At 36.1% G+C, this 72,089-nt stretch overlaps 2 protein-coding genes and 1 long non-coding RNA gene across 4 annotated transcripts; 1 reads left to right on the forward strand and 2 right to left on the reverse strand.

Annotated features, from left to right (window-relative positions):
- Positions 1-26,220: 26,220 nt before the first annotated feature.
- LOC110936850 lies at positions 26,221-29,278 on the reverse strand. 2 transcript variants are annotated; one of them, XR_002590337.2, is made up of 6 exons: positions 28,675-29,278; positions 27,697-27,998; positions 27,436-27,579; positions 26,850-27,345; positions 26,652-26,767; positions 26,221-26,556 (listed from the first exon to the last, which is right to left on the reverse strand). It is a non-coding gene; the product is annotated as an uncharacterized LOC110936850 (long non-coding RNA). The 2 variants fall into 2 exon arrangements; XR_002590335.2 differs by lacking the exon at positions 28,675-29,278 and having other exon boundaries at positions 27,697-28,665.
- Positions 29,279-45,544: 16,266 nt separating this feature from the next.
- On the reverse strand, positions 45,545-48,451 carry LOC110934865 (gibberellin 2-beta-dioxygenase). The gene is made up of 3 exons (XM_022177605.2): positions 48,078-48,451; positions 46,645-46,996; positions 45,545-45,919 (listed from the first exon to the last, which is right to left on the reverse strand). Exons 1-3 carry the CDS (start codon positions 48,449-48,451, stop codon positions 45,659-45,661), a joined length of 987 nt encoding a protein of 328 aa, XP_022033297.1. The 3' UTR covers positions 45,545-45,658.
- Positions 48,452-56,796: 8,345 nt separating this feature from the next.
- Positions 56,797-59,803, forward strand: LOC110933686. Its single transcript, XM_035989441.1, has 2 exons — positions 56,797-57,463; positions 59,766-59,803. The coding sequence occupies exons 1-2, from the start codon at positions 56,797-56,799 to the stop codon at positions 59,801-59,803; spliced, it is 705 nt and encodes a 234-aa protein (XP_035845334.1).
- The last annotated feature ends 12,286 nt before the right edge of the window (positions 59,804-72,089 follow it).

Genomic DNA, 72,089 nt, shown 5'->3' on the forward strand with positions numbered 1-72,089 from the left:
GATGGGTGAAGCGTGGGAGACTCATTTCGGTTAGAGACAAAGCCTACGAAATCCGGTAGGTACCAAACAAGGACACCGACGACACCGAACGAGATCTTCACTAGTGGTATGCAAGATCTCAATGAATGTAACGCACGAGCAAGATGACATCAGAAAGATAAGAAACCAGTCGAGTAGTCAAGCAAAGTCTCAATAGTCGAGGAATTAAGGGAGTATAAAACTATGAAGCAAGAGATTCTTAAATAGTTAGTTGAAATACAAATGACAGAAAGTTAAGAAAGAATAGCGTTGTTGGATGAACAACGCGATTTTTAGAAGAGTCGGCAATTTAATTACGACCTGGCCACGTTTACAAAACCGTAAAACAATGTTAGGGGTAGAATGTTGGAAGTTATTCTACAACGAAAATGGGAATTGGTGGCAAAATAAGATTGGGAATGTGATTGGGAAAGCGAAGAAAATTGATCATAATTTGTTGTTGGTGCATCCGTCTGTCGTCTACGTCTTGTATCGAGTCTTGAGTCGAATAGGATAGAACAGGGCACGAAATCCAAGATATTGTGTTTAGATGTGATTCCGCTCCAAATGACATCTTGTCATTTGGAGCGAAACCCCAACAATCTGATTCCGCCCGAAACCCCATAGGTTCTGGTTTCGCTCGTAATGTATTGTTCTGATTTCGCTCATGCTGTAAAAGTCTGATTCCGCTCCTGATGATCTTGCTTGTTGGAGCGAAATCAGGACACCTATATATAGGGTGTCATTTGGAGCGAAATCTAATAGTTTTAGAGTGATTGTCTTCCGGTGAGCCACGAAGTGCTGCCGAAGTGTTGAGTTGATTGTAAACGTCATTCAGATCAATAGAATCAACAGTTGAAAGTGAATACTCAGTGAATTGAACCTGATTTGTCTGTTTCCGCCGTTCAAATCAGGAATAGTTCTTCTGATAGACTCAATTGGGTCCGAATACGATCCTACATGTGGTATCAGAGCTAAGGAGGAAGAGCTCTTGCCAATTCAGCCGAAAATTCTGTTATTCTACATCTTCTACACTGTCTTTTGCAAATTGACTGAGAAAAAGTTGTCAAAATGTTCTGATTGTTGCATAGTATACTCGGAATTGTAATCTAACAAAGCCTTAAAAGTATCAACAGCTAATTCGAATTAAAACTTGACATAATTGTGATTCCGCTTGAAACGAGTTCGAGATATGATGACGTCACATGTGATTTCGCTCGAAATCAGCACCTGATTCCGCTCAGAACTTGATTTCGCTCCAGAGATTTCAGTTGATTTCGCTCCAAATACAGATTTCGCTCCAATCAGTGATTCCACTTACTTTGTGATTCCGCTCCTGTTTACTTTCTGATTTCGCTCCTGGTTGAATTTGTTGATTCCGCTCCAAACTGTCATCCCACTTAAATTGTTAATCTCGCTCGAAAGGACTGTTGTGAAAATTTTTAGAATTTGAAAAACGGACGAGGAATTTTACAACGCAATCGCTACACCGGTTACCCCGATTAGTTTGGTACAGAACACAATGCTAGAAAACAAAACGGGTACTATGCAGAAACCGCCCAAACTCATGAACATTGATGAATATAAGGGTTGGGAAGGTCGTTTCGAAAACTGGGTACAAGCTAATTACCTAGACGCTTGGGAGTGTGTTGAAACGAAGTATGTGAGACCGTTAAATGACGATGAAGAGGAAGTTGCAATCAAGGATATGAGTGCAGATGACAAAAAGAAATACAAAAACGAGAAGATGATGTTAAGTTTGCTACAACAAGCTGTGAAAGAGGATATTATGGTCTTATTGCAGCATAACGGAAGTTCATATTCTATCTGGAAAGCTCTTAGATCAAAGTTTGTTGGTAGTCAGGAAATGATAAAAAACAAGAAATCACTCTTAAAGAAGGAATTTGATTTGTTTCGTGGATTGAAGAATGAGAGTACAAAGCAGATTATAGAAAGATACTGTAATTTGTTAGTAAACATGAGGAGAGTCAGTATCAACAAAGACAATGAAGAACTGATAGAGAAGCTAGCAGATGCATTGCCACACGAAACATGGGGTACATATTTGATGATGCTCAGGAAGAAGAAAGGATTTAGCATGTTAACCTTGAGCAAATTCATTGAGAAGTTAGAAGCTCAAGAGATGGAGCAAAGAAAGATTGTTCGAATGAAAGATTTCGACGGTGAACAAGATATCGGGTTGTATTACAAAGTAGGGGTGAATGAGAAATCCACAAATTTATCTCCAAAAGTGGAAACTGCTTACAATGCCAAGAATTCAACCGGAAGTTCAACAAAAGGATCAAGCAGCAACACAAGTTTCTCATCATTTCCATCATTTGATCCAAATATTTCAGCAACAAAGAATGGAAGAAAACTTCAGTGCAATATTGTATTAAGTCTTGAGAATGATCAAGATTATTCAGATGAAGTTGCTAAAAATAAAATGTCTTTATTGGGAATGGTTTTAGAATCTTACAGTTGTTTTGTTGCAGGTCGTATCGGGAATCCAATGCTAACAAAGGAGGATTACGACCAGATAGATGCTGAAGAGATGGAGCTGATGGACATAAAATGGTGTTTGGCTAGCGTATTAAGGAGAGCTGAGAAATTCAAGCAGATTACGGGGAGAGATGATCTTTGTGAAGCTAATGTTTCTACTTTGGGTTTTGACAAATCTAAAGTCACTTGTTTTCGTTGCAGGGAGAAAGGTCACTTCAAGAGGGAGTGCACCAACCGCGAAGCAAGTGGAGCTCAGAATCCTTTCAACAACAACAATGATTACTACCGAAAAGCCATTTACCATCAAGTTGCTCAACAATCATCTCAACAACATCAACATCAAACACAAACTGCACATGGAAGGAATGTAATTGAAGATTCTAGAAAGAGAGCTTGTGTGGTTAATCAAGATGGAAAGAAGCCATTTAACTGGGATAAATATATATCAGCTGATGGAAAAGCATGTGTGATCGATCAAGATGATGAAAAGTTACCCGAGGGGTTTAGCTGGGAGAATTTCACTTGGGATGATTATATTCCTGATCAAGCCACAGCCCATACAGTTCACAAAGCTTTTGTTGCCAGAATAGAATAAGAAAGTGATGATGATGGAACTGAATATTATGCTAAACAAATGAGAGATCACTTGAAGATGTTAGCAGAAAGTGACAGTGAAGATGAGAGAGCAAAGAAGAAAAAGAAAAAGGTAAAGACACCGGTGAGCAGTGATGATGAAGATGTACCGGTAGTGAGAAGAAAAGTAAAAGAATTTCCAAAGTTTGAGATTGATGAAGAAGCCATTGTAAAGAAAAGTCCAGTAACTTGTGAAAATTGTAAAGGTGTAAAGAAACAGAACAGTTCATTGATCCACAAGATGAACAGATTGAAAGAATCGTATGATATGTTGAACAAGGCAATGAATATGTACAACGACACAAGTGAAGAGCAGGCTACAGCAATGAAGACACTTCAGGGAGCATTCATGATCAAACAGAAAGTTGTGAACAACTACATCGAGAAGTGTGCTGCTCTTGAACAAAAAACTGGAACTCCAAAGAATCGAAACTGAAAGAGTTAACCGTTTATTGAAAAGTTACTCATGTTCGTCTTATGTCATTGACATGATTTATCCAACAGCTGAAAGTTTGAAGGCATTTGAAGACAATGATGTAACTGAAGAAAAGAAAGTTTCAGAAGAAAAGATTGAAGAAAAGACTCCAGTGAAAAAGACTAAAAAGAAGAAAGACACTGAAGACACGGCATCTGGAACATCATCTGAAGAAGAAGAAAAGAAAGCATTCTGGAGGCAGTCAAACGATGAGTTCCTTGCAAAGAAGCAAGATGAAATGAAGAAGATGGCTGAGCAAAAGAAAGATACGAGAACCTGTTTCCAATGCAACACTGTTGGACATATTGCCAGAGATTGTTCTAAGGCAATAGCACCAAAACAGGGAGTATCTCATAAATTGAAGAACAAAGTTATTGAGTTTGAACCACCACTTGATAGAACCAAACTGTTTCAAAATTCAATTTTTGAAATTGGTGAATGTTCAAACAAATTTTACAAGAAGAAAGCTAAATCTGACAACCAAAAATGGGTTGTTAAGAAAGTTGTTGAAAGCTCTAGCGATGATTCTGATAGGTCAAAATCAGAGGAGCTATCTTCTGGCGATGAATCTGATTCCACAAAGTTAGATGAGCCACAGGTTGTTTCAAAAGGTGAAGCTATTTTGAAAGATGAAAAATCAGTTCCGACTGTGAATGATGAGGATTTTCCATCACTTCGGGCTGAAAATTATAAGAAGAAAATTGGTAAAGTTGAAATTTCTAACCAATTTTACTCTGACAAACAGGTGTTTGATGTGGAGAAGGCCTTTAACCCCAAGGTAAAACATATCTTTGGTAAGATGATTGATCGAAAAGTCAAAGGGGTTAAAAAATTTTATGAGAAGAAGAGAGGAGGTAAAAAACCGAGTGGTGATGACTCGGTGACACCCAAGGCTGGTCAGGCTTGGGTGGATATTTTCTTTGAATAGAAAAACCTGACTTGCCGGAGCTCCCAGGTTGGTAAGCGAGGAGCAGGTATCGGCATTTTTCATGAGAAGATTTATTCGGTGTCTTCATATAAACAGTAAACAGGTTTGTTTGTGTTTTACGTACAAGTGGTTAGGAGACTTGATTGTGCATACTTGCATATGGTAAATCAAGGACATTAATTTGTACTTGCATTTTCCTACTAGTGGTTGAAAGACAATATGATGAACCACATCCCCGAACCTATTATTGATATACCTACAAGTGGTAAAATCAATCAAACTTATTTTCTGGAAAAACGATTTTGATTAAGACAAACTTAAGTGTTTTGAAATCTAAATGGGAAAATAGTTTGTTGATAGGGGAAGTTCTGATTGTTTATGCCAAGTGAATGGCGAATTGAGGCGATTTGATGTCGGTTGTCAAGTTTTCTTGTACAGTTTGTTTTCAATTTTCTTTAATGTGTTTGCATTTTTTTGGGGGGGGGGGGGAATTTCAGAAAATCCAAAAACAATAGAAAATTTGAAAAATAAAAACATGATAAAATCAAAAATGAGTTTTGTTGTAAAAAGAGGAAATGATAGTACATCAGTGGACTGTCACAACATGCTAAGAAATGTAAAGATAAAATGTGATAAACAATCTCACTGCGGATATGCCAGTAGGTTTTTGCACATTTAGTAGATTGTGACGAGATATAAACCTAAATTCAAACTTGCTTAGTTCGTGGGGAACAACTTCTTGGATATATGGGTAACCCCCGAAATCTTGTTTGAAAGGTCACTTATTCTGAGATATTAGGTCTTTATGCTCAGTGATATCTGGGGTATTATCCAGGGACTTCTGCTGTATGGAAATACTGACCTAGTCCCCGGATAATACTTTCCGCAAATGCTTGAAACATAGCATCGCCCTCAGCAAGTTGATTAAACAATAAAATTGATAGTCAATGCTGTTGTAACAAAAGATCCTCTAAAGGGGACACACCGAAAGTCGAAGCTGTCATCTCTTTGCGTATACGGAAGTATCGACCTGAGCTCTCACGACCCTCGCAATTTTAACCCCTTACAGATATCATCTAGGTATACTCACCTGTAAGACTGAATATTGGGATCTGGATACGGGAGTATATTCAAGTGGTGGGACACGCAAATAAGTTTAAGTTCTTAAGACATTAACTACGTATCTCGGAACAGTTGAAGTTTGTGTGAGAATTTAAGAGGACCAGTATACTGAAAATCTAGGTGAATTGTTTAGATCTTAAAATGAAATCAAGCTTAACGGTGTTAGTGATTTGTCTCAAAAACTGATATGATCCTCTTTCACGAACTCACAAAAATTATTGTTTGTAAATAGTTTCTTTACTGCATTTATGTTCTTTCTCAAAATCCAAAAAGATTTTAGTGTGTTTTAGCATAAATTCTATAAAATCCAAAAATATTTTTGACAACTGGTGTTGAAAAGCTGATTTTCAAATTTCCAAGTGCTAAATTTGATGAACTGGTTTGGGAGTGTTGAATGTGAAAGATTTGAAGTTAAAATTTTACAAGTGGTTCATCAGAATCTAATTCTAATTGATAGATCAGGTTGTGATAAGATTTACAAATGGTGTCTGAATGCTTAAATGTTTTATCATAAATCTTATGTGTTGGGTAGAGTTTTGTAGGATAAGAGCTAGAAACGGATGCTGAATTTGTGAATTCCAGACTGTGATCCCAGCTGATTGAAAGGGGGAATCTAAGTTGCAAAGAGTCCGGTTCTGATCCTGAGATTGATTCAGTTGATAAAGATTGAAGAGATCAACATCCGAGGAAAGAAGTTTGTTGGTGATGAAAGAGAAAGAGAAGTGATAGAGATTGAGGATACTTATGATGTTAAATAATTCAGAGAAGAACGAAGACTGATAAAGACTGTAGATGCAAAGACTCGACACTGAAGACTCCGTCAACATCTGAGGGGGAGTTTGTTGGTGCATCCATCTGTCGTATACGTCTTGTATCGAGTCTTGAGTCGAATAGGATAGAACAGGGCACGGAATCCAAGATATTGTGTTTAGATGTGATTCCGCTCCAAGCGAAACCCCAACAATCTGATTCCGCCCAAAACCCCATAGGTTCTGATTTCACTCGTAATGTATTGTTCTGATTTCGCTAATGCTGTAAAAGTCTGATTCCGCTCCTGATGATCTTGCTTGTTGGAGCGAAATCAGGACACCTATATATAGGGTGTCATTTGGAGCGAAATCTAATAGTTTTAGAGTGACTGTCTTCCGGTGAGCCACGAAGTGCTGCCGAAGTGTTGAGTTGATTGTAAACGTCATTCAGATCAATAGAATCAACAGATGAAAGTGAATACTCGGTGAATTGAACCTGATTTGTCTGTTTCCGCCGTTCAAATCAGGAATAGTTCTTCTGATAGACTCAATTGGGTCCGAATACGATCCTACATTTGTTATATTTTTTATTTCCCTAATCGTAAGCTTAGAGGTTTTTTACTTTAATTTATGTATGTTTTAATGAAACTAGTGGTATCAAAACCGGCATGTTGCGCCAGGGGGATTCAACATGCTACGTGATAGGAATTTGATCGGTATTGATTCATCTCTTTAAGTTACAGTACCGATGCTCGTTATAGAAACCGAAAGAGGAAACACAAATAAATTAAATCGTGATATGATTAAAAGAATATCAACAAATGATAAACATCGATCTAAAACTATTGTTTGGTAGGAATCGGTTCGGTTCCTCAGGGTACCACCACAATACTGGCATGCACTCATAAAACATATATAAAAAAATTACACTCTATTTTGAATGCAACTATGCTCTAAAAAAATTACAATGAACCGCCTGTAAAAAATATGAAAAGTTGCTAATTTAGTTTTTTTTTTAAGTTAACAAACGCGAATTTTTGGAAAAAAATTATATAACATTAATAAAAAACAATAAACAAAACTTGGCAGGTGGCAACTTCTTAATGGTGTAACAACTATTTATTGGCTTTGTGTGTTAATATAAATATAAATATAAATAATAATAATAATAATAATAATAATAATAATAACCCGCGCGTGTTGCGGCGCGAGTACTTCGCAAATATCGAACGGATTAGTCCAAGCGTTATGTGATGTGTTAACCATATGAAAACGCACGTTTTGACGTATCAGATTGAACTCAATGTATTGTATCCTATAGTTGCATTGTGATTGGATCAAAACGTAACGTAAATCGAATTTATATCGTACAATCATAACGTATTATACGCGACACGACTAACTCGAATTTATATCGTCAATCCAAAAACACTCGAGGGGGTCAAAGTGACATTTAGAAAGTTCATAAAAAATTAAGTGGTTAAAAATTGCATTTCCTAAACTTAAGGGCTAAGTAAGGGTAAAAATAAAATTTGATAAAGTTTTAGGGTAAGAAGAAAACTATAACAAAGTTGGGGCTGTAAAGGAAACAACCACAAAGTTGGGGTGTCAAAAGCAAACTATTTATAAAATGGAGTAGTAGTTTAGGGACTAAATTTGTCATTTTATGAAACTTTAAAGGTACGAAAGTTAAGGGGCTAAAATTGAAATATTGTAAAAGTATGGGGAGGGAGGCAAAGCCGGTGGGGTTTCCACCGACTTTTCTTTTAAGATATAGCTAGTAAGTAGACCCGCGCGCGTTGCGGCGCAAGTACATTGCAAATATCGAACATACGTGTATCAACGGAAAAACTGACACATGTAATCAAAAAACATTTTCATATCAAGGGCATAAATTCTACCCCTAGTGCGTGACGGTGGGATCGAAATGTAGAACTGGAAGCGAACATAAAATAAGCCAAAAAAACCTTTTATATTTGACCTGACTTGTTTCCCTAAAACATTTTACACCTAAGCGTAGACCAACTCAAATTTATACGGACGCATAAATTGCAATTTCCATAATACAACCTGCAGGCGATGCGCCGTGAGCACTTTACAAACATTGAATGAATTGGTCCAAGTGTTATATCATGCGCAAACCATATGAAAGCGCTTGTGTTGACGTACTCAGTTCAACTCAATGTACCGTTTAATCAAAGCGTAAAGTAATTTGAATTTAGACAAATTAGTTCTTTAAAAACGAATTTAGCGAAAGGAAATCATTTACGAATACAATAGGTTAAAAATGTATATTATATATGATAAACATTAGAAATTTTTGGTATTAAACCTTCAAGGTAGCAAAACCAATCGACTAATATTGTAATGTGATGGAAATTTGGGCTGGAAAGTCAAGGACTAAAAACGCAATTTAGAAAAATCAAAAGCAAGGGACCAAAAAACAATTTTATCAAAATATGGGAGAAAAAAAAAGCAATGTTGTCTTTACATTATATGAATAAATTATATAGAATAAATTATATTTGAACGTGAAAGTGCATGTGAACGTCAAAGTGCATGCAAGTTCGTATTGATAGTATATAATTTGAATTAATTATCAAAGTAATAAAATAATAGAAGAGTTGTCGGTGGCTTTCTCTTTTAAGATATAGAATAATAATAATAATAATAATAATAATAATAATAATAATAATAATAATAATAATAATAATAATAATATATTGTTGATAAAGGACGATGAGTAGTAACTTTATTTTTTATAATAATAGGTAGCTTTTTGTTATTTTTTATTTAATATATTATAATAGTTTTTATTATATTTACTTTTAATAACCTATTTTTATTTTCTTACTTTGTTTAGAATCATATATTTTCTATACCATTTTTTCAAAAATTCTTTTTTTTTTCTTTTTTTTAGAAGATATATTAGTTTATCAATTAATTTGAAACTTCTTTAATAATTTACGTTTATAACCTTTTTTCTAAAAACTTAAGTACGTTTATAACCTTTTTCTTTACTATTTTTTTTAATAATTCTTTATGTTCTTTTTTTAGAATCTATATTAATTTATCAATTAATTTGATACTTCTTCAATAATCTACGTTTATAACTTTTTTCTAAAAAAATTAAGTACGTAGTTGTGCTTATTTTTTATCTCGACATTCCATTATAAGTTTTGTTAAAAATGAAGTTATACTCAAAATAAAATATTTATTTGGTATTGTAAAACAGTATGATGATAAATTAAACCGTTCTAATGGTTTGACTTTCTAAACAACACGCTTGATTTTCAAATCACGTTTGTTTTACCTTATCATTTGCTCGGTTTCGCCGCAACGCGCGACGCTCAAAAAAACTAGTAATATTATTGATATTGATAATTCTAGTGTAATGTTTAAATTAATTTTGTTTAAAATGTTTTGCATATTTTCAATTAAAATGCTATATTTATTTTAAATATAAAAAAAGAAGAGAGTAGTTTAGGGTAGTAATGAAGTGGGTGACACGACGGGTAAGGATTGGTGGATGTTAGGACAGGAAGGGCAAGTGACCCTTCCACCTAAGCAGGTCCATCACTGCCGCCCCCTAGGGTAGTTTGGGGCTGGTTGGGTTTGAGGGTAATGTGTATAGTTGGTAGATAGAGTAAAGATGTGGGACCATTGGTTTTAGGGTATATGGAAGGAGTGTTGCCCGTGATTTAGTGGTATTAGGGTAGTTTAGTATATATGAAAGGGACACCCCTTCCACCTTTATTAGTTTATCGGTGTTTAAATTTTAAAATTAATTCCAACGAGCTAAATGTGAACTCATCTTTGCTCATCTTTATTTTTGAATTACTTGTTTTAAAAGTAGCCCATTGTGATTTATAACTCAACTTACCTCAATCCATTTTTAACATTAGAAAAGGTAAAGCCGATGTACAAGGCTCGTAGATACGAGGTATGGAAGAGTGTCGGACCACCTTAGTCTGATGTACGTCTCTTTACCCTTGCATTAATGTGGGGTATGGAACGGTGTTCGGACACTTAGGTTTAATGTACGCATCTTTACCGTGCATTAATACAAAAAAAAGCAAACTATTTTAGAATACAAAAGAAAAAAACAAATTGTTTTTAGAACTTGAACTCGTGACCTACGTGTTACATAGCAGTAACCTTACCATTGCTCGAGATCTCGCCCTTTTAAATGCACGTTTTAACATCTATTGTTGAAGAAACCGTGGTTAACCAGGAGGTTAGTCCACGGGTCGAGTCTCGTCATGTAGGGTTAATCCCTTCTTTCCTCGATCGATGGCTAGATCGTCTTTAATATGTCACCTAGACAGTGAAACACACCGTGACTCGCAAAAAGGAGAATTAGGTGTGGGTTGCTCCTTGTTACCACTCTCCGGCGTGAGAATAAGTATTTGCTTTGGAAGCAAGATAAATGTTTAAGTAGTAAGTGTGAGTGAGTAGATTAGCATTACCTCAAACCTTGTTCGAAGTTGGTATTTATAGCTGAAGAGTGAAGGAGAAGGGCCAATGGGCCGCTTGATATGGGCCTTGGGCCGACTGACAACTTGCAGCTTTTCATAGACCTAGCAGTAGCGTAGGCCCCAGAGGTGTCAGGCGCATGCTGGAGGTGTCGCTACATGTCCTGTTTTATTAGTCGTACGAAGGAACGGTTGCCACGTGGCCTGCTGGGGTTGTCAGTCTGTTTATGAGCTTTATGCAAGTGGACTGGATAGGCACGTATTGGGCGGTCAGCTGACCGCTGTTGTCAGCGTTAAGTCATGTCGGTTGTCCACAGAAGTCAAGGTGACAGTTCCACTTGCATTATTTATAAGATGTTGCCTTTGCGTGTGCGCCCTGCGGGCTTGCGCAAGCTCGTAACATGCGCTGGGTGAGTTGTACACATTACTCTGCATTTCCTTCATTATCCCCGCGCGCGCCCGTGCGGGACCGCAACATGGAAATGTGTTTGACAGAAAATGAATGTAGTAACACGATAGTTGTAGAAGACGTGGATTCAGATGATAGTAGCAACTACCATCTTTAATAGCAATCACCGCATTCTGTGTATGTTGCCTAAAACAAGCATTTTCATACACAAGGTGAGATTCTCATCTTTTCCCGAGTGGGAAAGCAAACCGGGTCCGCGCGTGGCCGCACGAACTGAGGCATGTTCTTTGTCGATCGGGACAGTAAACCAGGTGATGGTCATTTGCGTTCAAACCTGATGCAAGATTTGTAACCATATCCCGTCAACTGTTAAAATGTTTGAAAGATATCCTGTCGAGATATGCAATAACCAAACAAAAAATCAACCCCAGAAAGTGAACATGTTTAAGAAGAAACTCACCGACTTCATTTGTGTGTTTCCCAACATTCCAACAACCCTCTGAAGCCTCACATGTATGATAGATGACAAACTCATGTCTTCGTTTCTTGTTACCATGTCTACCATCATCAGATCATTTTAGTTAAAAGATAATATTGATTTTTAAGTATTTGATATTTAATCAAATACTACTATATATTCGCTATATCTTGATATCTTCTTGAATCATAACCATAAACATTCCTTTTTATTTTTGATTAGTATCAAGAGATAAAAATCCACAACTTAAAAACAAACTATTATACTGCAATTATTATTTTAAATACAGTAAAAAAACCATCGTCTTTGAGTGCGTAGGGATGGCTAAAGTTGCGGGCAACTAAAGCTAAAACCCAAATACATTTGAGATGAGTAATAAAACAAGTATTCAATTATGATATTAGTTTTAAACTTGTTTGCATATAGTATTAGGTGTTTCCTGATTCGATTACATGAATCATAACCATAAACATTCCTTTTTATTTTTCATTTTCCTTGTGTAATGGAATAATCTATTAATCCACTGAGTTATTAGTTTTTTTACTTCCAATTTAGTTGGGTAATAAAACAATATAAAAATCAAAACCACAAGGCTATAGAAATGTACTTCAGAATCTCCACAAGTAGTTTTAAATAAACTAACTAGTATAGTCCATATCCGACAGGTAATGAGTAACTGCGTAACCGACGAGTATTAGGCTATAGGGTGTGGTCATGACCCTTATGGCCACCATGATCCTCCACATCGGTGCCATGTCACTCACTTCTAATCCATCATCCAAAACCACTACCCTAAGGGTGTGGTCATGACCCAAACCACTATTTTCTTATTTTAGTTTACTTTTGTGGAAAAGGAAAATGAAATATTGAAAAAGGAAAGTAGGCTCATGGTTGTCATGGTTTAATCCATGCCAACCATGGTGGATGAAGCAAGGGGATTGTGTAGCAATCAATTGATGGTCCTATGTGGCATTAATGACCCAACTCATGCTCCTCATACCCTTTAGCCTTAGACTTTAGCATATGTTGGTCAGGTGCAAGTTAACATTGGGCACGGTCAACTTTAGCGCTTTCCTCTAGCTTCTTGGTATTTTAGTATTTTACTATGGCAACTTTTAAAATGGTAAGTGTAGAACAAAACAAATGTTGATCTTCCAAGGATCTCCTTACGATGACGGACCTCTGCATTGTTCAACACGGTTGATCATCAACTGATCAGATGATGATTATCAAAGATGATCTAAAGCTAAACATCACATGCGTGAACCGGGTTGCAATACAATGAGTCAATGATGCATGAACTTATTGTTTTTCCTCTAGAAAAGAAAATGTGCCAAATTTCATTAAGGGTGTAACTACAACGGTTAACTTTAATAAAACGTCCAAATATTATAAAAAAGTATCCAAGTTAGTGTAAATCGGTACCAAATAAAACATAATTACAATCGAGTTTATATACAAGCAATCTTACAACTTCTTTGTGTTATTGCCCAAAGTTTTCGTGCCAAAAACTCGAATGTTTTCTTAACTATCCCGAAGTGAATCTCATGCAACCCAGTCTTTTAAGGGGTCAAAATACTTTTCTTCTTTGAAAAGTGTATCGGTCATGATCCAAGTGATTATCTATGAATTCTTATTATCAACCACTCATAATATATACTAGTTTATATTGACGTGCGCGTTGCGGTGAAACCGAACAAATGATAATGTAAAACAAACGTGATTTGAAAATAAAGCATATTGTTTAGAAAGCCAAACCATTAAAACGACTTAGTTTATTATCGTACCGTTTTATGATACCAAATAAATACTTTATTTTGAGTACAACTTCGTTCTTAACAAAAGTTATGATGGAATGTCGGGGAAAAATCAAGCACAACTATGTACTTAAGTTTTAAAAAAAAAGTTATAAACGTAAATTATTAAAGAAGTATATATATAATTATTAAAGAAGTATCAAATTAATCGATAAATTAATATATGTTATAAAAAACAAATAATTAAAAATATGTTATAAAAAGTAAATATAATAGTAAACTATTATAATATATTGAATAAAAGAATAATGAAAAGCTATATATTATTATAAAAATAAAGTTACTATTCATCATAGTTCATCAACAATATATATATAATATAATATAATATATATATATATAATATAATATAATATAATACTAGGTTAGTTACCCGGGTGATACACGGGTTGAACTAATATATTATGTAAAATAGAAGTTTTGAATAAGACTACATGAGTCATTGATTAAAAAATTACAAAATTGTAATTAGAATTAGGGTGTAAGGGATGCATGCCTAAGAGTGTACGGGGTGGGTTAGGCAAACCCTTCGGCAGCCCCCTTTCGCCGATCGGGAGTCCACCGCCACACCACCTTTGCCGATCGGTAAAGAACTTTTTAGGGAGAAGTTGCCGCATGCGGCAAAAAAGAGGGAGAGGGTAAGTGGTGGGACCAAATTTATATCAACCAATCACATGTTTTTTTAATTAGGAGTGAATTGCAAGTTTTGTCCTTTATCTTTAGGCCCTTTTGCAAGTTTTGTCCTTTATATTTAAATTTGACGAGTTTTGTCCTTTATGTTTGAAAATCAAGCACGTTTTACCCTTTGGGGCAAAACGTGCTTGATTTTTAAGGACAAAACATGCTTGATTTTTTAAACATAAAGGACAAAACGTGCTTGATTTTTAAACATAAAGGACAAAACGTGCTTGATTTTTAAGGCCCAAAGGGTAAAATGTGCTTGATTTTTAAACATAAAGGATAAAACTCGTCAAATTTAAACATAAAGGACAAAACTTGCAAAATGGCCTAAAGATAAAGGATAAAACTTGCAATTCACTCTTTAATTAGTTTGCCTAATCTCATTTTAGGCATGCACCCCTTATATTTTTTGGACAATAGGCAAGAATGATGGCACAACATGATTGGGTAAGGAGAAAGTTTGTCTAATCTCAATGAGCATGTCACACCCTCAAAATACCACCTAGGGAGTGTCCCCGATAGACGTGTGACGTACCAATAACGAGCCACCAATTACATTGAACCCATACAAGTTATAATTAAAATCCCCACTATTAATAAAAACATCTTCAATAAGTTTTAAACAAAAACCAATAAGTTCAGCGGAAGCAATTAGTAAACGAAATTAAACTGTTTCAAAACCAAAGTATAGTATCAAGAAATCAGTCACATAAATCCTTCCTGTCGACCCATGACCACTCCAGCTACTCCAAACAGCAAGTTTCCCAAATCCAAGATACCTAACGACCTGCGAGCATGCAACAAGTGTATCAGACAACGCTGGTGAGTTCATAGTTTTACGAAAACGTTGTTTACCAAGTATGTAGTTAATCCATTGAAGTTAATTCCAGTAGTAATGATGAAAACAATGTTGATAATACCCCAATACAAGACGGCTTCTGATTATTTTGCCCTTTCTCCAATACTCCTATCAAAGCATTGGTCATGACTAGGTCATTAGTTCAACACCCGTTCTCCCAGATACGGGGTGAGGTTGCCAAACCTAAGTAGCGCTACTAACTAATACCATGTTACCTTCCTGGTAACCAAACAACACGGAGGGACTTGAAAGGTGATAGGAAGAGTATATTATCCAACATTCCCGTTTTACCCAAAGACTTATCCCTCCCAAGGATACCCACTGACTGTCCCGACCACCGGGACGCATGCTCAAGAAAGATGAACTCACCTTAGAGTGCTCGGTAGGATTAATTACTCGTTTAACCAAACAATCAACCACGTCCTATGATAATTGCACATATAACAGTCAGTATGCATACGAGCTCGGTACGTGTCATTCCACATTTATTCATCAATCAGTGCACACGACATACAAGTAGTGACCTTCGTCAACATTATCATCAAACATCATGCAACACAATATTCGTATCACCACACACCGTATCATCATATAGTAAATGTTCGATTCATATGCAATCCATGTTATTAGTTTATATTTCACAAAACTTATATTAACTAAATCAGTGATCACACTAGAGTGCGGCCCGACTGAGTTGACTGTCCAACAGTTACCATTTTTAATTAAGTGATCTAATGTCATCAAGAGATGGGCGGCCCAACAACCACACGAGACCCGTCACAAGCGCTGTCCGGTCCAGTGGACTATCGGCCCAATATCCCTTTTAAAGCTCAACCCGCATAACGTGCGGCTGGCCCAAGACATCTCGCGGCCCAATAACGTTTATCACTATCAATCAATCTTTTATTTTGATAATCTACACCTACTATCATCAAATAATTATGAGTTTACTAGTTCTCGTTCGGCTAATCACGTAACAGCCAACATACACAAACATGTTATTCTATCATCATCAATTATTTTCATCATGTGCATAAGATTTATGGCAACACACTAGTATGCCAATTATTATCATCATTCCTCTTCAACAGTTTCCTAGTTTCATCATCCCGAACTCGTATACCCGTACCCCCCTTTGTCGTTATCAGCCACCCACATGCAACCCAACATTAATAGCTCATATCACTAATACAAAACATGAACAAATCGTCCCTACACAGATTATATCACCATCGTTCAAATAAATATCACAATGATTTCATTAACTACCATGCATCCTAATCGTGCACCACATCCATATTATTACGTAGCCATCTAGGTCAATACTCTAACCCATAATAGACCGTATACAATTGAGAGTAATCAACGAAGTCAGAATAATTGTAATTACTAACCGATTACTGTTGGGGATGTACTAGAACAGAAAGTAGAGAGGCTTCGCCCAGAATGATGCTGGAACACTTCTGTCGTAACGTCGTCGTTACCGGGTGCCCTCGCTGACCACCACTGACCAAATACTGTGTGGGTTGAACGGACCAGTCGCTGCCATCGTTGTCTCCTGTCGCCGGCTGTCGACACCGCCACCCGACATCCCAGCTGCCTCCTATTTTTCTAATGACTACGACCACCAGATTCAACCCCAAGCGACTGCCAACTTATGAGAATTACCGATCGAATTCGACTGAACCTTACAGGAGCACGAAAACTTGAACAGAAACATTGTTGGAGCTGTGTTTCGAATTCTGGTGACTAACGACAGCAGAACGGCGCCGGTTAAAGATTCAACACGAATAAGAATTCACGAACCACAACTCGATCCAGTAGAACGATGCTTCGAAGAGGGGGGTGCGTCCACTGTTGATTACCGAAAAACAGATAGATAGAGGATGTGCTAGGGTTTGAGTATATTTGTGTTATCATGTTTACGTGACTTATGTGTGTATATAATCTAATCCCATAATCGGCCCCAATATGTTACCTACTTGGGCTTTACCAGGCCCAATCATAGATGTGGCGCATGCTTGTGTTTAGATCCTTTTTCTTGTGCTAAGTAGAGTGCATGGAATTAAACACATATGTTAAATCGGAGGATCAAGTGGGCTCCCGAATCCCACTTTTATTTTTACTAACTGCTTGGGCTTCTAGGTGGGCCGGGGTATTAGGAGGTTCAGTCTTATAACTTCAAGTATGGGCCGAGATACATAGAGGACTAAGGTGTGTGTGAGTATGGCCCGACACATGTGCAGCTTCTACAAATAAACCCAACACTTAAACAGATCCAACCACACTGAGTTTTAACCAAGTAAATTCACATTTTACAAGTTTAATATAACAAGAGCGTGTAAGGAGAGAGTTATGAGAAGTTAGAATCACTAAATCAAACCGGTACTAACCTTGAAAGTTCGGGTTGTCACAGAGCATGCACCCCATACACCCTTAATACTTACAAAAATAAAAGTGTAACCGTAATTTATAACTCTATAAATAATTCTTTGTATACAACATTTGTTGTTTTATTCATCACACTATCATCTTTATCTAATATTAAACTGTATTTTTATACTTTCTCATACAAAGTCAGTTGAAAAAACAAACTCTAAGTGTTCTAATTTGAGGTTGATTTTTTTAATATCTTGCCATTATCCAAGTTCTCTATAACCATATTGTTAACAACCTTTCCGTGATATCTAAAAAATGGAGAATTTTTTTTTTTGGAAATTAAATTTCATTAACCAAAAACCGCAAACAAGAGTCTTCAAAGAGAAGACCCAAGAGCGCCAAAAACGAGTTACAACAAATCTAGAGGATAGTTACACCACTCAAACCAACATTTAACTTTCATCTTCGACCTATGTCTAACCCAAAAGAAAGAAATCGACTTAACATATTCCACGACTTCCACGGCTCTCCGGCATTTATTAGAAAAAACTTTGGAGTTCCTCTCGTTCCACAAACACCAAAACGTTGTATAAATAATACCCCTCAACAGGTTCTTCTGGTCTGCATCCAAAGCCGAACGATCCGGAAACAAAATCAGGTCATTGACGTCAAAGATCAGCCACGTCTGCAGCCTGCACCATGAACCGATACGAGACCAGACCTCAGCAACATATATGCAGCCTGTAAACAGATGGAGCAAAGACTCCAACACTGAATTACAAAACGGACATAGCGGGTCATTCAGCGCTATCCCTCGTTTCTGCAGCTGGTCTTTCGTAGGGAAGCGATTTAAACCAACTCTCCAAATCAGCGATTTACATTTGAGAGGAGTCCACCCTTTCCACTTAACTGTTACCCTGTTCGTTATATTCCTGCAGCCTTCAAACAGCTTCTTTATTTTCCGAACCTCAAACATGCCATCCGTATTGCCTCTCCACTCCCATTTATCTTTACCATCAATCCAATTGTATTCATAAATATCTTGTAATAATGAAAATAATTCAGTCACCTCTTCGACATTACTGGGATTTGTGCGCCAATCCCATAACACATCTCTACCATTACTTGTTATGAAGACACGCTCCGCCACCGTAGCCCATTTATTCTTCTCAATGTTAAACAGATTTGGGTATTTCTCTCGCAAAGGAATCGGATGCAGCCACACATCAGTCCAGAAGTTCACATTTAAATCGTCCCCAACAGCCCCAACAAACAAGTGACTGATCTGTCTACCATCCTGTAATTTCTTATCGCCCATCTTTACAATATTCTTCCAACAGCTACTAGCATTCTGGGTACAGGGTAAAAACGACCATTTTCGGGAAGATCCATTACAACCAATCAAAATATTTTTCCACAAGCTTCTATCATCTCTTTTAAACCTCCAAACCCATTTAAGAAGAAGGGCGTCGTTTATGTGAACGAGCTTATTAAGACCCAACCCCCCATCTTTTTTAGGCCGAGTGATTTCATCCCAAGCTACCCAACAAATCTTGTTTCCAACGCTCGACCCTGCCCATAAAAATCTCCTCATAACCTCTTCTATTTGTTCTATCACCGCTAAAGGAGCTTTATAGAGCGAAAAATAATAAATCGGAAGATTTTCTAAAACCGATTTAATAAGAATGAGTCGACCACCCATAGATAAAGTCTTGGCTTTCCACGAACTAAGCCGAGACTTCACTATATCCACAATAGGCGTCCAATTATTAACGCGGTTCATATTCGCTCCCACTCTAATCCCCAAATACTCAAACGGAAACACACCCCTTTTACATCCCACGACCTCTAACATATTATCAACTTCAAAGTCTTCCGTACCAACCCCAAACAAGTTAGACTTGTTAAGATTGATACGAAGACCCGAGCATAAATAAAATACCCTAAGAATTCGAGCCGTTTTCTTTAAGTTCTCAAGGGACCACTCTCCAACAATCAACGCATCATCGGCATAAAAAAGGTGAGAGAAACTAGCCTCATTACCCGAGAAATTCATCCCAGTAAATTCACCCGCTTCCTTCGCTTTATTTAACATCCAAGAAAGAGTCTCCATAACAATAACAAAAAGGAACGGGGATAACGGATCACCCTGGCGAAGGCCTTTTTCACAGTTAAAGTCAAAAGTAGGTGAACCATTGACCAGAACTGAGGCCCGAGCTGAAGTAAGAATGCCTTTAATCCACAAACACCATTTAGATGGAAAACCCATTTGTTCTAACACAGAAATCAAGAAGTTCCAATTAACGTTGTCGTAAGCCTTCTCGAAATCTATTGTTAATAAAAACACCTTTCGTTTATGCTTTTTAAACCACTCTAAAACTTCATTTACCATTAAGGGACCATCCAAGATAAACCGGTCTTTTAAAAACGCCGTTTGAGTTTCCGAAATAACATCACCCATCACCTTCTTAATACGATTAGCAAGAATTTTGGAAATCACTTTACTAACCATACCAACAAGAGTAATAGGGCGATAATCTTTAAGATTAATAGGAGACTTAACCTTTGGGATCAGTGAAATGAAAGCCGAGTTGCACCCAGAAGAAATGGAACCTGTCGAGTGAAACTCCTCAAGAGTCAACCTGAAATCAGCTTCCAACAACTCCCAAAAATATTTCACAAAGCCAAAATTAAACCTGTCCGGACCCGGAGCTTTAGTAGAACCACATTCGAAGACCGTGTTCTTGATCTCTTCTACAGAAAAAGCCTGAACCAGAGAGTCACAATCCGCATCTTTAACTTTATTAATATCCTCGCACACAAGAGCCGGCCGAATAGAAAGATCTTCACGAAAATGATTCCTAAAAAACTTCAACACCTCTCTCTTCACCAGAGCCGGTTTCGAAACCCATTCACCATCTATAGCCAAACCTGGGATAGAATTCCTCGCCTTTCTCCCGTTAACAACGCCATGAAAAAAAGCCGAGTTTTCGTCACCCAACGAAGCCCACTTAATCCGAGATTTTTGTTGAATATCTCGAGCTCTCCTGAACTCGATTTCTTCAATATTTTTCCTACATTCCGACCAGATCCACATCTCAGATTCGTCCAACTCTCTAGACTCCATGATTAGCTCATACTCCTCTTTTTCGGTCTTGAGAATAAGTAGATCCTCATCCTCTTTTTTCCGAAACTTGTAACTCCAATCTTTCAATTTAAAACGAAGCCGTTTAAGCTTGGATAAGAGCCTAGAATCAGCCGGACCTGGAACCCCTTCTACACCTAACACCGATTTGATCAAGTCAACACATTCCGGGACATCAAGCCAAGAGTCGAACCATCGAAAAATGGAGAATTTTTAAGTTTGAATCTTAATATGCATTAATTTAAATACAAGGTATTAAAAGTAAAATTTAGAAACAAACCAATGGTATAACTTATTAAAAGTAAAATTTAGAAACAAACCAATGGTATAACTTATATCAATAGTTTTTTTCCAAAATAACCTAAAATGAAACGAAGGAAAAACCACATTGTGATCCAGCAAAATTGTTTCATCTTCTAACAAGAGAGTTTTGATTCAAAGAGACCTTACGTGCACTCTTCACATACTTATATTTGGCATTATTCTCAGCAAATATATGATTATCAATAAATATGCACGGGTTTTTATGACAGAAATTTACAAAATTTTCATATTTTTTTATAAAATATATTACATTGAACTTTAGGCTGGTGGGTATGGTGTCCGTCCCCATCCCCGTCGAGGACCGGCGACGCCCAAACACCATCCCGCCCCCCGCCGTCCCCGTCTTCTCCGGCGACCTCTAGATGTTTGCGACGTTCCAAATCTAGTGGGCCCTTTTTGTTTGTGTTTGTGTTTGAATTTCAAAATAAAGATTAATGAAGCTTTAGTGATTTGTACATTAGGCATTACTACTTGTACATAGTGCATAGAGATTAAAAAAATAAAAAATATAAAAGTGGTGGGGTAGGATCATCTAGGATCATCCTCCCATACCCTCTAGTTTTGTGGGATGGACCATCCTTGATTCCTTAGTAGGACTATGATTTGATGCCTACGTGGCGGATCATCCTCCAAGGGAGAATGGGCACCATACCCTCTAGCCTAAGTGCTCTATAAATATATCAAGTTCCTCAGGTTCTTGTGGTATAGGAACCGTTTCAAATATAGGTCTTTAAGTTGGGAGAGTTGGTGTAAATTTAATCTTATGTAAGTCGTTGGTTTGGCCAACCTCGTTTTTTGGCTTGGCGTTGTGAATAAAATTTACTTTTCAAAAAAAAAAAACAAATATAACACATAATAGGGCTCTACAAATCTATACTATATAATAAAAGAAACCATTTTCGGGACACTTGTCATGATATTAGGCAATGTGTTATGGATAATTATTATTTAGTTTCATCTCTTATGGATAATTATTATTTAGTTTAATCTATTTTAATTAATTATAGATAACTCTCCTACTAAATATTATTTAGTTTAATCAACAAAACCATACTATATAATAAAAGAAACTATTTTCGGGACACTTGTCATCATATTAGGCAATGTGTTATGGATAACTATTATTTAGTTTAATCTCTTATGGATAATTATTATTTAGTTTAATCTATTTTAATTAATTATAGATAACTCTCCTACAAAATATTATTTAGTTTAATCAACAAAACCAAACTTTGTGGCAATATATTATTTATTTTTTTCATTATTAAAAAAATTATTATATTGATTTTATTACATAATTTTTAAGCAAATTGTATGTAACTTTTAATATTACTTTATATATAATATTAGACTTATTACGGGTGTTTTTAAAATATAATCTATTTTATATTTAATCACTCAAATAGCTGCTTATTTGTTTCTTGAATAACATGTTTGACCACTGTATATTCTTTTCAATAATCATCTCCGTAATCACCAAATCTATGGTGTACCGAGTATATCCATTAGTTTTTTTAAATATAATTTTCTTATTATTTGGTATATAAAATAATATTTATTCAACCCGTGTAATATACGAGGGTTTTTTAAGATATAACTTTTTATTATTTTGTAAACAATATTACATTTATTCAACCCGTGTAGTACACATGGTTTTAAAGATATATATTTTTTATTTGGTATATAAAATTACATTTATTTAACCCGTACAATACATATGGTTCTTATAGATATAACTTTTTATTATTTAATATATATAAAATTAAATTTATTCAAACCATGCAATAAAGGAGGTTTTTAAAGATATATTGTTTTATTATTTAGTACATGAAATTTATTTATTAACCCGTGTAATACACGAGGTTTAATAAATTTAGTCATGATCTATTAGAATGTTAAAATGTATAAATACATGAAAAATAAACTCTAAAATACCTCCTTTTCCATACATATTTACGTTTCTCACAAAAGTTAATGACAATATCACAAAATCATACCCATAAAAAACTTCATAGTATTATTTATCATATTATTATTTAACCCAATAAATTTATGTGATTGCATCTTTATTTAATAATTGTTCCAACTAATCACATTTTTAACACTTATAGATAATAATTCATGTATTACAGATAATTCGAACTTTCAACCAACCACGTATAATATATTTTTTTATCCTAATCTAGATTAGAAGACAATGAATTCCTAATTGAAATGAAACTTAATTAATTTGTCATTCATTCCTTTTATAATGTCATTATAGCCGGCGAGTTTTTAGTACAAATTAGAAGACTATTATTAATATTTTTGCACTCATTAATATTTTAAAATTCCAACTAAGGGTGAAGGGGGCATCCCCCTAAGACCATGTGTAGTGGTGGATAAAAATAATGCCCCCACCATGGAGCATTATCCGACACGTGTCATCCCAGTCAGCATGGGACATTATAGCATAAAATAGTGTAGTGGGAATAATGCCTCTTCCAATCATTAAACAAAAAAAAAAAAAGAAATTTCTCATTGGCTAGTCAAACACTTGACCACTCCCCATTGGCCATCATTTGTCACTTCAGCGTTATATTTAAAACGCTATCTTGCAAATTTTCAAAAACAAACGCCCTATAACGCCTAGTGTAGTGGAGGGGGGGGGGGGCGTTTTGGGGCGTTTTTTTTCATTTTTTTTTTAAATAACGGCCCACTACGGGTGGTCTAATGAGGTGAGGGAAACTTTTTTTAACCCAATCATATGTTGCCATGTCATTTCCCCTCTATAACTTCCCTCTTGTCCAAAAACGTACGGGGTGCACCCCTCTTGGGGGACTTGTTTTTTTATTCAAAAAGAAAAAAAAAGAAAATAATTTGATTGGTTGAAAAGCTTGTGGGCCACCCTCTCCCTCTCTCCCTTTACGCGGTAACCTCCCACCGATCCCATTCACCGAATTGGGTCACCGCAGGGATGGCGGCGGTGTTCCCGCTCGGGGAATTGGGTCACCGAAGCCACTCCCTGCTGGTGCCCCGTATACCCTAATCTTTTAATTAGTTAAATAGCAAGGGTGAACATAAGAGTGTCACTTGTCAACCTATAAGAGACTTAAATATAGCCTAAAATAAAAGAAGGCCGATAAACTGCCAAGTGTACTTTCATTTTCATTTATTAGTATAGAGATAATTCCTCAACCATAACCGATGATAATAATTCATTAATATGACAAGAAGTGAAACATATTTAATGACAAATATAAAACACCGAAATGAATGCTTTATTAACATGTGACATTTCCCTTATAGGGGAAGCTTCATTTGAAAAGAAAATTTTATTGAGAAGAAAAAAAATAAAAGGGTATCATTGTAAAACATTAAATAGTTTTTTTCTCATCTCATTTATTATTATGTTTGACTAATTAATTAGTCATTAAGACTATAATCCTCCACACCAAATATTTTTGCCTACACACATCAAAAGTTATCCTACACATTTCGAAATTTATCCTACACATATTGAAATTTATCCTACACAACTCGTAATTTATCCTATACGCCTCGTATTTATCCTACACTATAAATGGAATTTTATTTTTATTTTTTGTGAAAAATATATATCTTAAAAATAAGTTACAAATTTAATATAGTTAGTTATTAAAGATGAAACCACCAATTAATGATGTATGTAATTTTAATAATATACCCTTATAGTTACATTAAGTACAAATATTAAATGAAGTCTAATGAAGCATTTCTATTGGTTGAAATTTCTTCTTTTTTCTTCTTACAAAGAATTTCTTCTCATTTTAACCCTCCACTTCCCTTATAAGGGGACTAGGGGTGGAATCACTAGTGATGGATTCCATCACTCCTACTATCCAATCAACTAATGCCATGTCATCAATCCAATTTCCATCACTAGTGATAGAAATGTAGGAGGGATGGAATCACTAGTGATGGGATTCCAATGTACAAGTATTAATGCACAATGTACAAGATACACATTCATACCCTTACATATTCAACGCGTTATACCCATCACTCGTTATACTTCATCACGCGTTATACTTCATCAAGCGGCGGTGTTCCACGCGTTAATTTTCTTCATCACGCAAGATAACGGGACCACCCCGACATGCCTAAGTGTATTAGACTATTAGTAATCACATTTGACACTATGTATTATTAGTTAATTAACTGTAGGTATGGGATATGTGAAGATAGATCGGTTGACGGTTGTCTATAGGATTTCAAAGAGTAGCTAAGCACGACCACGACCAGAAGTATACGATATTCTGTTATTAACTGTAACAGTATGGGATATGGGAAGATAGATCTGTTGTTTTGTCTATACGGTTACAAAGAGTAGCCAAGCACGACCGGAAGTATATGATATTCTCTAGGTTTGTTGAAAACATATATGAAATTCACCTTCTTGAAACTAGTCATCAACATTATTCATTTAAGTCCTAATTTTTACTACAAAGCTAAAAATATATACACACCCTATAATGTTTAATGTCCTAATTTTTACTATAAAGCTAAAAATATATACACATGCCCTTAAATATTTAATATCAGAAGATAAAAGCAAAAAATTTCTTCCGTGTTGTACTAGCTAGTCACACATAAAGGTATGCATTGATTAGACCATCTGGTTCCCAAGATTTCTCACGCGTGCACTATTAGAAAATTGGGTTTTTGCAAAACGGTGATAATTGCCCTGTTGCCACCATTTTGCAACCGAAAATGTGGTGACAAAAACACTCGTGTCAATTGCCCTAGTGCCACCAAATACTGACTGCTTTAACAATTTGCAACCAGATTTTTGCCACCACAAAAACCGTCAAAATTATTTGCGACCGCTCATTGTTTGCCAGTTGTGACGATTTTTTTGCTACCATTTATCCACCGCTTTCATTAAAAATTTGCTACTATTTAGCCACCGTAGTGTTGAACATTTGCTACCATTTAGCGACTTGGAAAACTACGACTTCATATATTTGTGACCGGATTTTCCACCATAAGAGTGGTTGCAATTGATGATTATGGCTTTTTTTTTGCGTCCTTTACAAACTTGAGACAACTAGAAATGCAACCCGTCGCGATGCGACGGGGGCTAGATTATTTTTATATTCAGCCAATTGTCATTGAGTCACTTAATTACATAAAGTGGTGCAATTAAGATAAAACCTTCATATATAAGATAAAACGCAATATAAAGGGCAAGTAGGATGCACGTAATGAAAGAACAGGAAACTTTTTACTACAATAAAAAATTGTAGATAAGAGGATTACCCAAATTCTTGAATGTCAAAAATTGGGGATGCATTCTAAATGTGTTTCGCAACCATTATCTCCTCATAATAACCACTTGGTTAGAATTCCTTATCACATAACCAACTCTTTTAAATTATCAAATGGTATTACTTAACAATCTTGATGGATACCAGATACTACAGCCATAATCATCCAGATTATATATAGTTCACTTCACACCTTGAACTAAGCACTACTTTTTGAACCACTGTCTAACCATCCTTATGCAATATTGGCTGCACCTTTTGTTTCATTATTGCCCTGGAGAATTCATTACTTTGTTCAAGAAATCTATTTTTACCAAGAATTTGGCCCAATAAGAATCCAAAATTAAATGGCTCAAAGTAGAAACTTACTTCATCATGAAATCAAGCCATGGTTTCGGTGTCCTTCCTGAGAGAATTCACTACCGGTCCATACGCATGTGGATCCACCCCATACCCCGCTAGTATCTCCGCCACTTTAGCCGCCTCTACAGTTTGTATATAGAACAAAAATTATTATTGTGTTATACTGAGTATGCATCTAATCAATAAATGAAATTTAGTATTAACCTGTATCTTTAATAGGTATTTGGCTGCAAAAAGTGAAGTTGACCAACTTTCACCAGCCTCTGCTACGCGTCGTCGTTGTTCCCCACCACTTTCTCCTGTTGGGATCATGTATACCCCCTGGCCGTGCGTACAACCCTCCAACTTGATCGTCACCAATACTCAACATGTTTCGAAACTTGAACCACATGAAGCTTACACATGTCACCGAAAAATAGAAGGAACACCCCCAAACTTAGAATCTAACCTTGAGAGTTTCCGACCTCCATGAAAATAGAACATGCATGCGTGTTCGAGCCTATCGGAGTTTCTCCGAAATCTCGTCTGGACCCTAGCCGCCATCACCGGAGGTGGCGGCTAGACTACCAGAACTCCACCATGCCCTTCGTTTCTTGATCTGTTATAGTGGGTGACCTGAACGTCGTCGTCACAACCCTTCCACCACCAGTCAACACCGCCATAGAGTAGATTCTGTGGAACCCGAGAAAACCGTCTTCTTCTAAACAAATAATATAAAACACCAAAGTTAGAAAACATAGAAGAAAAATCACAAAGCAACATAAAATTTGAAAAACAAAATAAATAATACCTCAACAGGATTAGGGATCTTGAAGCGATCTTGTAAGGAATCAGAGTGAGTGAACCTATGAGTTATCCCAGGTTTAAGACTCCGTGGAAGAAGAGGAGGTGATGATGTCAATCATCAATTAGTCTGCCTTAACTCGACAATTCTCTAATAGGTGGATGTTTTCAAACAATTAAGATTTATACAACTCCAAAAACTAACGAACAATCAAAAATAATAAACAAAAGTAAAATTGGGGTTACAAATATTAGGGTTACGCTTTACCTGTCGGTGCTCCAAATCATCAACCCTTAATGTCCTAAGGGTTCTAATCAGTTCGTCTTGGTAGTCATTATCAACCTTATTTCATCTCGTTCTTGGTTTCGTCGACGTCGATGTTGCGTAGCTAGCCACCTACCATCGTTTGAGCAGTCATCACCGGTCCACCTCTTCCGCCAAAGTTTGGGCTTGAGAAGCCAGGGTACACATCGCCCCTTTCCCGTCAGAACACACAACAAAGACACCAATTTCTTTGACGTCGTCGCCAGAGAACTCTCCTCCCGCCATGTCGTCCTCCGTATAGGGTTCTACAACGAACCAACTCACCGCTAAGTGCTAATATGCCAATTGTATATGAAAAACAATTACTCGTGTATCATCCCATCTTTTGCACTCGCATCTCTCTGTTCTTGATAACCTAAACTTGAACTCGTATCCTCACCGCCAATAGCACCCAATAAAAGCAGAAAATGTGGTAGTTGGTACTATTTATTTCATATTGTTTTTAATAGATTGATGATAATGATAATGATGATTACTCAGTAACCCTCCAAGTGTGCCTTTTCAAAGTGTTTTTGGTGATTTGGAAAACTAATCTATACCTCATAACAGATTGAGAAAAAACAGCTACAAACAAATTAAGAGATTTGCTAATTACCGCATATGTTTCGGCCTCAAGGTTTTCAGGAAATTATGATGTCTTCATCTGATCTTATCATGAGGCAATTTACTAATATTGTTTCAGCAAACCATTATATTGTTTCGGCAAACCATTCACCTCGATTTCTTTTAAAGAAAGTTGCCATGGAATAAGCAAATAAATAAGGATTTCATTAACAGAAATCCACGTTCATAGCACCATTTAAATGTATAAATAAATTATAGCATGATCATATATTTGAAATCAATTAAAAGTGGAACCCTTAATCGATCTATCCAACCAATGTTAATGAAGAATCACAAACCAAGAGAGAAAAAGCTTACCTCGATTTTTGCCATCTCTTCTTCCTTTCTTTCTCGAGAGTTGTTTATAGGGTTTATAATGACAATTACAAACCGACTGAGTAGAAAAGCTCGATTTCTCCGATCTGCCCCTCAGTTTCTTTTTCCTTTCTTTCTCCAGAGGTTTTTAATGAAAACCACCACAGCTGCTCATCATTTCTGTCGTTCCTCGCCCACCGGCATCCGCCATCGCCGACGCCATGAATGGTGGTCGACACCAAAATTTCCTCCGCCTGTTTCCTCATCACCGCTTTCTTTGGAACCCTAGCAATTCGCCGCCAACATCGCCTGAATGTTTAATGGTGTTTCGAACCACCACCACAATACACCATCCTCACCGCCTCATGCGGCGAAAGCCTAATCCTATCGTTAACCACTCCGGACATTGGCAACATCACGCCATGAAACACCGACAAAAAAGAAGAGAGAGTTGTGTGAGAGATGAAGCCTATAGCATGGGTTTTGTAAACTGAAGTAAAGAAACAGAAGAGGTGACAAACAGTTTAAGCAAGTGGTACAACTTGCATTCCAAAACCATGGTACAACCCAGATTTCTCAAAACCACCGTACAACCATGACTGCATTATGTACAACTCGTATTGCACCTAAATGTTGCAAATTAGAGTATATATAAATTTTCAGCTATTTTCTATTTTAAACCTGCTAGTAATGTTCTTATTATGCATTCATCAAATTTTCAAGTTTATATACAACATTCCAGTTAATATTACAAACTCAAACATCAAGTACCTGACTTATCTTAACATAATACATATGAAAAATAAAGTGTTTAGACCATAACTCGATACTCGATGAGTAGATGTTTTGAGACCTAACTTTTTAAGTTGCTTCAATGTTGCCATCCTATTAAGCGTCGCCGCTTTTACTACCTCGTCTTTTTCATTTTCCATCACCAACCCCACAAAAATTTCTTTCAACCTTTCTTTCTCTTCTTTTACTTTGTCCAGCTCAGAAGGCACTAAGTATGATCCTACACCACACCGAATTCAAATCCTTCATTAAGCCTCTATGAGCAGTGGTACTAATTATTCTCTGTTAAGTTGCACAAGTAAAACTAACCAATTGTTTAGAAGAGATATAAGTGTGCAAGAAAATCCAGCTAGCCTTCTGTTAAGTTGCACAAGTAAAACTAACCAATTGTTTAGAAGAGATATAAGTGTGCAAGAAAATCCAGCTAGCCTTCATCTAAAGAAGTTTAAGAAAATCATTCATCCACAAGAAACCATTTTAACATAAATTCAACAACAAACACTTAACATAAAAACTATAATTCTGTAATAAAACATCCATGATTTTGTTTAAAGAGAAGATCGCAATTTTTTTGGATACGTTAATACAACAACAAGCATTTCAGATAAGGTGCTAACGTGCCGAGCCAATGACTATGCTCAAGATCGTGAAACTTATGAAAGCTCGAGCTCGGCTTGATTCGAGCTTTGTTTATGAAGCTCGAGCTCAGCTCGTTTATTGTTTACAAATTGATTTATATTTATTATAATTATTATTTAATATATAATTTGGTTATTTTTTTATAATTTTATAAAGACTAATTGTTATTACTTGAGTACATATTTGAAATATATACACAGTAAGTTCGTTTAGACTCGTGGCTCAAACTCTATAAGCAAAACTCAGGTTCGTTTAATAAACAATCTGGTTATTAGTCTAGGGCTTGGGCTTGAGCTTATTTAAGCCCGGCTTGTTTGAGATAGGTAAACATGATGTGTACTCTAAATGTGCCATGATGAAGAGAGAATTATTTTAGCTTATAATAAGAGAAATCTGACAAGAATCCCACACAAAAAATCTATAAGTCGGTCAACTAGAGCATAGTTTCAAACAATAATTACCCACATTAAAAGTAGACCATGATTCAAACTTTGACAAAACCATCTAAACGAGTCTGCTACAAAATGAAAGCAATGAAACACATTAGTAACAATTTTTATGTCCACAAATCTATATATATTAATAAATGAGATGATTTGGGCTATGTGTCCTTGAATGGTGGAGCCATTTTGCTGATGTGGCATCCATTGGTTTAGTGAACCTTGATTTTGGGAGGGAAGTTGATTTGGATGCGGGATCCGTTTTTGAATCGGGTCTGAAACTGGATTTGGGTCGCATATTAAACAGGCTTATTCTCTTAAACCTTGGAAACCCTAATTTTGATATCTATTGTTCTGGTCGTTTCACTCCTTCATCACTGCAAACCCTAATCGCATCAATAATCATTTAGCATGAGCTTAATCTGGTGTAAATCATTGATTCTTCTTTCTTCCAGTTTCTGATTTTCGGTGTTGAACATCTCATCAACTTCATCATTCGTCCATCCAGGTGATTGATTTACATTATCCCCTTTTGAGTTTCACTTCTTTATGTTTTTTCTTGATGAATCTCTTGCTTTTATCCTAATTTTTTATCTGGGTTTTAATCTTTTGCTTTTATCAATTGGTAACACAGATATGTTTTTCTTTTTTGATTTTGATGTGGCGATGATGGAAGTCTTTTGTTTCAGTATCTCTGGTGATGATGGGGAGCACAGACTTGCCGCCGCCACCATTGTGTTGTTCCGTGTCCGTCTTCTAACTCTTTAGGGTTTCTAGACGGTGGTTGACGACGATGACTCTAGTTTCAATTGGTAGTGGTCTGTGGCTTGGTTATGATGACTTATAAATGTTTACACACAACTCATGACGATGGCGTGGCAAGAATGGTGGAATGCAAGTTTAAACCTGCAACCCTTCTTGCAGCCATAGTTTTCGAAAGTTCTGAACCATAGAAAGCACAAACCTCAAATCTATGATAAAAAATTATTGTTTTTATGTTGATTTTTGTTAACTACATTTAAGGTTAGGTGTTTATTTTACGTTGCTTTATTCGATATGGAACATCTCATCAACTTCATCATTCGTCCATCCAGGTGATTGATTTACATTATTCCCTTTTGAGTTTCAGTATGATGGTACATTGTTCTTTAGTACATTGTACAGGTCTATGTGATTATATATGTTGTTTTGAATTATTAAAAAGTGTTCATGTTTATTGTATGCAGATGGTGAAAGATGGAAACAAATTGATTTTAATAAGCATCTTGCACAACTAATTTGAGTTCCTGTTCTTTTCATCCCTGGCAATGGAGGTAGCTACAAGCACGTGAACTTTGTGTTTATTCTGAGTGAAGTAGATACAGTTTCAAATCAACTTTAATCTTCTTCGACTACCGATGAAAGTTCTGCTTCTGGTAATATTATATTCAGTTGCAAATTACATATGATGATGATTTACATATTAGTGTAATTGTTTTTGCAGCTTTTGTCCATGATGCCCATTTTTTTTAAAAACAATAATAATGATGATGAATCAATCTGTATTATAAGTTTTGAATCTTTATTAAATTGAAACAAAGTTTAAACCATAGATGCTTATTATTAGTAACTTATAAAATATTGTGGTCATAAATCATAATGCCTAATTTTGGATATATACGGGTTGCTTGCCATAAACTAAACTAAATTTATGGAAAGTAACCTTTCAAATTTTTTAAATTGTAAACCTATATTCTAATAATTATCAAACTGTCATTCAATATTTATATATAATTAATATTTTTTAACTGCCATTTAATAACTTCCTTATATATTTGAAAGTCCAAAAGTTACATTTTATATTAACTTAATTAACGTCCAAATTTACATTTTATATTATTGGTAAAATCTAATCATATATTTAAATAATAATAATAAGATGATATAATTAATTGGCATTCATTTATTTCTAAATATAGTCCATGTTTATTTGAATTTTGAATAGATTGTTTGACCTTTATTGTATAATTGATTGATTATGTTCAAAAATAGAATGTTTGACTAATATTGTATATTTTTTTGAACAGCCAATAGAAGGTTTGTAAGCTAAAGATATCGATACTGATTTGGCCTTTTTTGTTCTATAGTTAATCGATACTCAAATTTGAATATGCTAAAAGGTTCGTAACCTAATTTTGGATATATATGGGTTGCTTGCCATAAATTAAACTAAATTTATGGCACTGGAAGTGAGGGTTGGCACACATACAAAACTACTTCGAAAGATTACTTTAAATTGATTGGAATGTTCTATTTTGTAATGATTTAATGTGTTAAGAAACAATCCATGTCAATATTGTTTAGTAAACTAATTTCATTTTCAAACAAAGTTGCTGCAAATTCACATTAAGAAATAGATAGAAACGGTTATGTCATCTTATCCACTTAACGGTTTGTCGGAGTGCAAGTGGGTTTATGACATAAATTATAGGCGTTTGGGTTAAGAGTTGCGTGTATTCCCGTATTCGAGAACTTGAAAAGGATATTTGGGGTGTGATGGAATCACTATGTTCATCGTAAGGCTTCTCTTTGATTCTTTCTTCATATTATCTGCTTATCAACTATAAGTAATCTGATTATGTAATCTCTTTTTCCGTTCATAGATCTAATGTAGTGTGGAGGAAGATTGGATTCGAAGATTGAAATCTAAAATTTAGGATTCTGGATGTAATTTTGTCTACACAATCGATCATCTGTAGTAAATGCCCGTTACTTTTGTTGTATCATTCGCCATGAAAATATTGTTTTGATAAGAGTTCACATGTTGTTTTGAATATTTGTTCGTTGATTTTATGTACCTGAAAATGTGATTTGAAATTTATTTGACAAAAATGTGTTGTTTCTTTTAATGATTTTGTTATCATTTTTTTGGCCAAATTAATAGCTGCGATACTGTACCGGAGAGTCCAGCCGCTCAGCATCTGATTCGGATCGTTCAACGGAATATAACCAAAGATGGGAACCAAAATCTCTAAATCTCTGGTGAGTTTTTCTGTCAAAATGATTTTTATCATTTTCTTTACGATTTGAATTAATGATTTTTATGTGATTTTTTTTGCATATAATCAACGCCGATTCTTTGCCGTTCTATTTCCATGAGGCAATCAGGTTATCATTCTTTTGATTTTATCCTATTTGTCACTGTTGTGACCAGCTTTCTTTTAGTATCAATACTGAGTCTAAATCAAGTCTTACACGTTGCATCATTTGGGTATTAGGATGGCTATTAAGGGGAAAAGTTGTAATAAGGAGAAAAAAAAGCTTATGGGACTCCAAATCTTAGTACCACAATAAAATTTGTTATTCCATCTTCCACTAAAATTAGGAATTTTATCTTCTTTTCAAGTTTTGGGAAGCCAAGTACCGTCGTTTATCATGTACCGTCTTAACCACTTGAGAGGAATTTTGCTTCTTTATGTTCATATCAACAAGTAAGATCTCATTCAACATTCATCAGATTCTTTGCATGTAATCATATTGCTAATTTGTTTCCGTTAGATATTATAATGTTCGCAATCGATTTTCTTCATATTTTTGTGTTTACTGTGAAATCGTTAGGTTTATACGCCATTTATCGCTTGAATCGTTAACGATAGTTATGTTCATCTTCTTCAATGCCGTATGATTCTTGATTAGCGAGTTGTTATAGCTTATAAATGTAGGTAATCGCACTGTCTCTTCATTTTCCTGTTCGTTGATTTGATTTTGGTATATATGTAATGTTTGCAATCGATTTTATTCATATTTGTGTGTTTACGCAACTAATTTATTTGATTCTTCAGTGTTTTCGTCTAAATCTCTTTGGAAACCGTTAAGTTTGTTGCATTTGTCGTTGAAATCGTTAGTGATAGTTATTGTTTGTTAATCAGAACTCTATTTAGGTGACTGATCCCGTTCTTCTTCTTGAATGACCTATGATTCTTGATGAGCAAGTTGTTATAAGTTTTCTTTTCGCGTTCGTTAGTTAGATTCTGTTTATATCTGTGTGTTTGAGTTATGCATATGATTTATTCAGAAATTGTTAGCTGTGTATGACTTATAACATTTATCGCTTGAATTGTTAATGATAGTTATTATTTATTAGTCAGAACTCAATTTAGGTAACTAATCTCATTAATCTTCGATTCATGATGAGCAAGTTGTTATAAAGTTTGTTTTCCTTTTTGTTAGTTTGATTCTGATTTCTGGTAGGTACTTGCAATCGTTTTTTTTTTCGTAATTGTGTGTATGAATTATGCAACTAATTTGGTTGGAAATGGTTAAGTGTATACGTCGTTTATAGCTTGATACGTTTATGGTAGTTATTATTTTTTTAATCAGAACTTGATTTAGGAAATTAATACTGTTCATCTACTTCAATGCCATGTGATTCATGATTAGCGAGTTGTAAGTTATAAATGCTGAAACATTCAATTTGGAGATCTGTACCTTTGTTTGTATAAAGAATCTTATTGTAGAGAGTGTTTTTACTTTTCAAGGTCTGTTGAAGGTTGAAACTGGTTTTGTGTTTATCTGTTCGTTCTGCTGAGGGTTAGAGGTAAATATATGATAATGTTTTTGGTGATTTAAGTTTACTGCAAGTGTGTGAGGTAATTATTTGATAATTTTTTTGTGATTTAAAGTTTTGAATGTGTGATCGTTTAGTTTCAAATTGAAATTGAATTATTACTCATCATTATTGTGAGAGTAATGATTTTTAGCTGATTTTAGGCATAAATGGGTCCCAAAGTCTCTAATGCACCTCAAGATTTTTGGAAGCCCTCATGTGGTGGCAGTTCTCCGGCTTCTAACGATGCAAACAGATGTGATGATCCATTGACAAAGTATGTACAAATATATTCTTATACTTATTGTATTATTTACAATGTCTTGAATAATTTTTGGTGATAAGTTAAAGGTATTTATTATTATTTAGTAGGCAAGCTGATGTGTCTTCCAATCCTTTGCCAACTGGTCTTCCTGCATATCATGCAAGGTATCTAATAGCTTTTTGTAATTCAGTTTATGATAGAAAATTACTTGCCACTTTCCTCTGGTTAATATTTGTACAACTGTTATATATATATATATATATATATATATATATATATATATATATATATATATATATATATATATATATAGAGTAGGGTTCGCACGGAAAGTGTGTTTTTCCTAGAAAGTCTAGGAAGCGATCTGGTCCATCCGATTGGTGTGTTTAAGGGTTAAGATTAAATCAATGGCAATCTTGTAATATTTGAGTTTAATTAATTGATTGTTTTAAATGAGTAGGGGCAATTTTGTCAATGGCCGTGTTTTAAATTCATTAGATAACCGCCAGTTCCTAAATTCAAGCGATTTTCCCCCTCTCTCTCCAAACCCATCTTGGAAACCCCAATCCCTACCAAAAATAACTACAATCATGGAAGAAGATAACTTTAGAAATGATGGAGAGCACCGGATCAAATTAAAACACTTCTCCATCTCCACCATCTCCTAGTTCATCGTCACCATTCAAATATTGTTCTTATCATCTCCGTTTTCTTGACGATGTGTTTTAACAGCAAGCAAATTAATACAGTTGTGTTTTAGCAGCAAGCAGATTCATACAGTTGTGGTTTAGCATCCAGATTCATACATATGTGTTTTAACAGCAAGCAGATTCATATAGTTGTGTTTTAGCATTCAGATTCATACAAATGTGTTTTAACAGCAAACAGATTCATACAGATGTGTTTTAACAGCAAGCAGATTCATACAGATGTGTTTTAACATCCAGATTCATACAGATGTGTTTTAACAGCAAGCAGATTCATACAGTTGTGTTTTAACAGCAAACAGATTCATACAGATGTGTTTTAACATCCAGATTCATACAGATGTGTTTTAACAGCAAGCAGATTCATACAGATGTGTTTTAACAGCAAGCAGATTCATATAGATGTGTTTTAACATCCAGAATCATACCGATGTGTTTTAACAGCAAGCAGATTCATACAGCTGTGTTTTAACAGTAAGCAGATTCATACAGATGTGTTTTAATGTCCAGATTCATACATATTCATACAGATGTGTTTTAACAGCAAGCAGATTCATACAGATGTGTTTTAACAGCAAGCAGATTCATACAGATGTGTTTTAACATCCAGATTCATACCGATGTGTTTTAACAGCAAGCAGATTCATACAGCTGTGTTTTAGCATTCAGATTCATACAGTTGTGTTTTAACAGCAAACAGATTCATACACTTGTGTTTTAACAGCAAGCAGATTCATACAGTTGTGTTTTAACAGCAATCAGATTCATACCCTGTGTTTTACCATCTTTATATTGTGGGATCTATAAAAAAAGTTGACTTTAGCCCTGTAAACTATTAAAACACAGCACCAAGAACATGCTGATAAATTCCAGTAATCTTCTGAACAATGAAATATGCGATGTAATGTGACATGGAATTTTAGTTAATGAACACATTGACTTCCAGATTTGAATTCTAAAATAATAAAAATTCCGAAAATCATGGAATTTTAGTTAATGAAGATACATTCCAAAAATAAAATTAAAATGTGAAATTACATGACAGCCCTTCTACTTAAAATCCCTCAATGACACATGTCCAATTCTTATTCCTTCCTAGACTTTCTAGGAAAAATAGACTTTCCACCCAACTCCTACTCTATATATATATATATATATATATATATGCTGTGAACTGATTGCAGTGAGCAAGGACCATGGTGTACTGTAAACTCCTATTAGCATTTGAGGCTACCCAAGTAAGCATTAGTATCTTTTTATAACTAATTTCTTTCTCCAACTTTTTTTTGTAATTTAAATTACTTTCTAAGAAAAGAAATCGTACTATTTAGGTTATCGCGACTGTGGTTTCCACTTGGTTTGCATTGCTTTCACACCGGCTTTGTTTATGCTCTTCACAGTGAGTTTAAATTAAAGTGTTTAGGGTTTAGTTTTTCTTAAAATTGTTCGTTCTTTTGGTTCACTTTCTTTTTTGTTGCAACTTTAACTTAATTGGTGAAAAGGACAAATCCAGTTGTTTTCTTTACTTTTACTTGGTATGTGTTAAAAAGATCATGTGTTAGTTGGGATTTTATGATTTTCATTTTAGTTATAATGGAAGGATTAGAATTTCTGATCTTGGTTTATTTTGAATATGTCAAGGCACTGACAGGAAATGCGGTTTTGTCAAGATGTACAAAGTTAAAGAACACGCTGGAAAAGAAGTTACGCGAGATTCAAAATGTGGTCTTGTGATGCTTGCATCAAAGGTTAGTTCATTTATATGGTATTACAAAAAGCCAAAAACTATATAATTATACGATGAAATTAATGTTGGATACTTTGAATTATCAACCAATAAAGTTTATAATAGTACACTGAGATCATGGCAAACGTTTTATGGTTTAGAAGTTAGCCCAATATCCATTTGATTTAGTGAGCCCAATACACATTTGATTTAAATAATAATAATAATAATAATAATAATAATAATAATAATAATAATAATAATAATAATAATAATAATAATAATAATAATAATAATAATAAAACATTACGGAAGTGCACATTTTTTCGAACTCGAACATGGTATATGAATTCAAAGAGGCCCCTGAATCTAAATAACCATTTTGCACAAGTCATATGGTATTAATAATTCCAATCTCATACTCAGGTTTAATATATAAATGTTATTTTTCTTACTTTTGTTATCATGGTAGTATATAATGATTGAGGTTAGATAATGTTCTAAAACCATTGTATCGAATAAGAAGCTTTGTGTGATAACCTATATATTTGTGTCGTGTGGTTTTTGCTCACAATAGTTAGATTTAGAGTGTAGAGTGACAGTGAGGTATTCTCTATATGTGTATACAAATTTTTAAAAAATAAGCCGTTATACTAAAAACATATACATGATTTCTTGCTTTTGTAGGTTTTTATGACTCTTTACAACAAGAAAAAGTTTAAGAAACCGAATTAAAATTTTATGGAGAAAAGAGAAAGAGGATACTTTAGATGTTAAAAGTGTTATTTTTATACTTTTATTTGTTGTAAATTAAATTTTCCTACCCGGAAAATTTCCGGGTTATAACCTAGTAAACAATATATGTGTAATTACTCTCCTACAACCCAAATCCATTCGTGATTGATTGGTTCGGGTACTTGGACTTAGGCAATGCTTTCCCACCTCGCTGGAGCAGCATGGCTAATGCTCGATCTACTCTATGATCAACGGCTGAGATTAGGTTGGATCATTGTGGGCGTGTTTTCAAAACTGTGGTAAAACATTTTCCACTAATTTGAGAGCGTTAATAGCAAGCAAAATGCACTCCCTCCTACAAGTTATAAAAAAATATTAGTTTTTACCAAAGTAGAATGTAATCCTATTTTTTTATTACTGTTTTACCGTTGAATTCTGGGCGGATGTTGGCTTCCTTAAGTTTTTACTCGTGGAATAACGTGCCAGGTTGGGCATGGTGCATGGTGTGATGTGGATATGTGCAGTTTTCACTACAAGAAATAACCACTTTTAGCGGCGACACCATTAGCGGCGACAGGCCTAATGTCGCCGCTATTGGTCGATCCGCGTCACAGACCCTGAGACCAAACCCCAGCCGTTGATCAAAATCATGATCTAACGGTTGGAGATTTAAGAGTATTAGCGGCGACAGTTTATGGGCAATAGCGGCGACACGTCGTCTCCGCTAAAAGTTTATGTCCGAACTTTAAACCCTAGCCACACAAACCTTATCTCTTTTTCACACGTTAGCGGCATCAGAGGGCAATACCGGCGACACGCTGTCGCCGCTAATGATCTATCCACCTATCAGTCCATATCAGCGCGAAAAACTCCCTCCTGCTTCACTTTTCCCCCAAAAAACACTTCGCCGGTCAGACGCGATTTTTCCCCCAAATTGGTTAGTTAAACTTTGTTTTTGTTAAATTACTTCTTTATTTTGTTATACACATGTTATAGGGTTTAATTTTCGTGTATTTTTGTGTTTATGGAAGAGAAATCGGATCATCACCATCACTTCTCCGATCACCACCATCACGAATCCGGTCACCAACTCGTCTCCGTGGTCTACTTCTCTTTGAAACTTGAAAATACAGTTAGTTTTATATGTATATTTTTTTCAAAGTTTAGAAATTGTATAATTTTTGGTTTAGGTATGTAAATGTGTATGTAAGGATGTATGTTTGTATGTCAAATGTATAATGTAGGTGTATTTGGTGAAAATGTTTATAAGGAAATCTATGTATTTGTGTATGTAGGTGTATAAGCATGTATGTGTGTATGTATGTCTATGAATGTATGTATGTAGGTGTATGTTAGTATGTCAAATGTATAAGGAAAGTCAAACGACTATGATTCTGACAAATTATTCGATAATGAATCCGACGAGGAGTGACTTGTTTTTAATGTATGATTTAGATTTAATTAAACGTTGTAGGATTATAATGTACGACTTAAACGTAGTTTTTAATTATATTACCTTTAGTATATGTTCATGGCGTATGTTTGCGTTATTTGGAATAGACAGGTTCTGTTTTTTCGGCCGAAAATGGCTGGGTGCTGTATATACAGCAGCTGTATTAAAAAAAAAAAAGACTTTTAGCGGCGACATGTGTCGCCGCTATTGACTTACACCCTTTAGCGACCATGATCAATACCGACGACCTTTTAGCGACGACTTTTGTCGTCGCTAAAGGTGTAAGAGCAATACCGGCGACGGACACTTTTAGCGACGACAGGAGGCCAATAGCGGCCGATCAATACCGGCGACATGTCGCCGGTAACGGTCAATACCGGAGACAAATTACACCAATACCGGCGACAGCTGTCGCCGCTAAAAGTGGTCTATTCTTGTAGTGTTTCCACGGAAGTAGAAAATAAGCGAAACAACGGAGGAGGTGGATTATAGAAAAAAATGTAGCATGAAATCTTGTGTAAACATTTTCTCTACGGTGTGACAGGTTATGAAAAATATGGTATTAAGATGACATTTTACACTATTGATGGCCTTAAGTAAGTACATGTGTGCATATATCATTATGTTACATGATTAATTTTCAGAAACAAAATTCCATGAAATATGGTATTAAGATGACATTTTACACTATTGATAGCCTTAAGTAAGTACATGTGTGCATATATCATTATGTTACATTTTTCATTTAGTAAACCGCCTTTAAAAGAAAAAATTCAAAAAACAAAATTCCATGAAACTTGTTATATGTGCATGTGTAAGTGTATGTGTATGATACGAGTCCATATGGGCAGGGCGTGTACACCGTGAGGGTGACAAGGCCATTCTCCAATGGAAATGAAACTAAATGTCCCAATGCATGTGATGGGACTCGTGTTGCAAAGGGGATCAAGATAAAGATTCTGATGTATCAGCCATTATATCTATATTTTATTTATCTATATAATCGCATTTTAGCATATATGATATATCGCACTATCATTCTAGCCCAAACCAAGTACATTTATCGTTTTCGTGTACATTCGTTTCGCAAGTTTAATATTTAATTTCCTTTAGGAAACTGTGTCTAGATGCCGTTGATAATTTTTATAAAGTGCCATTTATGTTATTATATTATACAAAAGTGCTAAAAAGAACACATATTTAAATGGTTGCAATTTACAAAAAAAACCTAGATAAATATAGGCCATTCACTATTTATTTATTTATGAGTTAATTGTCAAAATCGTCCCTAAGGTTTGGGCACGTTTGCCATTTTCGTCCAAAATGACACTTTTGTACCAAATTGCCCCCAACGTTTGTAACTTTTTGACATTTTCATCCAAACCACTTAGTTTATTTTTTCTGTTAAGTTGAGGATATTTGGATGATACTGGCAAATATAAAACCACAGGGACGATTTTGGTAATTTACTAAAACCCTTTTTAATTTCTTTTATTTAATTATTTTTGTTACATATATAATAAAAAAAGAATATACATGGAGTTTTTAGAAAAAAAATTAATAGTTTTGTCACATAATTTTTATAAATTTTCATCCAAATCACTAACTCAGTTTATTTTTTCTGTTAAGGTGAAGGATGTTTTAAATTTTATAAATTAAGACAGAAATTAATTTACAGCTTCTTTATATAAATCAGTTTTATAAAGAGAAAACGTCATTGGTGTGCAACACATAACAATCGATTACAACTTTTAGTATTTATCAGTTGTAGAGATAGAAAAAATTGTAAAATGTTACATATTTTTTAAATGTGTTGAGCACCTAGGAAATATGTTGGTAGAAATACAATATTTATTTAATTAAGATTATGAAGGTAAATAACTAATACTTATTCTGAGTGGCTTGAGTAAATAAACTTTTGGTTCATAGCATTATAATTACAATTTGGTGGAAAATTTTAAGATTTGGTAACGATATGTTGTTTGATAGGGGGGGGGGGGGCATTGGCTTCTGTTTTTCCTTAGGAGCGAATTTAAAAGAGTAGAAGATGAATTACAAAATTGGTACATATGATAAGTTTTTTTATATGACCTTTTTCAATAAGATAACCAATATTTTAGTTTTATAAAATGTAGAGGTTTAAGTAGATTTTATTTTTATAAAACTGATCTATATAAAAAATTAGAAATTAATTTCTGTCTTAGTTTATAAACATCATTCGCCTTAGTAGAAAAATTAACTTAGTTAGTGGTTGGATGAAAATTTATGAAAATTATGTGACAAAGCTATTATTTTTTCATATAAAAATTGCATGTATATCCTTTTTTATTATATATGTAACAAAATTAATTAAATAAAAGAAATTTAAAAGAGTTTGAGTAAATTGCCAAAATCGTCCCTATGGTTTTATATTTGCCAGTTTCATCCAAATATCCTCAACTTAACAGAAAAAATAAACTAAGTTAGTGGTTTGGATGAAAACGGCAAAAAGTTACAAACGTTGGGGGCAATTTGGTACAAAAGTGTCATTTTAGACGAAAATGGCAAACCTACCCAAACCTCAGGGACGATTTTGACAATTAACTCTTTATTTATTTATTAAATAATAAAATCGAATTTGTTCAATAGGATTGACTTATACCAAAACCTAAGTTTAATTTCTTATTACCTTTTTTTCTTTTACTAGCCAAAGAGTCATTGTATGTTTTAAGGGTACTACAACAATAATCATGTCTAGTAATTCCATAAATGTACTACCCTTTAAAAGTTATTAACGTTAATCATACGTCTGTACAAACTCCTATTGTAGATCATATCCTTTTAGAGATGGAACTCTAATAAATCCCTGTCTAACCCTCTCATTCCACGTCAGTTTGGTATGCCTCTCTACTCCTCTCCACAAATATTTCATCTTACTCGTGGATGTGTGAGTTTGTGTTGGTGTGTGTATAAATTACTACACAAAGTGGTTGAGTGGTTCTTAGGACAATTCTCGGGAACCCCAAAAACCCCCTACTTCGTTTCTATTTGCTCAAAAAAAAAAAAAAAAAACCATCACTGCATATCCGTCAAAAAACATGTCACTAATAAGCGCCCACCTACATTTATTGTCAGATTCCGTCACAATTCGGTCGCAAAAATTGATCACCGAAGTTGTTTTGTCACTCAACTAAATCCGTGGCAAATGGCCTTTTTGTTTCATTGATAGTCAGGGGGCTTGGGAGGGGGGGGGGTTAGCAAATGGCCTTTTTGGGGCGTTGGGGGGGGGGGGGTTCCGAACCTAGTTGTTTTCCAATAGTGTAATCCAAATGAGTTTGTCAAATGTTAATGCAGCTGGTGAATTCCCACCCACGGTGTGCCAAAGAACTCAGTCGGTATTACGTCCCTCATTCTGGTACTGGTATAGTATCGTCCTTGTATATAACGAAAGTCTTTTAACTATGGCAATTTTTAATGCAACTGGTGGGATTCCAACCCAAATGTCTTATATTTAAATTAAAATTGTTATTTTCTTTGATTTTACGATAATCTTTAACCTGTCGCAATTTTTGCGACCGGTACTAAGACCGTGGGATATGGTGGGGCAGGGGTTTGGGGCATGGGTAGACACGTGGCTTGGGGGGGCTTCGCTGGGCTGACCCACATTGAAGACGGTATGGTGGGGCGGGGGTTTGGGGCGTGGCCAGCCCAAACCGCTATTTGAATATTTTTTAAAACAACAAATTTAATTTTTTTTAATATTTTAAATAAAGAAAATTACATAAAAAAATTCCTAACGGTTATATTTTTTCTTTATCTCTTCTCTCATCTCCAAGATTAGTTACAACTCTTCACCATCTAAGTGATCAATGGGCTGAGATAGAAATTTCAAATCATCTCGTTTTTGTTTCAGGGCATCTCTAGCTTCTTTGCTCTTTCGAATTTCGGCCCTTTGTTGTTGGAATACGTTAAATGTATCTAACTTGCATGCGATGTCATCCAATTGATCGCTGTATATTCCCCTACGCGAGCCCGAACTCCCAACTGAAGGCGATGCCGTACCCGATCTTGATTTTTGAGCGCGCCTTTTTGCGGCATCTCTTCCATATTCAGGCCGGTTTGGCGAATCATCCAAAAGGTCCTCAAACTCTTGATCTCGTGCATCAGATTGGGCTTGGGACGAGGCCCTTGACCTTTTGGAAGACGTGTTCGTTTCGCTACCACTGGGGATATTCGCCCACTTTGGATGGAACTTACAAATCTCCCAACAATGCATGAAACGGAAGTCGCTCCCCACATTAGTTTTGAATGTAACCAATGCATTTGTCACAAAGTCGGCTTCGGTTTCACCACTTTTTGGGTTTTGTTTTGCTTTATTTAAAAAAGCACTAAATTTTGTAAGTTGGCCTCTTATCTCGCTCCACTTCGAGGATAAGCTATCGTTTTCACGATAAGCCTCCCTTTGCATTTCTTCATGGAATGCTTTACTAATCGCTTCCCACAAATGGCTTCGAGAATTTCCTATTTTAATAAAAACAAAATTTAATATATTACAAAGTTAAAATAAGGGCTACAAAATATTTAAAAATACCTAAAGTTGGATGTTGAGATTGTTGAAGCCAAGCCCTCGCCAATGCAAGTTCTTCATTAACGACCTATCTTTGTTGTTTTCGTTTGGCGGTTTCAAGTGCTTTCTCCGCCTCGGTTTTTTTCTTATGACTTCTCTTTTTGATGGGTTTGGATGCGGAAGGACCATCGTTGGGTGGTTGAGTTTCGGGGACGGTTTCGGTTTGGGAAAGGTTGATGGAGGTTGGTGAAAGGTTGATGGGCATTTGTGAAAGGTTCATCGGGCTAGGTATTGAATCGTCGGTGTGTGGGAAGTTAGTAAACAAACGATTCCCGAGATACGATGCATAACTCGCCATATCGGGCATAGGGGAGTGTATTAAAAATGGACGAGGCATTGGATGATTGGGTGGTGGGCTAGGATTATTTTTTTGGAATGCAAACGGGTTGTTCGGGTCATAACCACGATTATGAGGATGCATTTTCCGTTTTGTAGAATGAGAATAGAGATGATTATAGAAGATGTGGAGTGTATTGTGGTTGAATGTGGTAAAAAAAGGAATAAAAGTGTGAGTTTTATAGTGAAAAAATAATTTTTTTTAACATAGCCGTTGGCCAACGGCTAGTTTGTTTTGGCCATTGAGAGCTCGCCATGTCACCTTGCTAGACCCACCCCACGCCCGGCTTTAAACTCCCGCCCCTTGGGCCACACCCCAACCCAAGCCCACCCAGGGTGGTGGCTTGGGCGTTTTCAGCCAACCCACGCCCCAACCCAAGCCCCATACCCTAGAGTCTAATAATTGAATATTAACTACTCAGTTAAGACACTAATTTAAGGCGGTTATGATGATTTCGGTCGTAAATAGGTGGCTAATTTTGCGACCATAACTGCTTTAGTTTAGAGGTGCATTCGAGTCAAACAACCAAAGCTAAAAACTTGACACATGATCACATGAGTCATGTATTCCAAACAGTTTTGGTCTTATTACAACTGACTTCAATGAAAAAAAGAAAGAACATTGTCTATCCTAAGCTACTAAAGTTCAAAGACAACCGACATATATATACACGAAGTCACATGGTTGACTTCAGAAACTTTTTCAAACCAAGGGATGAGACCCTTTCTGAAAGAAGGAAAGTCTATCATCAGCCAACCTGGTCCTGTAGGTGCATGCTTTGTACTCAAACCAAGTGAACTCCTGGTACAAGCTTTCTTCACCCGGTTCCATGACTGATCCTAATGGTGAAATCTTCTCCATCAATGGAGGACCTCCAAAGTATATCATTGAAACCCTTGACTTCATTCTGTCTGCAATGATCACTCTATGCTTTACACTTTTGAACCTTCCATTTGTCATCACCTTCACTCAAATCAAGAATGCATCAATATAAGATTCATAAATTAATCACACTAATTAAGACGGTTGAACCCAGAAATTATTTTCTGGGGTGCAAACGTGGGGTTTAACTAACATTTCAAGGGGTACGGTCGAGATTTTTGCCTATAAAACACACTAATTTTTTTTAAAGGGTGTGCCCGTCCACCGAACCTATAACCTAGGTCCGCCCCTGTTGATATTGGTTGTATACCACTGACATGATATTGGTACACAATAATAAGGACTGATGTGACAATGATATAACTGATACGACCAGTATAAAGCAATACGGCCTGTATGAGTTGACAGGCACTTGGTGTGTATTAGGCTAGAGGGTGTGGGATAACCCCCCTTGAGGCTTTATAAGGACACCTCAGCGCCACGTCAGCCAAGGGGGCTTTATAACCCCCCTTTAACATGGAGGGTGTGGTGATAACCCCTAGGGGCGCTATAGAACAAAATAAAAAAAATAAAAAAAATTTGATTGGTGCAAACAAGTGGGCCCCACCTGATAACCCCCTCCTCCCTCGTTACCATGTTCGCGAGTGATGTATAGCGCCCCATGTTAATTGGCTGGGTGTGGGTGTATAGCGCCGGGGGCGCTATAGCCTCTGACGTGGCGAGGGTGGCGCCCCCCACACCCTCCGGCCTTAGGGGTTGTGTACCTATAACATCAACCTTAATAATACCAAAAAAAAAAAACTGACCTGTAATAAGTCATCAACGTTGATAAAAAAAGAGGTGTGGTCAGGTGGGACCGGAACCCATGTTCCATCAGGCAGACAGATTTGTAAGCCTGAAGTGGTGTTGGATCTTGCAATAGATATAAGCTGTGGGTCTGTATGTTCACCAAATCCAATTGGGTTCCAGCCATTTCTGGTGGATGGATGGTTAGGGCAGGGTGGATAGTGGTTTAGCCTGAAGACGTTGTCAGCCTTCTCATCACTTAACATCCTGCTTAACACACTCTTGGGCTCTATCTTCAAGCCATCTGCCATTAACTCAAGTATTTCACACCCCAGGTTTCTCACTGCCTCCACGTACTCTTTTGCTAGTGACCTAATTCACAACATGCACACACACATATATATATATCAGCTAATAAATTTTTAATTTTAACTATATATTTTTTAACTTTAATATATATATATATATATATATATATATATATATATATATATATATATATATATATATATATATATATATATATATATATATATATATATATATATATATATATATATATATATATAGGGTAGAGTTCATGCGAGAACCACCTTTATTGCGAGAACCAATGTGAACACAATAAAATAAACCCACTACACCACCACCCAAAACCTAAAAAAAACTAACCCCCACCCCCACCCCACACCTAAAAACCTAAAAAAATCTAACCCCCCACCCCCTAAAAACCTAAACACCCCTCACCCAAGCTAAATGATAAAAACTAAACCATAAAGCTAAACCGCAAAAAAATAAAAACCTAAAAAAAACCTAACCCTCCTCCCACCCCATACCCCCAAAAACCTAAAAAAACCTACCCCCCCCCCCCCCACACACACACACACCCAAGCTAAAAACTAAACCTCCAAAGAACCTAAAAAATCTATAAAACACACAATTTTTTTATGACGAAAAGTAGCGAATTTTTTTATAAAAAATATTAAAACAAAAATTTTATGTGTTTTTGGTTGTGTTTGCATTGATTCTCACAATAAAAGATGGTTTCTAACGCACCCTTCTCCTACATATATGCGTGTACACACCCGATTCGATATACATCCATAAATAATACGAGAACAACGAAAATCAATTATATTATTGTCAAAAATCAATTGAAAGGTGTAAAATATTAAATGATCAACAACTCTAGTTAATTTATTTTTCTAATTTCTCCATGTCACTTTTCTTAGTAACAAGTTTTGTAAACATGTGTTGATCATAAAATATTATAATAAATCTACACGTGGATGTATGTTTATATCTATAATTATGAATATTCATGTTTCTATCCACACATGTATCAATTAGTATGCACATTCACGTACATAACCGTCATGTTTTTTTAGTAACCATAACTTTTATAGATTGATATTAAGTTAAATTAGATAATTGAGAGAACTCAACGAAATCTTACGAGAAGGTTTTGCTATGTGTGGGAATATTGTTGGAAGCAAAGAGAAGATATTCAACCCAGCCAACGTCTCCATTTGGTCCAATCGTGTTGGTACCGTACCCAAACGGACTTGGAGAGCAATACTTGTCTTTCTCGGACTGGCTCATGTTGAAGAACCTCATGGTTTCGTTTTCAAGTTCTGTCGCGAGCCGAAGTGGCACACCATGGTTTATGACCTTAAAGAAACCGTAGTCTTGGCAGGCTTTGACCATGAGGTTCTTAGCATCATCAGGGTATGAGAGATCGATCACCGGGATGCCTGTAAAGTTAGTACTTTTGTTCCATTTGTTGGATAGATTAATGGGTTTGTTTTGGTATTGTGATAGCATCACCATGTTGGTTGTTGGTTGCTGGTTGCAACAAAAAGGGGAGCTATCTGCCTATTTATATACGTTGGGGAGCATATCATAAGTGTGTATATGTGGGGTCCGAATATGATATCAGTGTGTGCGTCACCCGTTTAAAAGATTATATTTTATTCTTTACATAATATGTTGGTGGTTTGTGGCTACAATATAAGCTGTTTATTAGGCTAATGAGTGTGGAGGAGCCCATTGTTTGGGATGGATCTTTACGTAGGCGGTGTAGAAGGTCATCACCCTACTCAAGTGATGAGTCTTAGATCACCCGTAGTGGGGCGTGATTTTAAAAAAAAAAAATAGAAAAAAAAACGTCGCAAAACGCCCCTCCCCCCATTACGGCAGGCGTTTTTAGGCGTTATATTTGAAAAAAAAGAGGTTAGGCGTTTTAATAAAAACGCTATGCACATGTTTGTTGAACCAATCAATGGTGAGCATTTGTATGACAACTTTAACTAGCCAATCACCATCCATCCATGTGTTTGCTTTTTTTTCTTAATGATTGGAAGGGGCTTTATTAGGTATTATTCCCACTACACCACTTTTGCTATAATGCCCCAACGCTGACTGGGACGCCACGTGTCGGATAATGCCCCATGATGGGGGCATTATAACACATTACCACTACACATGGTCTTAGTGTGGGTAATGAGTCTCTTTTTTTTTCAATTTTATATCTTGTTACTTTGTTTGGGTATAATATTTATATGTGAAAATATTACAATGTTGGTTCTTGTGGTTTTTGCCAAATTTGAATGTCGAGTACTAATAATTTTTTGTTGCAAAATTATGTATTAACATTTAATTTGTCACAATGTTGAGTACTAAGCCAGACTTTGTTAATTTTTATTTTTTAAATTCTTACTAAAATGTTCTTTAATAACCAGAGGTTATATTTTTGTAATTAATTATATTTGATTACAGGGGCTATATCATTATGGTAAATATGTTGAAACTACTTTAAGGGGATGAATTGTAACTTCCTATTTGAAAACCCTAACAAGCCTTCACACGTCGTTCCTCGACTTGTATTCGTCGACTGTTACACAGGTTTTCTTGTGACTCCAAAACGGTTTTGGTTGACCAAATTCATATCGAATAATATCGTACAACCACAATTCAAGCTTCTGCGATTATAACTGAACCCATTGAACACTCCATCATCGCTTAATAATTCGTTTTTAAATGATTTGGTGTAACCGTCTTGTTCCCCGACCTTGTGTAACGGCCTTGAAACAAATTCGTATAAAATAAACTCTCTGAAAGACTATTTGGACATTTCTGAACATACTCATACTATTAATTCTATTCTTCAAACTCCTGCCTTAGTCTATGTATCACCGGAGACTCGTTGAACTTCGGCAGCATGATTTCTTGCATCTTTTCGTCGTTAGGTAAAAACTGATTCATGCAATATATTAATTTTCGCATTTTGATCCGAAGCCCTCTATCAATTCAAAGGTGACAGTTATTGAATTTGATCGATAATGGAATTAGGGTTCTTATGATTAACTATTTGGGAATTAGGATTAAAAAACAAATACATGTTAAATATAATTTATATTTGTTTTATTGGCAATTGCGAAATAGCTCAGTTGGTTAAGGGTGAACTTGGACATTGCAGGGACTCGCCACACCGATTCCTTTTGATTTTATATCTAATTAATTTATATATAATATAAGATTCTGAATTTTATAAGTTACAATAATAGACCCTATGATCAAATATAAATAATTATTAAAATAGACCCTCTAGTTATTTAAAGGCATTTTAATACAACTTAACAAAAAATTCAACAAGTTTTGGCCTTAGTACTCAACTTTGTGACAATTTAAAAAACGTTAATACCTGATTTCCAACAGAAAACCATTAGTAGCTGACATTGAAATTTGACAGAAACCATACGGACCAGCAATGTAATTTTTCCTTTATATGCTGATTTATTAATAAATCAACATATATCTCATTCAAAATAAATCAAGTTATAAACTATAATATGAAAATTCGCAATATTATGAAATTTTAAGAATTTACATATTTTATTTTATAACTTGATTTATTTTATGATATATGAAATAACAATCATGCAATTAAATAATGGAAAGTTAATGAGGACAGAGGAACCTACATCTAAACTAGTTGATAACAGCTTTTTTTTTTTACGGTGACTTTCTTTTTTAGTGATCCAATATCACACCGCCTAATCGGCGGCCCTAGCCAAGTCTGCCCATACTTACGTTGTCTTAACCGGCCCCACGCTGGGTTGGACAGACTTGGTTACGGCGTTCCCCCGAAAACCGTACTGTCTCCACACGAGTTGCCTCGCTGAAGTAACAGTCGGATGAAAACCGGGGTGCGGCTCACGATCGAACCCCCCTCGGTGGGTTTGTCACCTTCATTGCCCAATATCCACCCAAATATGACACAAGTGGGAATTGAACTTAAATCTCTATTAGAAAACTCAAGTATCCTACCACTAAGCTACAAGTAGAATGATTTGACAGATAATAGCTGGCTCAACCATTTTAAAGGTCCAAAAAAAGCTAAAATACGAGGTCATTTTTGAAATTTCATGAGCTTGGGAATGGAATATAAACTAGTCAATTGATTATGATGATTCACACAAACCTAGAAAATAATATGTTTAACAAAATTGTAATTTTCAAACCATGATGCAGACTCTTCACTAGGGCTGTCCAAAAAGCTTGCGGCTTGAACCTCGCTCGGATTTAGCTCGGAAAAAACTCGCTTGATATGGCTCGGTTTGAAAGTGAGCCGAGCCAGCTCGGTTAGAAAGTGAGCCTAGCTCGGCTTGGCTCGTGACAAGACAAATTGGCTCGGTTTGGCTCGCTTGGTAGCTTGGCTCGGCTTAGCTCGAATTATTTTGCTTATAATATATTTTATTTTTATATACATCTAATATATTACAAAAAAGTTATTATTATTTACATGTATTTAGGCTTGTAGTTTGATATCTATGACATATTTAAAGGTTGATTGTCGTGCTAATAAACAAATATTCTATTTACTTGAAATATAAAACTTATTTTGCGTTGTTGAACGTGATTTTGGCTTGTAATGTGTTAGGTTGAACTTATTTTGAATATATTCTTTTGAAGTATTGAATAATATTTTAGAATACTGAATTTTGAGAGCTGTGGATTAATTTTTATTTTTAAAATAAAGCTAAACCAAGCTGAGCCAAGCCAGTCGGTTTAAAACCAAGCCGAGTCCGAGTTTAGATTTTCAGCTCGGTTTCAAATCCAAGCTGAGCCGAGCCAGCTCGGTTTATAATCAAGCCGAACCCGAGCTTGCCCTAGCTCGACTCATAATTAGCCCTACAATTCACAAAGATAAACTAGACAAGATACAAAATCAACTCAAACTATCACAAATAGATAATTAGTTAATTATAAATTCGTAAGAAATTGACAAAAATATAAATAATCATAATATAAAGGTTGACACTTAAGAAATTTAAAAAAGTGGGTCTGTCATATTTCAGTACAAACCAGTAACTTACATATATAAATAAGAGAGGGCTTAAATTTGAGGACCCTCAGTAGGAACCCTATGCAATTGCCTCAATTCTTAAGCCATTATGATCGACCCTATTATGGATGAGCATAACCCAAATCATCAAACCGAAGTAGGGATGAGCACAGTATCCGTTCGTTATCGAACCGATACTGGTACCGAAAAACAGAGAAAATTGGTACCAGTACCGAATATACCGGTTCGGTACCGGTACCTAAAAACGGGAAAAATGGTTTCCGATACCGAATATTCCCGGTATGGTTCAGTACCGGTACCCGGTACCAAATGCTCATCCCTAAACCAAAGTAAAATTCGAAGTGTTGTTTTTTAAGGTATTTAACTAGTTGAGATACTCCGTGCTTCGCGGTGGAAAGTTGATTGGTACCGTTTCGCTTCTTTAAGGTACCGACACTTAGGATAACAATCGAAAAAAACCCAAAGCTAGGGTATTTTTAAATCAAAAGACTAAAAAAATAAACAAATAAATCAAAAACACATTCTTATAACTAAATATGAACCTTTCCTAGTAAAATTTTTCTAGATTTTTTTTGAACGGCCAACAAAATTAATCCCACCACCAATTCCGGGGAAAACCCGGTAACCCACCCGCCGTAGGAACAACGGTGAAATTACCGGTAAAATCCGTTTGACTCAAGGATTGAACCCCTGGTTCCCTGGGTCTCCTATCATTGCCCACCATTGCCTTGTTATGCACCAAGTGAGAGTTGAACATGTATCTCCCAAGAGAAATGTAAGTCTTCCATCACATGATGTAGAAATCATTGGCTTTATCTAGATTTGGATAGAAAAAAATATTAGTAACTTTGAGAATTAGATAAAATAAAATGTAGTACATCATCACTTCACTTCAGTATGGTAAATATGAGGAGATGGAGCACAAACAATACAAAAGAGGGCAAAATTGTAATTAACATCCAATTATTGTCCAAAAGTTGTACTGTTCCTAAGAACCTTCAGCTTTTGTTATATTATAGAATTATAGAATATAGAATATAGAATAGAATTACTACACTAATAATTTGCATAAATTATAAAGAATAATTTTATTATAATATAAACTTTTTAAAGTTTCAGCTTCACCTATTATCTATATTACATTATAAAGTATTTTAGATAGACAACATGGTAATTTCATAAAATTTTTAAGATGCATTTTACAACTTTCACAACATAGGGTACAAGTTTTTTATGCAATAATTCTTAATTTGCTTATATTTAATAAACTTCTCCTAATGACCTATGAGATTATTTGATTCACTAAATTAATTATAATCTTATTTATAATACTTTAAATTAAGATTTCAATTTGGATTTACTATTTATATTTTAATAACTAAATACTATTTAAATTAAGTATTATCTTATTTAAATATTTAAATATATAATTACTAAATAATAATAATAATAACAACAACAACAGTGTTTAAGACATGTCGGGTCAGATTGCGCCACATCTTTTAGTACTATCTTATTTAAATATGCAAGTATATAATTATTAAATATTTACATAATAATAATAATAATAATAATAATAATAATAATAATAATAATAATAATAATAATAAGAAGAAGACCCAAATATAATGAGTATTTAAGGTATGTTAGGTTAGATTGCATTCTTCAAAAGAGTCTCGGTGACACACCTTGCATCGCGCAAACAAACCCACTAGTACATAGTAGTATACATCTTTAACTTGTTTAGTTTCTATATATTTTGATTTTTCTTTCATAACTCGCGCTTGTTAACTTTTTATAAAAATCTTAATGCGCATATGTGTTTATTTTTTTTCTCGGCATTCCGGTATAAATTTTGTTGAAAATAAAGTTGTAAATGATACCGAGTAACGGTACCGTACCAATACAATAATGCCGAATCAATACCAGCATAAATTGAATTCCCACCGACGGATGAATCTCACTAGTATGTTTTTAAAATTCTGCATTAGGTTATGTTTTGAGGGATAAATAAAACATGAGTAGATTGCGACAAACTAACTAAACAACAATGGTGAGAATAAGCTGAATAATTGAAATAACTAAATGTTGTTAAAAAATTGAAATAATTAAAGAATTAAACTATTGTACTAAAAATTATCTAATTTATTCAATGATGGCTTAGTTCTAATTTTTAATTGAGTTTTATAGTCTGGTTATCTACAACTATATCTGTACTATATAATAAAATAAAATAGGGGGCACACTCGTCACTATTTTAGATCATCTACATTTTGGTTTTTCCGTGTCTCTCTCCTAATTAATTATGGATAATTATATATTATTTAATTACTGATAGTTATTATATATATAGGGGAAGGTTCAAATGAAAACCACTAGTTATCGCGAAAACTCGAAAACTAACTAAAAACGCCTAAAAACAAACCAATTTTTTTTTGCATACCAATTTTCGCTATTTAAATTATATAAAAAAACATTTTTTTCAAAAAAAATTTGTAGTGCACGTGTAATATTACACATGTGTATGTGTACTACACATGTGAATTATTACACATGTGCACTACAAAAAAATTTTTTTTTTTGAAAAAAAAAATTATATAAAAAAACTAGCGATTTTTATAAAAAATTGAAAAAAATTTGTGTGTTTTTTAGGCTTTTTTAGTTAGTTTTCGAGTTTTCGCAATAAAAGTGGTTTTCATTTGAACCATCCCCTATATATATATAACAATGGAACTTAATATGAAATTAAAAATAAAATTTTTACATATATTTATATTTTACTAAATACTTATATTTAGGTCTCCGAATATTATTAAATTCAACATGATGTTAGTTAAAATATTATAAAAAAGAAGAATAATGACAATAATTATTTTTTACACACGATTTCTAAAAAAATAAAATATTTAATTGATCAGATGATTTGAATGGTAAAAATTTGTAAAATGATAAAATGCACGTGGTATTAAAAAATCAAAATTTTAGTCTTAATCTTTTATATGTAACCATATCTCTACATATTTATAATTGTAATTTAAATTGATTTAACTGTATAAAAATGATAGTTAAAGGAATAAGCTACACTGAATTAACATTTGTAAATTACATAAAAAAAATTTAATACACGGTTTTAAAAATTACCTTAACATATTTTATGAATGTTGCGTCAAATTTCATTTTTTAAAGATATGTCTTGACGAGTGAATGTGTTACTGAATGACATATATTTTACTCAACCCGTATAATACATTTTTTTTTTAATCTGTGTAATACCTAAGTTTTTAAAGACATAATATCTTTTTATTATTAAATATATAATATTACATTTATTTAACTTGTGTAATAAGTGTGATGTATGGATGGGGGCGTATAAACTGTTTATTATGCTGGCCAGATTCGTTGATGGTGAGAAGGTTAAGGGGAACATTGATGAGAACAAGGGTAAAGGTAAGGACAAGGTGAACGGTAAACAGGCTAACCCTAATGCGGGGAGATACAGTAACGAGGGGGCTGATGCGGTGGTCAGGAATGATATTGGAGGCGGTGGTAGATCTTTTCTTGATTCGGTGCTGAACAGACATCCGGAGTCGGAAAAAATAGATACTATCAAGATTGATGATAACCTGGAAGCTTTCTGTGGGTGGCATGGGACTTCTCTGATGGGTAAGGTTGTAGATATCAAGTTGCCGATTTCTTTAAGGACGTTATTGAGGGATAAAGGATGGGATAAAGTGTCGATAAAGTATGTCTCGGGACTTACAGTGATGTTAGTTTTCAAAGACGTTGAGGAGTGTGATCGCTTCTTGGAGAATGTTGATACGTGGAAAGATATGTTTGGGACTTTAGATAAATGGAATGGGAATAATAAGGTGGAGGATGAGCGTATTGCGTGGTTGCAGGTACATGAAGTTCCACTGCAACTGGCCATTGATCAAGTGTTTAACTTGATTGGTGGAAGATATGGTGTCGTGGTGCAACCGGCATGTATGTCCGCTGATGATGCTAATTTCTCTAACGCGTATATTGGTGTTTTGAGTAAGTCTCATGCGAGGGTTTCAGACCGGGTAGATCTTTTGTGGCGGGGTGTATCCTTTCACGTTTGGATCGATGAAGATGTGGGAGAATGGTTACCTGACTGTGTTGAAGAGTTTGATGCTGAAGGAGATGAGGGGAGCAGTGAATTGTTCCGGAATAACGCGGAAAGGGAGGAGAATGTAAGGAGTATGCCGACTAACGAAGTGGACACGGATATGGAGATGGGTGAAATACGGTCGAAAGTAATAGTTCAAAATAGTGAGGTTAACGAGAATGCCAATGTTTTGAAACAAGGAGCCGAATTCATCATCGGGAGGAGCAGTGAGGTGAATGAGAATAATGTCAACGTGTTAGTGCGTAAAAAGTATCGAAAAAAGACTGGGATTAAAAATAGAGGAGGATTTTCGGGGTCAAGTGAAAGACCTAAGAAGTGAGCTAGGGAAGATAATGATCCGTTTGGTAGTGATAAACTTATTGGGATTGTGAATTCTCGTCCATCACAAAGTTCTGGTGAGGATAGGGAGGCTAGCGTTTCAACGGGGTTTTGTACATCTGATCTCAATAAATCGGTTGGGGCAGGAGGTGGCTCGGGTGATGTTAGTAGGAATAGGGAAGGGAGGGACCTTGATCAGGAGATGGATTCTATTGAGGTTCTTGATGAAGTGCCTGAGACCGTGGCATTAGGGAGGGCTTTTGGGGCCGAGAATATAAAGCAGTTTATCCCAGAAGTTCAACAGGTGTTTTCGAATGAAGGTTTTCAAGTAGAGAATCAATGAATATTATGTCTTTAAATAGTCGAGGGGTGGGTCTTCGTGCTAAAGCAGAGTGGGTGAGGCGTCTTTGTGTTCAGCAACAACTAAGTCTCATTATGCTTCAAGAAACCTTGAATTCTAATTTGGACGGGGAGGTTTTAGAGCGGTTTTGGGGTAGGGGCGATTTTCAGTTCGAATGGGTGGGTTTCGTAGGCCGATCGGGCGGGGTTCTTACTGTATGGGATCCGGCGGTTTTCACTTTGTTGGAAGTGAAAAAGTTTGCTAATTGTTTGCTCGTTTCGGGTATTATTAAGGGGAGCGGGGTTATGAGCCACTATCTTAATGTTTACGCTCCTAAGAATCAGGTGGAAAAAAGAAATCTGTGGTCGGAGATTAGTAGTATCATTGGGGTAGGGGATGGTTTTTGGACGGTCGCGGGGGATTTCAATTCGGTGAGATTAGTATCAGATAGAAGGAATTCAAAGTTTTCTTTGTCAACGGCTCAAGAGTTTAATGGTTTTATTGATGACGCGAATCTGCATGAGTATTCATTGAAGGGTAGGAGATTCACTTATGTTGTTGGAGATAAAATGAGCCGTATTGCTAAGATATTTGCGAACTGGAATTTCTTCATGGATTGGCCTAATGCGGAGTATTTGGCTCTTGCTCGTGAAGAATTAGATCATTGTCCGTGTCACACCCCAACCGATGGCGGAAACATCGGGATGAGACGAAGTGTGTATAGATTGCTAGAGACGTCATAACACTATGTGACAATATTTAATTAAATTCAAATTTCATTGCAATACTAAATTGTCATACAAGGTTCAAATAGAAATAACAACATAGTTTCAAATTGTAACATAACAACAAAGATAAATTAATCTAGGTGTGTATCTAGTCCACCCTAAATCTCGTTTCATCTTTAGTCCATACTTCAACAATTAACCTGCAACATGTATTAAAATAGAGTTCAATGCAAAAGCAAAGGCGAGTATACAAGTTTGACTACATAGCATAATAGAATAAAAACTCATATCCAACATGTAACATAGTGATTAAATTTACTAGCGATGCAATTTTTGGCGTACTATATGATCAAACCCAAGAATACAACGCACAATAGCCTAATCCCAATAGTTTAGCGGGATAGAAATGTTTAACTCAACAATACCCAATTAGAATAGCGGGCGGGGCGTTAATCCTATAGCGCTATAATTGTTAAGGTGGGCTAGCAAAGTTAATGAGCATATAACGTTACAAATCGTTCATAGAGCATACAAGCATAGCAATTGATCACAATAGTTTCATGTTTCGTTCATAGATAGAGTATGTTTTGTTTTAAGCATAAAAGTTTGTTTTGTATAATCATACATGTTGCATCCCAAAGCGTAAAGGGAAAAAAGGGATCGAGTATACTCACGGTTTACAAGTCTTGACTTGAAGTTCCGAGAGTAAGTTTGGTGGATGATTTAGCTTGGAGCACCTAGTCCTTCTACACGAGGAAACGTAGGTGTGTGAGTTTGGCGTTTACGGAAGATTATGAATATGGAATAACTTATTAATACGAAAATAAAAATAATCATCTTTTAGACTTTATAACCGATATATGACACTAAGTAACCACTAGGGTTATGTTGTATTTCATGGGTAGTAAGCCCATTAGAATCATATTAAGGTTTAGGTCTTAGATGTTGTTCTACTCCTTTGACATGTAAACATAGGTTTAACATCAAAGGTTCGAAGGAGTATATATTTATACTTAGGATATATATTACATATTATTTAGGTCCAATATTCAAGTAGGAGGTAGAAGATTAAATCTCCATTTAGGTACCTCTAGTTACAAGGATGTCATGAATGGGGTAGGAAGACTAAGCTTCCATTTAGGCACCCCTTTGATGTTCACCACTACACTTGATGTAAAAACAACCAAGGAGGGTCATGAACTAAGGTTTGTACGAGTATATAAAATAACTAATCTATTAGAAATCATCAAATAATGAGTGGATTCTTATGAAGGATAGCCCAAGCTAATCCAACCATCACACATTCAACAAGTTTCACACTTGAACATTACTTGTGGGTAAAACCCTAATTAAAACAGAAAGTTCATGAGGTTTTAACCTCTGATTTAGATGTCTCAACCATGTTTTTAAGCCTAACCAACCATAAGAGAGGTTGTAAGCATTAGGACATTGGTTTGAGATGTGTTTCACACAAGTTGGATGAAGTTTGCATAAGTTTGAAACAAAACAGAAAGTTTTTGGTCAATTTCGGAGCAATTCCAGGTCTGATTTCTCCAAGGAGAAGTCAAGGAATCAAACTACATGATTAACCAAGCAAGTAGGAAAAAGAATGAGCAAAAACGGACAAGAAACGAGTGAGATATGCTCACTTTTGTGCAAGAGTATGAATCTACTCGAACCTTCTGAATTAACACGAATTTGGGACTGATTTGGAGATTTGAGAGTGTTTAGAAAAGTGAAAATAGCTTGGATTAGGATTGGTATTTATAGGGAAAAAGTTAGGTTAAGTTTAGGTGAGTATTTAATGCCAAAATCGAGTTTAAAACTCAAAAAAAGGTCAAAATCGCGCTCAAACAGACCTGCTGGAGGGTCTGTTCGCGCTGATCAGGCTTCAGTGAGGGAGTGGTTAAGAATTAAATGTGCTGAATAGAAACCATGTGAAGGCACTGGTGGAGTGGTGTGTGCGTGTGTGTTTAAGCTGGGTGACCCGGGTTCGAGTCCTGGCACCCGCTTTTTATTGTTTTGATTTTTAAACAGTTTCAATAATTGCAGAACCAGTCCCTGAAGTTTAGTTTGGTGAATTTGCACTAACGGTCCCTGTGGTTTAACTACTAACCAAGTTATATGGTTTTTTAAAAGGAAACTAACTTTTAAACTAACTAAGTTATATAATTTTTTTTTTTAACCAATTAGTTTATCTAAGTAATTGCTTAAGTAATTTAACTTGGTTTACTAACTAGGTTATTCTCTAGCTTCAAAATCTAACGGGACTAACTAGATTATTATAAAAAATGAACTTTTAAATAACAAAATTAATTATTTTAATTAATTTAATTAGTTTAAGCTTGAATAATGACCATATTTATAACGAAATAAAATCTTTAAACGTTTATTCGTTTCACAAAGCTTTCGAGTTTCACTATTTTACGAGTTTCAACTAGTTTAACGAGCATTGAGCGTAATAACGAATCGAGAGTCTATGATAATATATCGTTCAAACGTGAAAATCGCACATAAGTGTAACACAAACATGAATAAAATACCTTCGTTTTCATTATGATCAATAGTCTCGAATTACAAATGAAACGAAAGTAGATTACAAAGAGAGTACAAGTGTCTAAACATGGAAGGTACAACACGACTTGCTAAAATAAGAAAGGTTCGAAAATGCGGAGCGTTACAGTCTCCCCTCCTTTAGGGAATTTCGTCCCGAAATTTAGGAAGACGTAGGGAAAAGATGAGGGTACTTCTTCTTCATATCGCTCTTGAGTTCCCAAGTAAACTCAGCGCCACGTTTACCTTCCCATCGAACCTTGACGATAGGAATTTTACTGCGCCTCAATAACTTGACTTCTTGGTCCACGATTTCCATAGGTTTCTCCACAAAATGCAAAGTGTCGTTGATTTGAAGATCTTCGAGAGGAACTTGAAGTCCTTCATCAGCAAGACACTTCTTTAAGTTTGAAACATGAAACGTGGGATGAACATTGTTGAGCTCCTGAGGTAAATCGAGTCGATAAGCCACCTTGCCAATCCTTTCGAGTATCTTGAAAGGACCAACATAGCGAGGGGCAAGCTTTCCCTTCTTACCAAAACGAACCACTCCTTTCCAAGGAGATACCTTGAGTAGGACGAGATCTCCAACGTTGAACTCCATGGGTCTGCGTCCCTTGTTAGCATAGCTCTTTTGACGATTTCGAGCCTTGAGTAGATTATCACGGATTTGGTGAATCTTATCCGTTGCTTCTTGTATGAACTCAGGACCAGTAAAATGTTTATCGCCAATCTCGTGCCAACTTAAAGGAGATCGGCACTTGCGGCCATATAATGCCTCGAAAGGAGCCATTTGAATACTAGAGTGGTAGCTATTGTTGTACGAGAATTCGATCAAAGGTAAATGCACATCCCAACTACCACCAAAGTCGATGACACAAGAACGGAGCATGTCCTCTAGGGTTTGGATAGTACGTTCAGTCTGTCCATCCGTTTGAGGATGAAAGGCCGTACTGAGATTCAAATGAGTACCCATAGCGGACTGAAAAGTTTGCCAAAGACGCAAAGTAAATCGACCATCACGATCAGAAATGATGTCTAGAGGAACACCATGATAGCGTATGACTTCATCGGTATAGATGCGAGCAAGTCGTTCAACCTTGAAATCTTCACGAATAGGAATGAATTGAGCGGACTTGGTCAAACGATCGATGATCACCCAAATGCTGTCGTAACCAGAGGGTGTACGAGGAAGTTTAGTTATGAAGTCCATCGCAATGCTATCCCATTTCCAAACAGGGATTTCAGGTTGTTCGAGTAGACCAGAAGGTCGTTGATGCTCGGCTTTGACTTTCGAACAGGTAAGACATTTGGAAACGTACACAGCAATGTCTCTCTTCATACCAGGCCACCAATAGGATGTACGTAGATTATGGTACATCTTGTCGGCGCCAGGATGAATTGAGTACCTAGATTTGTGTGCTTCGTTCATGATAAGGTCACGAAGATTGTCGCGATCTGGGATCCAGACGCGATCACAACGATAGAGAAGACCATCAGGTTTCGAAACGAGTTGACTTTCAGAGGCTCCACGTATTTCTACAGCCATGGAACCTTCATTGATAGACGAATATTGCGCTTCACGAATGCAATTGTGAAGGTTGCTCGAGATATGAAAACAACGAATGACATCTACATGAGCTTTACGACTAAGTGCATCGGCCACGACATTCGCCTTACCAGGATGGTAGCGAATCTCGCAATCGTAGTCGTTAAGTAATTCCACCCAACGTCGCTGTCGCATATTGAGTTCCTTTTGGTCAAAGATGTGTTGTAGGCTCTTATGGTCAGTGAAAACCACACACTTAGTACCATACAGGTAGTGTCGCCAAATCTTTAACGCAAAAACAACTGCGCCAAGCTCGAGGTCGTGGGTAGTATAATTCTTCTCATGTATTTTGAGTTGACGAGAGGCGTAAGCGATGACTTTGTCTCGTTGCATGAGCACACAACCAAGACCACGATTCGAGGCATCACAGTACACCACGAAATCATCATTCCCATCAGGAAGAGCGAGGATAGGAGCGTTGCAAAGCAAATCCTTGAGAGTTTGAAAAGATTCCTCTTGCTCAGGACCCCAAGCAAAAGGTTTCTCTTTTTGAGTCAACGAAGTGAGAGGAACGGCGATTTTTGAAAAATTCGAGATGAATCGACGGTAGTAACCCGCCAATCCTAAGAAAGAACGGATTTCAGAAGGGGATTTAGGCGCAGTCCAATTCTTCACAGCTTCGATTTTTGCAGGGTCGACATGGATTCCTTTTTCACTAACGACGTGTCCAAGGAATTGAACTTCTTTGATCCAAAACTCGCATTTAGAAAACTTAGCGTATAAACGTTCACTGCGCAAAAGTTCGAGTATAAGACGAAGATGACGCTCATGATCGGCTCGAGATTTAGAATAAATGAGGATATCGTCAATAAAGACGATCACGAAGCGATCCAAGTAAGGTTTACAAACACGATTCATGAGGTCCATGAACACAGCGGGTGCGTTGGTTAAGCCAAAAGGCATAACCACGAACTCGTAATGTCCATAGCGAGTACGAAAAGCGGTTTTGGGAACGTCCTCTTCGAGGACTCGAAGTTGATGATAACCAGAACGAAGATCGATTTTGGAAAAACAGGTAGCGCCTTGGAGTTGATCAAAGAGGTCGTCGATACGCGGAAGGGGGTAACGATTCTTGACGGTGAGTTTGTTGAGCTCACGATAATCGATACACATGCGAAAGGAACCATCTTTCTTTTTAACGAAGAGTACGGGAGCACCCCAAGGAGAGGTACTTGGACGGATGAAACCCTTCTCGAGGAGTTCTTGAAGTTGCGAGGATAATTCTTGCATCTCAGAAGGTGTAAGACGATAAGGAGCCTTAGCAACAGGAGTTGCACCAGGTACGAGATCAATACGGAAATCAACAGATCGAGGTGGAGGAGGACCAGGCAAATCTTCAGGAAAGACGTCAGGGAAGTCGCACACCACTGGAACATCACTTATACATTTTCCCTTGCCCTTTTCTTCCACGACGTGGGCTAAAAAGGCAAAGTACTGTTTGCGTAAGTACTTGTTCGCTTGGGTGCAGGACATTAACTTCAGTCCCTTTGAAGGTCGGTCTCCATAAACGTGTAAAACGTCACCAGAAGGAAGAGGTAAGCGAACGAACTTCTCGTGACAAGCGATTTCAGCATGGTTCTTTTGAAGCCAATCCATGCCTATGATAACGTCGAAACTGCCCAGTTGCATGGGTATGAGATCGATAGGGAAAACGTGCTCGTTAAGAGTAAGACGACAATCGAGGAGAATGGAATCGACTAAGATAGATTTGCCATTGGCGACTTCGACGGAAAACGACTTGGGTAGCTTAGAGCGTGCGCAATTTAACAATGATTCGAATTCTAAAGACACAAAGCTTTTGTCCGCACCAGTATCAAATAGTATCGAAGCATAAAGATGGTTAACAAGAAACGTACCATTAACGACATCATTGTCGTTGCGTGCTTGATTCGCGTTCAGGTTGAAAGCGCGTCCACGAGGAGGTTGTTGTTGCTCTTGATTCCATAATGGGCATTGGGGGCGAATATGATTAACATCCCCACATTTGAAACAAGCCCTAGCGGGTCTTGCGTTTGGAGGGGCAGGTGGAGCTTGTTGCGCTTGTTGAGCTTGTGGCGCTTGCTGTTGTTGGTAGCGGCAAAAGGCGGTGTCATGTCCATAACGGTTACAATTGCCACAACGACGACATCTAGCAGTGGCGGGATGATGGTAGTTACAGGTGGCACACTTGGGGTGAATCCCGGTGTACGGCCTTTGGGCGTTATCAGGAGCAACAGGGTTTGGGTTAACAGGCGGCACAATCGCGTTACAAACGGGGTTGGATTGCTTTCGCTTCCTTCCCCTATTGTTATTCGACTGTTGGGTAATCTGGTTGGCTGGCTTGGAAGGAACAGGTTTTGCGGCTTGCTTATCACGAACGCGGTTGTTGTTAAGGGAAGCGGCCAAACGGTACACAGCTTCGATGTTATCGAGGTTGGCTGCCTCAATCGTATCGCGCATGCTAGGGGGTAAACCATTGATGTACTTGGTTATCTTGCGTGCGGTAGTCAAGACAAGGTGAGGGACAATGACACTGAGTTGCTTGAAACGGGTGGTATAGGCTAGGTTATTATCATCAATCTGCCTTAAGACCCAAAATTCTTCTTCCAACTTTTGTTGCTCATGCGGAGGGCAAAACTCGTCCATCATTAGGGCCTTAGTCTCCTCCCAGGTCAACGCATAAGCCAACTCGTTCGAACGTATGTTTCTTTCATTCGACCACCACTCGAGAGCTCGGGCTTGGAATACCCCAGTCGCGCTACGCGTCTTGAGCTCGTCAGGGCAATCGCTATTGATGAATGTGACCTCTATGCTGTCAAACCACTCAAGCATAGCAGTCACCCCATCATTGCCAGTAAATGGCTTGGGATTGCACGAAGAAAAGTGCTTAAAGTTGAACGAAGCGGGCTTGCGTATTTCGACCTTAGAGTCGACGGAAGAGTGAGGAGTCTCAGAAGCTCGAATCTCGGAAATGACCTTTGGAACGACGCGCGCAAATTGATCGGCCATGAAAGCCATCATCTTCTTCGTGGAGCTAGACTTTGACTTCTTAGATGCTTTGGAGAGACGAGAAGACATCTAAGATTCAAAAGATTGAAAAGGTGAGACTTGGTCACAATGTTTGTTTAAGAAAAATGAAATTGATCACATAACATAAAGAGTCACATAGCATGAAGGGGTTCAAATTGATTCGCATAGCATGAAAGTTTAAACGTTTCATATAGCATAGTCATGAGTTCCACATAGCATAACATGAATAAACGAAAGCATTGTAAATTTAGTTTGTTCACGAGGGATTATTATTGTTTGTGATTGCGGTACGTGCGAAATGATTAAAACGACATTTTGAAATGAATGAACGTTCGAGTATGAAATCACATATAAATTGAGATACATAAAAGAGAGGCTCAATAAAACATTGGAGTGTTTCGGGTAGAGAAACGTCGACTATTCCAAAGTGGGTCGAAAGTCCTTTCGAATTAGAGATATTGTGCTTTGGCCTATAGGCAAGATACTCTCGTCGAGAAGCGATTAACGGTATCTTACCCTTCCAGTTACTACACATCTCTAAATGATTGGAACATTCGGGACTTTGGCGAGAATAAAAATCAAGGAATGGGACTTAATCGACAAGGTGCGGGTTTCACCCCTAACTTGACGATTTCGTACCCTAAATGTGGTTGGTACTCGTCGGCCAAAATAAATTTTGACACTTTGACGAGGGTCCACTAGAGTTGAAATGGAAATTACCATTAAGTTGTGGATGTCACTCCTAGCTTAATGGTGAAATTTCGTGCAAAAATAGATTAAAGGTAGAATGAGAGTCGTTTACCAAATTGTGGGTTTCACGCCTATTTTGGTAAATTCTTCTCGTTGGTGTTACAAGAGTATAAAAATAGCATAAGTGTATTCGTGTTAGCCTTAGGAAAGGCACATAATTTTAATCAAAGTATAGCTAGGAAGCATGCATGATAGAGTACAAAAGTCTTAAACAACAAATAAGAGGCAAAATTCCTAGAACTATAGATTAGGGCAAAAGCATGGCAATTTTCCTAATTCCCTATAGTTATGGCTCTGATACCAATCTGTCACACCCCAACCGATGGCGGAAACATCGGGATGAGACGAAGTGTGTATAGATTGCTAGAGACGTCATAACACTATGTGACAATATTTAATTAAATTCAAATTTCATTGCAATACTAAATTGTCATACAAGGTTCAAATAGAAATAACAACATAGTTTCAAATTGTAACATAACAACAAAGATAAATTAATCTAGGTGTGTATCTAGTCCACCCTAAATCTCGTTTCATCTTTAGTCCATACTTCAACAATTAACCTGCAACATGTATTAAAATAGAGTTCAATGCAAAAGCAAAGGCGAGTATACAAGTTTGACTACATAGCATAATAGAATAAAAACTCATATCCAACATGTAACATAGTGATTAAATTTACTAGCGATGCAATTTTTGGCGTACTATATGATCAAACCCAAGAATACAACGCACAATAGCCTAATCCCAATAGTTTAGCGGGATAGAAATGTTTAACTCAACAATACCCAATTAGAATAGCGGGCGGGGCGTTAATCCTATAGCGCTATAATTGTTAAGGTGGGCTAGCAAAGTTAATGAGCATATAACGTTACAAATCGTTCATAGAGCATACAAGCATAGCAATTGATCACAATAGTTTCATGTTTCGTTCATAGATAGAGTATGTTTTGTTTTAAGCATAAAAGTTTGTTTTGTATAATCATACATGTTGCATCCCAAAGCGTAAAGGGAAAAAAGGGATCGAGTATACTCACGGTTTACAAGTCTTGACTTGAAGTTCCGAGAGTAAGTTTGGTGGATGATTTAGCTTGGAGCACCTAGTCCTTCTACACGAGGAAACGTAGGTGTGTGAGTTTGGCGTTTACGGAAGATTATGAATATGGAATAACTTATTAATACGAAAATAAAAATAATCATCTTTTAGACTTTATAACCGATATATGACACTAAGTAACCACTAGGGTTATGTTGTATTTCATGGGTAGTAAGCCCATTAGAATCATATTAAGGTTTAGGTCTTAGATGTTGTTCTACTCCTTTGACATGTAAACATAGGTTTAACATCAAAGGTTCGAAGGAGTATATATTTATACTTAGGATATATATTACATATTATTTAGGTCCAATATTCAAGTAGGAGGTAGAAGATTAAATCTCCATTTAGGTACCTCTAGTTACAAGGATGTCATGAATGGGGTAGGAAGACTAAGCTTCCATTTAGGCACCCCTTTGATGTTCACCACTACACTTGATGTAAAAACAACCAAGGAGGGTCATGAACTAAGGTTTGTACGAGTATATAAAATAACTAATCTATTAGAAATCATCAAATAATGAGTGGATTCTTATGAAGGATAGCCCAAGCTAATCCAACCATCACACATTCAACAAGTTTCACACTTGAACATTACTTGTGGGTAAAACCCTAATTAAAACAGAAAGTTCATGAGGTTTTAACCTCTGATTTAGATGTCTCAACCATGTTTTTAAGCCTAACCAACCATAAGAGAGGTTGTAAGCATTAGGACATTGGTTTGAGATGTGTTTCACACAAGTTGGATGAAGTTTGCATAAGTTTGAAACAAAACAGAAAGTTTTTGGTCAATTTCGGAGCAATTCCAGGTCTGATTTCTCCAAGGAGAAGTCAAGGAATCAAACTACATGATTAACCAAGCAAGTAGGAAAAAGAATGAGCAAAAACGGACAAGAAACGAGTGAGATATGCTCACTTTTGTGCAAGAGTATGAATCTACTCGAACCTTCTGAATTAACACGAATTTGGGACTGATTTGGAGATTTGAGAGTGTTTAGAAAAGTGAAAATAGCTTGGATTAGGATTGGTATTTATAGGGAAAAAGTTAGGTTAAGTTTAGGTGAGTATTTAATGCCAAAATCGAGTTTAAAACTCAAAAAAAGGTCAAAATCGCGCTCAAACAGACCTGCTGGAGGGTCTGTTCGCGCTGATCAGGCTTCAGTGAGGGAGTGGTTAAGAATTAAATGTGCTGAATAGAAACCATGTGAAGGCACTGGTGGAGTGGTGTGTGCGTGTGTGTTTAAGCTGGGTGACCCGGGTTCGAGTCCTGGCACCCGCTTTTTATTGTTTTGATTTTTAAACAGTTTCAATAATTGCAGAACCAGTCCCTGAAGTTTAGTTTGGTGAATTTGCACTAACGGTCCCTGTGGTTTAACTACTAACCAAGTTATATGGTTTTTTAAAAGGAAACTAACTTTTAAACTAACTAAGTTATATAATTTTTTTTTTAACCAATTAGTTTATCTAAGTAATTGCTTAAGTAATTTAACTTGGTTTACTAACTAGGTTATTCTCTAGCTTCAAAATCTAACGGGACTAACTAGATTATTATAAAAAATGAACTTTTAAATAACAAAATTAATTATTTTAATTAATTTAATTAGTTTAAGCTTGAATAATGACCATATTTATAACGAAATAAAATCTTTAAACGTTTATTCGTTTCACAAAGCTTTCGAGTTTCACTATTTTACGAGTTTCAACTAGTTTAACGAGCATTGAGCGTAATAACGAATCGAGAGTCTATGATAATATATCGTTCAAACGTGAAAATCGCACATAAGTGTAACACAAACATGAATAAAATACCTTCGTTTTCATTATGATCAATAGTCTCGAATTACAAATGAAACGAAAGTAGATTACAAAGAGAGTACAAGTGTCTAAACATGGAAGGTACAACACGACTTGCTAAAATAAGAAAGGTTCGAAAATGCGGAGCGTTACAGTCCGCTTGTGCTGAAGACTGTGTCTCGAAACTTCGGTCCTAAGCCATTTAGATTTTATAATTCTTGGTTGGGTAGGGAAGATTTTAATGGTGTTGTGAGGAAAGCTTTGGAGGATAAGGTTTTTGCTGGTAACCCGGATGATAGGATTATGAAAAAATTTAGATGGCTTCGGAAAGTGATTGGTGAATGGAACGTGAAGAGAATTGAAAAAGAAAAGCAAGAAAAAAGTGGTTTTAGAAGAGGAGCTTCATAAAGTGGAATTGGACATGGAATCTAGAGATCTGTCAGAAGAGGAAACGTGGGTTTTAGAAGCAACGAGGAGAAGACTTAGACAACTGGAGGACTTTCATCAGAGGGATCTTAATTAGAAATCGAGGAACAATTGGGCAAAGCATGGGGATGATAATACGCAATATTTTCATGGATGTATTAATAAAAGGAAAGTCGCGAACCATATTCCGGGTCTTATGGTGAATGGTGGTTGGGAGACTAAACCGGCAATGATCAAAAGAGAGGTTCTCAGTTTTTTCCGGAATAAATTTAGAGAATCCATGGGTATTAGGCCATCTTGGCGTGGTTACGGTTTCAGGAAGTTGAGTGACGAGGATGCCGAGGCCTTGGTGAGTGCTTTTTCGCTTCACGAAATTAAGGATGCGGTGTTTGGGTGTGGTGCTGATAAAGCGCCTGGGCCCGATGTGTGACACCTGTGTCACTTCAACCATCAAACAAATACCAAACCAAAGAAATATTGTATTTCATACTTGGGATTTGTATAAACATGTGTATCTTTTGCACATATCAACTCTTGTTCAATTTCGGGCTTTAAATCGCTTTCTGGAAGGTTATACGCGCACTAATGCGTAAATATAACCCGTTTAATGCAACAAACACTCCGGAACAGTGGCATAGGCTTAACATACCTTAAATAACCTTTACATAACTTAGAAATAAGTTTTGGAAGGTTTGGTGTGCCGAAATCAAGTTTATTCGCTTACAGGGACTAAATTCGACAAACTGCGAAAGTATGTCAATTTGAACTGTAACGGACATTCCGGAACTTGACCATAAGTTAAACATACCATAAATATCCTTTACGTAACTTAGAAATAGGCTTTGAGGGGTTCGGTGTGCTAAAATAAACTTTATGCTCATTCAGGGACTAAAAGCGTCCTGAATACACCCGGACATCCAAAAATTTATGTAATCATTAAAATATTATGTTTTAGTGATTGGCTTGATAAAAATCCATTTGTCGCGTAATTCGGATCGTTTTTGCGTCTGTTACGACTTCCGTCGTAATTAACCGAACAACGCGACCGTACGGCCAAGCGAACCGACATCCGAGATATTTTTGAGCATGTTTCAAGTTCCCTATACCTTAACTTCATTTTAGAGCCTTGAAATGGGGTTAACGGGGCTTAAACGTGCCAAAAATGCATCAAAATGCAAGATTCTCAAGTGCAGTGGCTAAACTGTCAACTTTTGAAAGTTGCTGGTCTGCAGACCACATACGGTCCGTAAGGGATGGACCATACGGTCCGTAAGGGATGGACCATACGGTCCGTAAGGCCTCCCTAGACCAGCAGAAAGTTGATTCCAACTTGATCCAGCTATTACCCACTTGTGCAAATGGTTTTGAGCATTTCTAGGGGCTCCCCTGGTTCTGTAACACAATGGGCTTGATGTGTACGGCCTAGATTGAAGCTCGGATAACGAGGAACGATCTTAACGGCTCTACAAAATCTATAAATACCCCCTCCATGTTGCACTTCAAACTCACACTTTTGAATCTGAATTGGTTCTCTAAGTTGATGTGATTAATCACTTCATACCTGAGAATATTCGGATCAAAGCTTCCGTTCTTGGACCCTTTGTAAGTATTCTTTCGTTCTTTCCTTTCGTTTTAGTGTTAAAGTCAAACTTTGTTTGACTTTCTGCATTGACCAGTTTATGGTCAACGCGAAGTTCGTTTGAACTTCATAACGTGAGCGTAATCACGATGGTTATAGTCCCTAGTGACTATACCTACTGATTACCACGTTATCTAGGCTTAGTGACGAGTCGTAGTTTCGGCCAAAATGCGTATTCTTGCGTATTTTGTAACCAAACTACTTTTGGGTATCAAGACCCTTTGTCTTAATACCAAACCCGTTTTCAAACTTCGTTAAACATGTTTTAACATGTTTAACTCGTCACTTTTAGATTTAGTGCTTATATAGGGTCGTAAGGTAAGCGATCTAAACAATCGCTTATACTTTCGAACCCGACCCGTTTGGTCGATCATTAGGATCTGACCAAACACATTAAGGTGACCATAGTTGTATAGGGGATAACCTTCCGAGGCTATACCTTATGGTCACGTCGTTTAAGTAGTTGTATGATAGGTAGTTTATATGCCTTAGGAAAATTACCAAAATACCTTTTTTACGCATAAATTCATTTTAAGCATATGTAACCTAAATTTTGACATCTAAACTGATTAGGCAACTATATTAGACATATTAAGGCATATTCTACTTGTCATAGGACTAGTTAGGCGGTCCGAACGCGTTTTACGCGAATGACGCGTTAAAGTAGCATAATCTACCTAAACGGGTCGTAATGGGTCGTAAGCACTTAGGTTAGGTTTCATTTTAGTATGTAGGCTTTGTTAAACCATATCATATCAGTTCCAATACTCATTTGGTTTACGAAACCTCATACTATCCGATCTCCCAATTTAGGTCCGGTTATTTATGTAGTTATCTATATAGGGTGCCGTTTGATTCCGTGATCCCTCTAGCTTTGCTTGGTTGTTGTTCAAGACTTCTAAGCACCCTCAAGTGAGTACATAGTCCCCTCTTTTACTGTTTTTCAAACATTTTGGGGTGAAACACATGTGCCTACTTGTTACTTTCGTGCTTTTCATGTTTTCATATCATATACTTGCTATGTTCATTAGTACACTATTAGTACATGATTTCATTATGTTTTGATATGTATGTTCACTCTTAGCATACTAGCACATTGTTTTACATTACAACTTCTTTTGCTATGTATATTCACTTAGCATGCTAGCACATTGTTTAACATTGCATCTCTGTTGCATATATTCTCGTAACATATGGACACATTGTTTTACATCTCTACCTTGTATGTTCACTTAAGCATATTAGGTACATTACTTTCATATAACATGTTTACATTTGGTATAACATTTGGTTTGTACAAACGGGACTTATATACAGTCATTAACATTAGCTACGCCGCTCGGTAGTAAGTAATGGTACCATAGGACTTGACAAATCCCGTTCCTGACATCCTAGGTTTGTTTGGATGAAAGGAATGACTGAATCCGAAAACATTCTTTTGATAACCTTTACTCTAGGGTTATCCTTCTGTCTCAAGGCTTGAATGTATGCGTTTAACTTACCATATAAATGTTTGTATCAGTAAAACATGCATTTACTTTGCAAAACACAACTTTTTGATATATTCAAAATACTTTGTTTTGTACATTTTACTTTTGTCTAGGTAATCACATATTACTTGCCATACATAACATTTGTTACACATTGCATGACTACATCTTGACTTATAACATTTGACATTGGTTTAT

This window comes from Helianthus annuus, chromosome 4 (genome assembly GCF_002127325.2).
Source record: "Helianthus annuus cultivar XRQ/B chromosome 4, HanXRQr2.0-SUNRISE, whole genome shotgun sequence".
In the NCBI taxonomy this organism is placed as follows: domain Eukaryota; kingdom Viridiplantae; phylum Streptophyta; class Magnoliopsida; order Asterales; family Asteraceae; genus Helianthus; species Helianthus annuus.

Coding starts and splice junctions, on each gene's coding strand:
- LOC110934865 (XM_022177605.2), bottom strand. CDS start 48,451: ATGGTGATGCTATCACAATACCAAAACAAACCCATTAATCTATCCAAC. Junction 46,997..48,077: donor ACACATAGCAAAACCTTCTC/GTAAGATTTCGT, acceptor GTTGTGAATTAG/GTCACTAGCAAAAGAGTACG. Junction 45,920..46,644: donor ACGTTGATGACTTATTACAG/GTCAGTTTTTTT, acceptor ATTTGAGTGAAG/GTGATGACAAATGGAAGGTT.
- LOC110933686 (XM_035989441.1), top strand. CDS start 56,797: ATGAATATTATGTCTTTAAATAGTCGAGGGGTGGGTCTTCGTGCTAAA. Junction 57,464..59,765: donor TCGTGAAGAATTAGATCATT/GTCCGTGTCACA, acceptor TTTACTAACTAG/GTTATTCTCTAGCTTCAAAA.